We start from the raw sequence: 55,944 nt of genomic DNA on the forward strand, positions 1-55,944 counted from the left end.
TGTCCCTACGATGACCCAGTCAGTCGGGTTCATCTGAGAAATGGCGACTAAGGCACCTTGTTTTCAGCGTTGGCTTTTAGACACTGTTTCAATGCAAACACCTTGTGTTTCGGCAAACCGCATAGGGAATTTATTTCCAGCTCAGCAATATGCAAAACAATAGCAATAACCCAAAAACAATGAGGAGGAGGAGAAACAGATGCCTTGCTCGGGACTCAATCCTGCCTCCATCCCGTCGCCTCTCTGATCTCCCCCAGGTATGCCGCGTAGGCGGCCGGGGTGGCCGCAGCGCCGAGGCGAAAAGCACTCCAGGCATGCTCAGAGACCCTCTCGCCCCCCCCCTGCGCTCTCCACCAGGTGCCGAGCTCTGCCCAGTTTTAAGGCACGTTCCGGGGCTCAGCCCTGCCTGCGATTAGTCCCCCCCCGCCCCCACCCACAAAGCAAGGACTCCGCGCCTCCCCCTCCTCTCAGGCCCCGCCCACCAGCCTCGCCCCCGCCCCTGTTGTCGTGGAAACGGGACGCGCCGGATGGCGGCGGAGGCGGCTCTGGGCTGATCCCCCTCCGGAGCAGAAAGAGGAGCGCCATGGCCAAGAACAAGGTGGGCGGGGAGGTGCAAGGGGAGGGGGACACTAGGTGGGGGAGGGGGACACTGGGTGGGAGGGGGCATTAGGGTGGGGGAGGGGAGTAGATGAGTGGGGGAGGGGGACACTAGCGATCAAGCCAGATGGATGAGGGACCGCCATATGGTCTTGTGACATTTCCAACCAAGGAAGTAACTTTTCGCAGTTAGGTATGTGCCCTCCAGATTTGCACAGGTGTAAATCGGGACATGATTCTGACACCCCAGTTGTCACATGTAAGAGGATATTGTGGAGCCCAACACTTCGCTGTAGGCTCTCCTGCTGCACGATTCTTTTAGTGCAAATACCCTTTAGTCCACTTCTCTAACAGCTACAAGAGAAAGCCCTCCTGGGAAAAGCAGGAGTGTCCTACAATATCCCATAATAATGTGTTCTCAGGGGTTGGGAATATGCCTTAGCAGCTGTAGTGACGTGTCCAAAACAGCAGGCTGCATGCTGCGTGGCGCCTTCCGAGCATCAAATCAGACAAGCCATGGGAAGCTGGCGGTCAGGACCTCCTGCAGTTTTCCTTAAAATATTAATGGCAGCCACGCAGAGCAGAGGGTGGGGGGGCGGGGGGGCGAGGAACCACGGTTCTCCTATGCTCTTTTCTCAGCTCAGATTACACTACCACCCCCAACCTGCTGTTTGCCCCAAAATATTCCTGCAAGTTTCTCCCCCACAAGCCAGACAGCATATCTGAGGGGGGAGGGTAGTTTGCATCCGGAAAATGGTTTAGTGGGGAAAGTTGAGGCTTTGAGGCTCTGGGGGTCCCTCTGAGTGCCTTCCAACTCTACCATTCTATGATCCATACGATCCCCATGACTTCTGTTAATATTTCAAAACTTGTGGCAATGCACAGCAAAGACTTTCTGTGTCTGGTTTGGCCCTTAATTGTTCGCATGCAGCCATTTACCTTCGCTAGAGCCAAGATTTATCGCACTCTGTGATTTCTCCACCGGAAACCCTGGGGAGGGAGCTTAACCCTGAAACATGGCAGCAGCTCTTAGCAACTTGTGCAAAGACACTTTTACCATGGCATCCCACCCACCCTTAAAAAAAAACAGGAGCAGTGATTTGACCAAGAACTGTCGCTGGTAAACAAGGACAGCTGGGGCGTCTGTGAATGTCATACGTCTCATTGCATCTTTTTTGTCAGCCTCAGAATTATTCAGTACAATATTTCAAAATTCTGCCCATATGAGCAAACAAACACTGAGTGGGTATCTGTGACAATCACGTCTCATTCAGCAGCCGCAACTGCAGTGAATGCGTGATCTGGCGGAGAAAGATGTATCATATGTTCCCCAACCACAGAGTATCGCAGCTTCAGTGCTCAGAGAATGTGGTATCATCGGCACGACGAAAACACTACCAGGAGGGAAGAGAAGTATGGGCTGTGCATGACAAACAGGAAGACAAATACGTGTTCAGAATGTGATCTTAGAGATGCGCTCAGTTGCCTTGATGTGATGCGACACCCTGCCCCACATGCCAGTTAAGGCAGTCAGGTGCCCGACAACTCCAGGCATTTTCTTCTTCTTTGGCGATCGCTCATAGCCAAATAAGATTGTCTTCCATGAACACGGTCTTAACAGTGTGTCCATAAGCGACTGTGGTGGCCAATTCTAGATCCACATGTCCTTCCACAGTGGGGACATAGGTTTTTCAGACAGGAGTTGATCAAAGTGAGGGTTTGCCAAACATGCCTTCCTCTTAGCACGTTCCTTCCTTTTGTCCTGAGTTTGAGTGTCTTCAAAGCCCATGACACCTTTGGTAAAGACTGTTCTCCAATTGGAGCGCCCGCAGGCCAGTCTTTCCCAGTTGTTGGTGTTTATACTACATTTTTAAAGATTTGCCTTGAGACAGTCTTCAAACCTCTTTTGTTGACCACCCAGCTTTACGCTTTCCATTTTGAAGTTCAGCATAGAGTAGTTGCTTTGGAAGACGATCATCAGGCATCCGCACAACACGACCAGTTCAATGAAGTTATGTTGAAGAACCGTTGCTTCGACACTGGTGATCTTTGCTTCTTCCAGTACACTGGCGTTAGTTCACCTGTCTTCCCAAGTGATGTGCAAACATTATTGGAGACACCGTTGATGGAATCTTTCAAGGCATACCTGGAGCTGGATTGCTACCTTGTGATCCAGAGGCCTTGCAGTCACTAGGAGCAGTGCCCTGTTCCTTCTTCCCAGACGAGACATTGACTGCTCAGACCATTAGCAGCCCATGCTGGTGCTGGGGGCAAGCATTGGGTGCTTATTGTGCAAAAGTGGTCCTGCAAGAAGACTCCTGTTGATGTTCATGATACACAATGCTTGAGGTTCCCACTATTAAAATGACGGTGTCTTGTTCAGCTCTGCTGGAGTGGAATATCCCAGTTCTTAAGGGCCTGGTAAAATTACGTGTGTGCCAAGGGCAGAATGTAGAGGTGGTGGGACTTTCCCCTTTTTCTTATTTCTCCTTGGCATGTCTCATCTAGTATCCCATACCCCCACAGTGGCCAACCCGATGCCTTATGGGAATCCCACAAGCTAGAGCCCAGCCCACTTTTGTGCCCCAGTGACTGGTACTCAAAGAAGGCGTGGTGCCTCTGATTCTGGAGGTATCATAAAGGCGCCATTTTATTGGCATAGATAGACCAAACCACGCTGGCAACATATTACGGATATTTTCAGCCAATTAACTGACTTCTAGCTAATCGGTAAATTAACCGATTAAAGTTATTGACTGCTTTTTTGAGGCCACCCAAATGCACATGGCAATATGTATGTCATAATTTACAATTTACTATAAAACAATTTATCCCTTCACTCCATGTCCCCTCCCCACCCCAGCACCATTTTATCTTCACAAGGGATAGAGAGAGAGAAAAGCAAAAACAAGCCGTGAGTTTTGCAATAATTTGCAGCTGGGCTTGCTAGACCCCTGGCTCCTTTAGGAAGGAGAGAGAAAGTGTAAAATATTGTATCACTAGTATACTTTCTTTTATAGACTGAGTGATATAAGAGACAGGGCCAAATAGAATATTTCAAATTTCTGGGTCATCATGCTATCATGTTTTTAGGAGCTAGCATCTCATTTTTAGTCGCCAGTTCCACATAGAACTGAAGAAAAAATATATCTCTGATGTCTTACATTACATTTGATGGTACCTCATCATAACAGAGGAGTGGTGGTTTTTTTAAAAGGATATATTTAACATTCCATTTGCATTTGCTTTTCTTTTTATCTTGTTGCAGAACGTAAACTACAAAGGGCCTTACGGTTACCAAAAACTGAAAGAACGGTGAGTGCTTGGTTGTCCCCCCTCTCCCACAGCTGATCAAATCATTTAAAATTAATTTCCTCTTTCTGCGTGAATACAGTGGTACCTCGGATTAAGAACTTAATTCATTCTGGAGGTCCATTCTTAACCTGAAACTGTTCTTAATCTGTGGAACCACTTTAGCTAATGGGGCCTCCCACTGCTGCTGCCGCCCCCCTGTTCTCATCCTGAAGCAAAGTTCTTAACCTGAGGTTGGTGGAGTCTGTAACCTGAAGCGTCTGTAACCTGAAGCATCTGTAACCTGAGGTACCACTGTATTTTCATGGACTCTCTGCTGAAATGGGCAGAGTTGTATTCCAAACAGAAACCGGTGTAATACTTTTGATGCAAGAAAAGTGTAGATTTCCCCATCGCTTTGAAAAGCCGAAACGCATGGTGGGGTGATTTTTAGGCATTTCTCCACAATGTCAGGTATTTCTCAGGGGTAAACCGCAAACTCGCATGCAACAAACTCCACTAAAGTTATAATCCCACAAAATTATGACTTGCCTATCGTGCCTGTGGAGATCTCTATGTTAACCAGAAGGTTGGTGGTTTGAGCCCACTCAGGGACGGCTGTGGGAAGGATTCCTGCATTGCAGGGAGTTGGACTGGATGACCCTTGGGGGTCCCTTCAACTCTACTATTCTATGATTCCATCTTCCTGCACACACAGTGGAGGCTGGTTCACTAGGGCGAAGGGGGTCCTGCCCCACCAACCTCGGCCTGCTCTCAGTCAGCCCCTACCTGCCTGCTTTCTTCTTAAAGGTAAAGGTAAAGGGACCCCTGACCATTAGGTCCAGTCGTGACCGACTCTGGGGTTGCGGCCCTCATCTCGTATTATTGGCCGAGGGAGCCGGCGTACAGCTTCCGGGTCATGTGGCCAGAGCGAACCAGAGCAGCACACGGAAACGCCATTTACCTTCCTGCTGTAGCGGTACCTATTTATCTAATTGCACTTTGACGTGCTTTCAAACTGCTAGGTTGGCAGGAGCTGGGGTCGAGCAACGGGAGCTCACCCCGTTGCAGGGATTCGAACCGCTGACCATCTGATCGGCAAGCCCTAGGCTCAGTGGTTTAACCCACAGCGCCACCTGGGTCCTACCTGGACATACTGCCAGGGTTCTAAGCTGGCACCTTCTGCATGCAAAGCCACCTGGTGTTCTACCGTACCTCTGCGCTGCGACCCTTCCCTTAAGACATAGGAACCTGCTTCGCACAGCACCACCCGCGTCCCTTTTCTTCTTACTTACAGCTAATTCCAGGGAGCTGTCAGCATCCTCCTCTTTAGTTTCTGTTTTTTTGTCTTTGTAGAAGTCAACAGGGAGGAGGATGGGAAGGAAACCAGAATTAGTTAGCTCCTCCTCTCGTTGGCTCTGGCGCCACCTACTGTTGGCCTCCCTGCCTTCCGCCTCTTCCAGACCCAAGGTGCACCAGTTGCCGCTGCGTACGCAAACCTACCCTGGCAAGTTGTGTTTCCTAAAAGCGAGAGGGGGAAAACTGGAGACAGTTTTCACAATGTTCCGACAGGTCTAGCAGTAAAACGAAGGACATGTCAATAGAAGGCCGGCAGATAATGAAAAACTGGGCATAGGAATCTGCCTTAAGCCAAGTCGGGCCATTGCTGCCTCTCGATTATCGCTGCCTACTTGCCATTCACTGCCTCAAACCCAGGCAGCTGGGATCTGCATTGAAATGCGTTTCAGGTAGGCGGCGTATACTTTGAGCCAAACATTCCCCATATGATGAGGCTCAGTTGTTTCGCATTATTTTGATAACAATTGTGAAAGTCCCTCCTGCCAAGGATCGTTTGTCATGTTCAAAATGAAAGGATGGTTAAGCAAATGGAAGGAGATGCCTTATAATTAGCAGATATTGCCTGGATATAAAAGGATGTCATATAGAGGAGGGAGAAAGATTGTTTTCTGCTGCTCCAGAGAAGTGGACACGGAGCAATGGATTCAAGCTACAAGAAAGAAGATTCTACCTAAACATTAGGAAGAAGTTCCTGACAGTAAGAGCTGTTGGGCAGTGGAATTTGCTACCAAGGAGTGTGGTGGAGTCTCCTTCTTTGGAGGTCTTTAAGCAGAGGCTTGACAGGCATATGTCAAGAATGCTTTGATGGTGTTTCCTGCTCGGCAGGCGGTTGGACTGGATGGCCCTTGTGGTCTCTTCCAACTCTATGATTCTATGATTGTATGATTCTATGATCCAAAGAGCTTTCCTGTTCCCATGGCTGTGGCGTTCATCAAATGTTCTAATCTGCATTCAAGACAGAGAGGTGACTTAAAAGCGGGGGTCAGGGTGGGGGCTTTCAATTCACTGCCCCACCTCCAGGAATGCCCAGTCTCTTGGCTGTGTCCCTGCTTTGGCTCCTGAGCCTAGTGCATATCACACAAGCCCATTTTCTGCCACATGGAGTGGAAAACTCACCTTTCCTCTTTCCATTTGGGTCTCATGTGCCTTGCAAACAAACCCCAAAGGTGTGGCCGAGTAAGTTCAGGATGGCGTCTGAGAAATGGGAAGAACCAGCAAAAGAAGAATGGATGCAAAACTTGTGGAATATCATCACCATCATTTTATTTGTATGCTGCCTTCCAAAGTTGAAACTATGCTCAAGGAGGCTTACAACATGACAAGATTTACATAATTGCAAACATAACAGAAGTCATAAACAATAAATAATACACATCAAAAATTACGCAACCTAATGGAAACAATTTCCACATAAATCATAAGATCTAAAACTAAAGATACAACAATAAGTTAGGTTAATTTAGAATATGCAGGAAATGTAAAAAATAAATTTAAGGGACCGCAGAAAGAGGAGGAAGAAAGTTGAGCTTTGATATGTTAGAATGATTGTAAAACTATTGAAAATTGTGAATAAAAATTAAAATAAATAAAAAGAAATAAGAAGTGGTACATAAACAATACGTAGCAGGCTTTTGTAGGGGTCCGATCATTCTTTGGCGGAAGGCTGTGACAGGTAAGTTGCTATTGCTACAGGCTAGTAGTGTATTTTATTTAATTTTTTTATTTCATGGCATTTATATACTGCTTAATAGTCATGGAACCACTAAGCAACTTACGAAACAAAACTGTAGTCCAAAAAATCCGCAGAGCTTCAGGCTGGAGAAGGCTGCTCTAAGGTCTGGAGAGTGGGCATTTTACATCTTCCTCCCTGCCAGAGCCCCCATCGCCCTTTAAACGCATCTTAATTGCATTTGTTGTGTCATTTGCTAGGTTAGAGAGAGAGAGAGAGATTAGCAGATGACTTATTTGCAATGCAATGCCCTGCTACCCTCCATCTAACGGGATCCATGTGTCTTGCTTATATACAGAGAACCCCGAGCTTCCATCCGGTTCAAGTGTGCCCTTACAAACACCATTATAGACGTCCTTCGGCAGCGACCAGGATGGGTTGAAGTGAAAGAGTAAGGCTTGCATTTTTCTTCTTAAGGGTGTGTATGTGTGTGTGGGGGGGTGTCTTCTTCTCTCGTAATCCAAGCCACGGCAAACAACCGCAGAATTTATTTCCTGGTGCAAGAATCCCACTCCCCAAACCTCTTATCTCAACAGTGGTTTCTGCCTTTTGCTTTGCTGAACACGCCTTCCCCCTGCTCTTCTGGCAAGAACTTAAGAAATACATACAGTGGTACCTCGCAAGACGAATGCCTCGCGCAACGAAAAACTCGCAAGATGAAAGAGTTTTGCATTGCGCGAGGCATTTGCAAGACGGCGAGGTTTTCTATGGCCGCCGCTTCGTCTTGTGAAGCGCGGCCATAGAATGTAGCGCAGGAAGCTGACAGCTGATCTTCCTTTGCCGCCCTGTTGAGGGTGGGTGCTCTGTTTCTGCAGGGGACCATTTCCTGTTGGTCTCTGAGGTGATAAAAGTCAGCTCTGGGGTCAGACCACTTTGAAGCCCTCCCGTTGATTTCTAGTGCTGCTCTCCATGTGAATCCTACGCTGCATATTGCATTGACATTTTCTTGTTATTTATTTGAAATATTTATACCCCGCTCTTCAGTGGAAAAGGCTCCCCTAGCAGCTTAACATCCATAGTTAAGATAGTTCCCTGCCCGCAGGCATACAATCTAAAAATACATGACACATGAGGAAAAGCAGATGAGAGGGAAGAGGGGGGGAAAGCAAGCTCAGACATCAGTTCTTCAAAGTTATAGTTCTTATAAAATGAGATGAGAATTGGCAAAGCTTTTGCTAAAATTGTTACTGTCAGTGAGATGTCCCCTAAGAACAATCTTCAGAGCGCCATTCAATAATATGCTGTTGCTGCCAGTTAAAAATGAGGAGAGTGGCTCTAACAGAGCTCCTTGGATGTGCTTTTTCTGGGCAGGAAGATGAGACGTTTTCTGGGATTCCTTTGTTTCCATTGTAATTCCTGGGAGATGAAACAGTGTGGAATATCAGAAACGCAACATGTTACCTGATAGCCGCGGCCTCATTTGGCAGTCAAGGAAACCGTGTCAAATCTTTATTTAACATATATTAAAATGGCTCCGGTTGCACCTTTGACTGAAATGATTTTGTTCCAAGGGTGGCTGATAGGCTCTCCTGTGACAGTTTGCAATAAACACACTGACATAAAATGCCTCTTTATTCATAGTTCTGGAAAATGGATATGCTTGGATGAAAGCAGTCCTGGGAGCAACATATGCGCTTAAATTAAAGGTCCAGGATGTTTATGGCATTTTAAGCCAGCCAATTAACAGATCCATAAAAGCGGTGCAGCGAAGGAGCGAAAGGGACCTTGATGTGCTGGGTTTTTTGTGCCCAACTGGATGTTGTTTGACCTTTTCCCGACAGCGAAGGGGAGTGGGACTTCTACTGGTGCGACGTCCGCTGGCTCCAGGAGAACTTTGACCACACTTACATGGATGAGCACGTGCGCATCAGCCACTTCCGCAATCACTACGAGGTGAGAGGAATTTGGTGCCTTGGTTGCCAGCCGGGTCACACTAGCACAGAGTAGGGCTGGGCGATACCCGGTTTTCAACATCGCAATATATCACCAGCTAAACATCACCAGGGACCCAGGTGGCGCTGTGGGCTAAACCACTGAGCCTAGGGCTTGCTGATCAGAAGGTCGGCGGTTTGAATCCCTGTGACAGGGTGAGCTCCCGTTGCTTGGTCCCAGCTCCTGCCAACCTAGCAGTTCAAAAGCACATCAAAATGCAAGTAGATAAATAGGAAGGAAGGTAAATGGCATTTCCATGTGCTGCTCTGGTTTGCCAGAAGCGGCTTTGTCATGCTGGCCACATGACCTGGAAGCTATACGCCGGCTCCCTCGGCCAATAATGCGAGATGAGCGCGCAACCCCAGAGTCGGTCACGACTGGACCTAATGGTCAGGGGTCCCTTTACCTTTACCTTTAAACATCGCGGTATACATCACGAAATAAGGATGGACCTGTGCAAAGGTATTGGCTGGCTTCACGGTTTCCCCCACATTGTGATTTTGTTTGCATAGCACACACGGACCACAATTCACAATATATCGCCAGGTCAAAAATGATGAAACCAATATCACAATACGGACTTCAGACCGGTTTGGGTTGACGTATCGATATATCACCCAGCCCTGGTTTGAATTGAAAGCAACTTGGATAACATAATCCCACATGGAATCACCAGGTTTGGGGCTCAGCTCACAACCTCTTCATCAAAACCCACCCATCGTTCTGAGAATAAGAGTGTCTTAAAAACAAGAGTCATCATCATCATCATCATCAATTTATACCCCGCCCATCTGGCTGGGTTTTCCCAGCCGCTCTGGGTGGCTCTCAACAGAATTAAAAGCACAATAAACCACCAAACATTTAAAAACATCCCCAGACAGGGCTGCCTTCAGATGTCTTCTAAAAGTCAGATAGTTGTTTATTTCCTTGACATCTGATGGGAGGGCGTTCTACAGGGCGGGCGCCACTACCGAGAAGGCCCTCTGCTGTGAGTCTGGCCTTCACGGTTGTAGAGATGGGGGCAGTGTCTACTGTGTCAATTATACATCTTATGCAAACAGCCTTGAACTGTGCATCTTCATAAGAAGAGCCTGCTGGATCAGGCCATCATTCCACTTTGTCTCTTGGTGACCAACCAGTTGCCCCAGTGGGAAGCACGCAAAGCAACGGGAGCTCACCCCCTCGTGTGATTCGAACTGCTGACCTCACGATCGGCAAGCACCAGAGGCTTGGTGGTTTAGACCACAGCGCCACATGCATCTCCTCAAGACGGTGGGCGAGGGGTGGGGAAGAGGCAAGAGGCTGGTATGGGAGCACTGTGGGTGGGCCCCTCCAAGAACATTGATCACTTATTTGCAATTGACAAGGTTAGAGCAACACCTCTTCTTTACTTCACATTTTCAGCTCTCATTAATTTCAAAGCTAGTTCCTTTGGCAATTTTTTTCCATTTAATATCCTGAGTTGTCACAAGCCGCAAGATAGCCAGTTATTAGTAACAGCTATTTCTTTTCTTATAAATTACTTACAGTACAACTGTGATAGCCGAGGGTCTGTGCATGTTTGGTAAGTCGTTCTATATAAATAGGCTACAAATTTCTCTCGCCCTTCTGTTTTCATTAGTAAGAAGGCATAAAAATATTTTTCATGCAGTGTCTGTGCTCAATGAATCATCAGTTTTGCTGAATTAATTAAACTAAGTGGTTTTAATTTGATTTTGAATAAATGTGCAGCTAATTGTTACTGTTTTGAACTGTGTTGTGTTGCTATCTTCCTCGGCAGGTTGTGCAAACGGCTGTTCTGGACGATGCTCTTTATAGGGCAGGGTGGCGGGAACTGGGGATGAGTTTACGGAACCAAGAGGGCAGGGACCAAAAAAGGTTTGGGAACCCCTGGGCAAGATGAACAGCTAGATAAAAGCAGCTCCCGTTTCACCTGAGCATTTATTGAGGCTGTTTTTCTCATCCTTCGTGCCCTTGCAGCTGACTCGGAAGAACTACATTGTGAAGAACCTGAAGCGGTTTCGGAAGCAGCTGGAGAGGGACTCTGGGAAGCTGGAAGCCATGAAGTGCGACTTCTTCCCCAAGACCTTTGAGATGCCCTCCGAGTACCACTTGTTTGTGGAGGAGTTCCGCAAGAACCCCGGCATCACCTGGATTATGAAGCCGGTAAGAGGGCTGCTGGCCGAGGGGAAGCGGGACGAGGCGGCTCCACCATTGCTTTAGCACAAATTAAGCAGACACCTTTTCCGGAGGAGAAGATAGCGGGGGTCTACCACACTGCTGCTCCCCAGCTCCAGGCAGACAGGCGAGAAAAGGCGGCCATGGCGAGGAAGGTTACAGCCTCCGATTTAGGGAGAGGATCTCAGCAAGGGAGGGGCGCGTGGTGCTTATCTGCATGCGTCTTAAACAAACAGGTGGGGCCGTGTTTTCAACTCTGGATGTGTACAAGGGAGGGGAGCTGACTTTGCTGAGTTCTCTTAGCCAGTGGCAGAGAAAGGGCGGTGCAGTGGGGGTGGTCTGCCCCAGGTGTCATCCCTGAGGGGGGTGACGAAATCCCCCGTGGGCGGATTGACGCTGCGCCGATAGGGACGCCCTTAGGGACAGGGCCTCAGCCATCCTGCAGCTGGGGGGGAGACAGTGGGCGGACAGCAGGTGGGCCGGGCTGCCCCTATGGGTGCCGTGTGCCCCACCCTGTCTCTCCCTGTGGGTGGTTCACCCCACCCCAGGTGCCCGAGAGACCTCCTCCACCGCTGCTCTTAGCTCAGGAACGTTGCACCCAAGTAGGGCCCACCCATGCAAACCTAATTTCTCCTAATACACACAGTTTTGCATGTAATCATTTTACCCAACATTCAGTTTTAGAAAGCAGTTTCCCCATATGCAAATCTTTTTTCTATGTTATTTTTGCTAGTATCTGCATTTTTACTGGCACTTTGCCCACTTTTTGAACGTTTGCATGCATTATCCGGCACTGCAGAATTTCAATTCCGAGGGATGGCTGCGTTTAGGTTTGAATATTGTTTCGGAAAGTAAAAACCAGGTGGCTTTTAAATGAGAGCTGACTTGAATCTCTCTCTCTCTCTCTGTCTGTCACTGTGTGTGTGTGTGTGTTTGTGCGTAGATATATATAATAAATGAAACACTCCGAATTTTCTTCAACGGGTCACTGTTTCCTTCCATCCCCCAGAGCTCCGATTGCCCCTTTCGGAGACCTTAAGAGAAACAAGCTTTTCCTGTATGTAATAATTGATTCTGCTCACTCGCTTCCCCAAGGGAGCAGGGGGTGGGGGTGAAAATCTGCCTCTTTGGGAGGCTAGCAAAGCAGTCGAGAGGAGGCAAGGCAAGGCAAGGCAGGCTGTTGCTGCCAGATGATGAGAGACGTTTTAGCATCATGAATACGGCACCACCATGCATAATTACCTCCACACCCATCTGCGAGGCTCGCAGTGGGGCAGGTCGTTTGCCGGGCAGATAAAAGCTGGCACCAGCCGCTTCTTGCCTCCCGCCTGCAAATGAGGGGCAGGCATCCGAGTGGGGGAATGGGAGGCAATTATGCAAACGAGCGTGTGAATTACTGCCAGGAGGATAACAGCCAGCGATTATCTAAGTCTACAAATGATAATTTGTGTTAATTGCCAGCAAGAAACCTTGCATTAAGCTGATTTGGGCCCACATCCTCAATTAACATTGGGGAGGAAAAAGCAGGATCTGCTCAACGAGACTGTATTAAAAAGGTTGCAATTACCAACAAGTGGAAGAACGCGGGTTGAAGAAGGCTCTGGAGGTGGAGGCAGGAGTTCAGTTCTCCTCAGGTTCTGGTTAATAGATCCGGTTTTTTACTATCCTCTCCCTTTCAAAGGGGGAGAGGAAAATTAAGTTAAAAGTCAATATTCGCTTAAATACCTCGTTCACGCTGCGTATTCTAGAAAGGCCTTGGAATAGCAGGTAAAGTTGGTGCTTTCTCAGCAGGGTTGGGATGGAGTGGTGCCTAATGAGAAGGAGCTGTGAGTTCTGCGCTGCGGATTCTGCGAGCTGAAACCCTGCGTTTTATGCCTGCGATATATCAAGCCGGGATATCTCACTGTCGCTTCGTCATTAGAGAAGGGGATGCAGAAGAGCAGGGCAGATGGAGATGCAAAATAGGGCTTTTGTAGTGTTGGCAGCCCTGGGATCTAGGAAAGAATTAGGCAAAGGGTCTGGAACAGGAAGAGGGTCTGGAAAAGAAGGAGCAGCCAACCTGCTCCCTTCGCTAGCCAACCTGGTTGCTAACCCAGCGGCCTGCTTATCTGGTGTCAGGAGCGAGCCAGCGGTGACTCACACCCTGCAAGTTGGAGTTAACTCTTAATTAGCGAAAACGCAATCAACACAGGAGTGCCAGGCCTAATGAGCACAGCAACTCACTCCAATAGGTCTTGCCCCCATGAAGTTGCGGTGTCAGGAGTATGGGCAGGAGTCAGGCTCTGGGGCCTGTAGTGCCTTGCAGGACTGGGGCCTGCCTCAGCTTGTGCTGGAGAAGCAAGGCATGGCCACACAGGTGAAGACCTCAGCTTGTGCTGGAGAGGCAAGGAGTAGTCACCCAGGTGAGGCCACTTGAGATCTCACTGCACCTGGTGGCAGGAGCTGGGAGGGATAAAAGCCCAGCATTTCCCTTCAGCTCTTTGCCACAGCAACGCTATCCCTGCCTGGTTGCATCTGGCCTCCTGTTCCTTGGACCCTTGCCTTGTTGCCGCCGTGCTTCTTGGACCCCTGCCTCGCCTTCGCCTTGCTCCGCTCCTGCCCCATGGACCTTCGCCTTGCTTCTTGTTCCTGGATCCTTCGCCTTGCTCCTTGCTCCTTGGACCCTTGCTTCGCCTTCGCCTTGCTCTTGCCCCGTGGACCTTTGCCTTGCTTCTTGTTCCTGGATCCTTCACCTTGCTCCTTGCTCCTTGGACCCTTGCTTCGCCTTCGCCTTGCTTCGTGCCCCGTGGACCTTCTGCCTTGCTCCTCGACCCTGCTTCTTCACCACCATCTTTTCTCTGGTCCTGACGCCCGCCGACCGGACCGTGACATGCGGAGACTGAAGGTCCCTGCCTCCCCAAGTCCCCTCCTCTCCAGGGTTTCCCCCAAGCAATCTGAGACTGCGCCTGTAGGAAGCTAACTTCTCCTTCGCCCTCTTCATGCCTCTTCTGGTTCTGGGTGCAGGGCTGCATATGTGGCGCCGAGATGCAAAGATCCGCCCGGCGCCCCACCCCAGGTTGCCCCGCCCCAGGCATGCAGGAGGGCGGAGCCAGCCGGCTGCCTCATCATCTTGCTGGATTGGTTGCCCCCGAACCTGCGGCGCAGAGCTGCCCGCAGCAGAAGAGCCCACTGCGGCACTTCGACAGACAGGCGGGCTCAACTCTCGGGCCCTGGGCTCTTGGCCTGGTGTTCCTGAGAGCCCGGCGCCCGGGTGCCCGGCACCCCTAGTGCCTATGGGTAAGGCGGCCCTGTCTGGGTGACCTGTGGGGGGCTTGTTGCAGCAAGATTGGGAGACACCCACCCATGCTTCTTCACCAGCCTGACCCATCTCTGTCTCTTGACTCTCCCTCCAGCTTCAGCTTCTGCCTCTGGTTCTGGAATCTGGACTTCTCTCTACCACAGACTCTCCCCGCTCACTAAGCCCTGTTACCTCTTCAGCTTCTGACACCTCCTTCTCCCAGTCTCCTCCTCCTCCTTCGTCCCACCAAGACTCCCCGGACTCTGAGCTTTCTTCCCCTGGGGTTTCCCCAGCTATTCCTCCCACCATTCCTCAGCATCCAACTGGCCCATGACACTTGCGATCTCTAGGATGGGGGGTGGGGGGTGGGCAGATACAAATGCTTTGTAGGCTCCAGTAATGGATACTGCGGTAGATAGCACAGTGCTCTGCAGTGTCAGCCTAGCCCAGAGCACATGAGCCACCTTCCTTTCTTGGCTAGCACCTGTCAATCCTCTCCCAGGCCCCCGAAGTCTGACCATCTCGGCACGGAAGGCTCCATGCCATGCTTGGCTCTGTGCTGATTTAAGCAGCTGCCGCTTAAACGAGGTGGGGAGAATCTCATGAAAAGAGCCGGCAATAAAAAGATTTCTTTCTTTGCCTTACAAAATGTTCTGCTGGGGTGGGGGGTGGTGGAATAAGCGGGCCTTAAAACTAGGAAGGTAATATATGAGACTGAGACAGGGACGTTTTAACAGCGCAATATCTCACTTTCTGCGAGGCTCAGAAAGCTTGCTTTATCACCTGGGGGAGCTGGGATTCCGGGATTTCAGAGCTGGTTTCGAGGAGGGCTGCTGAGGCACGGCCCCGGAAATTCAAGGGGGGGGGGGCTGTGTGTGGCTTTAGCTGATTCTGTACACAGCCAGAGGCTCAGGTGATAAGCGTCAGGCCGGCCACCTACAGGGTTGGCCGCTGACATGCAAGGAGCCTGAGAGCTGCATGTCTTCCCAGGTGATTCCACGGTCTTTGGGTAGGAATGTTTGTTGCAAAAAAGAGTTTGAGAGCGGTGGGCAAATGCCAGCCCACAACTTCCATTCTGGCCTTACTACACATTTCTTTTCCAAGATGGAGAGTCAGATTAGGCAAGAAACTGTGAGATCTGTGATTGGATCTCCTGTGGCTGAGGATGAGGGTGGTGCTCATGATAATAACAAAAATAAATCTATATGCGGAGTAAGGAGGAATTAAAGAACCTTTTAATGAGGGTGAAAGAGGAGAGTGCAAAATATGGTCTGAAGCTCAACATCAAAAAAACCAAGATCATGGCCACTGGTCCCATCACCTCCTGGCAAATAGAAGGGGAAGAAATGGAGGCAGTGAGAGATTTTACTTTCTTGGGCTCCTTGATCACTGCAGATGGTGACAGCAGTCACGAAATTAAAAGACGCCTGCTTCTTGGGAGAAAAGCAATGACAAACCTAGACAGCATCTTAAAAAGCAGAGACATCACCTTGCCAACAAAGGTCCGTATAGTTAAAGCTATGGTTTTCCCAGTAGTGATGTATGGTGGGCAGGTGGGCGCCGCGCGCAGCTGCGCAGCGGACCGGCGGACCGGCCGGCCAGCGGGCGGGTGCAGCTCGCGGCGCCCTCCTGGCGGGACGGCGCCATGGTGCCCTGCGCCACCGGGGGTCTACGACGAGCCGGCCCTGAGGAAGTCCCTCTTTACACAGCTTAAGTTTTAACTTCATGCTTTAAATTCTGTATATTGTATGTTTCTCTCTCTTTTTTCCGTAACCCTAAAGGTAAAGGTAAAGGGTCCCCTGACCATTAGGCCCCGACTCTGGGGTTGCGGTGCTCATCTCGCGTTATTGGCTGAGGGAGCTGGCGTACAGCTTCCAGGTCATGTGGCCAGCATGACAAAGCTGCTTCTGGCAAACCAGAGCAGCACACGGAAACGCCATTTACCTTCCCACTGTAGCGGTACCTATTTATCTACTTGCACTTTGACGTGCTTTCGAACTGCTAGGTTGGCAGGAGCTGGGACCGAGCAATGGGAGCTCACCCTGTCGTGGGGATTCAAACCGCCGACCTTCTGATCAGCAAGCCCTAGGCTCTGTGGTTTAACCCACAGCGCCACCTGCGTCCCTCCTCTCTGTAACCCTACTTTGAGACAAATAGTGAAAAACAGGCCATGAGTGCGGTGCTGATAGAGCCAAGGTTGCAGGTTTGATGTCTGTAAAGGACAGCTACGTATTCCTGCATTGCAGGGGGTTGGACTAGATGATCCTCAGGACCCCTCCCAAGCCCATGATACTTTGATTCTTTGAAGCAAATGATCAATGGCACCTACAAAACCATAGATCTGGTCCAGCCTCCTCCCAAGGACACAGCTACAACGTCCCTGAGAGGTGGCCCACAGCTGTGGTGATGGCCACTAGCTTAGATAGCTTTACAATACGAGTAGACAAATCGATGGGTGGCTCACAGCTGTGATAGGATGGGACTTCAATGTACAGAATCAATTCCTGCCTCCAAGGTGGTTTTCTCACCAGCATTGACTGCAGGGGTAACTTTAAGAGCCCTTGATTTACAACCGAAACATCTGTGGGGGGTGAAAGCAGTCCCATTTAAAACTTCCCCCCAATACGTGCAGGAGCAAGGGAAACTTTTTGCCTTCGCTGCGGGAGAGACAGGCTGCATAGCAACATGCGGAGCCATAAAGATTTTACCAGCTCTCCTCTGGGATGGCCCGCATAACTCACCCGTGGCACCGCCACTCATGAGTAATGCCACCATCCCAAATCTGTGCCCGTAAAACCTTTATATCATGGCACACCATCAAGCATTCCCTTTTATATTGCTAAATAAAATAGCATCGTCAGCTTTAGAAACACAGCAGGGAGGAGAAGCGCTGAGCTGCAGCTGGAAAATTTGTGGGTGGCTGGTTTTAAGGCAAATCGGGCGCCTCTTTGTAGCCTTCCTCCCAAACACCTTAAGGCTTTTCACAATGTCTTAATTGTTGGGGCCTAGAAAGTGCCTGTTATGTGATAAGGGACACGGGGGCCCCTAAGCTGAAGTGTGATTCCCTCCCCACAGCAAGAAATGGATTCATATTCTGCACTAAAAAACAAACGAAAAACCTCCTGTTCAAATGTTTCAATTCAGTCATGCATATCCACACACTTATTTTGCAGAAAATAACTTTATAGTGTTGAATGTTTCGTTTTCTCCCACAGGCAACGTTTACAGTTTTTCATGGGCAGTGTTAGCAAAGGGACCATAGTAATATTTATCACATCCGCATTCCATTTTTCCTCCAAGGAGCTCAAGGCAAAGTGCATGTGTTATGCCAGTGATGGGCAACCTTTTGAGCTTGGTGTGTCAAAGTTCGCCAAAAAACTGAGCGGGTGGTGTGTCACTTCAAGAAAAAAAGCATAATTTCGCGATATTTATAGTTTAAATAACAAAAATGTGTAATTGTAATATATAACTGTATTTAATAAACCAAAAACTAATTATTTAACCAAACCAAACAAAAAAAACCCTTATTTATCACAAAGTGCCCAGAGTTGTTGAGCTTTTTGGAGGGAGCTCCTAACCAAAGTTTTGGAGGTTTTTTGGGGGGTGTGTGTGTGCAAAAGTTGCTTTGCTTTTTTGGGGCGGGTGCCCCAAAGCTGCTGCACTTTTTTGGGGGGAAAGAGAACAGAAATAAATGACGAACAATATCTTCGCTGGAACTAACACGCAGCACCGACATAGTCTGCCAAAGCGCCAAAAAAACCCAGCACAGAACGGGTTAAAAAAGAACATTGTTACGCCAAAGCGCCAGAAAAAAAAAACAGCACAGAAAGGGTTAAAAAACCAATCTCTGGCTACCAACAACAGCGGAGACATGGAGAGAAGCTGTAGGAGGAGCGGGAGAACAAATGGGGGGAAACAACAACAACAACAACAGCGCGAATGGGCGTGCCAGCAGTGAGGGCTCTGCGTGTCACGTCTGACACGCGTGTCATAGGTTCGCCATCACTGCGTTATGCCATTTTTTCATTAACAAGAAACTTGTAAACGCTGAGGGATGGTGACTGGGCAAGGATCACCCAGCAAGTGGCTTTGGATTCTGAACTCTGAACAGCCAAGTCAGCCAAATAATTGTAGGATAAAAAAAGATGCAAAATGATCAGCTGTCAATATTTGCTTAACTGGTGCAGGTTTTCAGAATCCATTTCCTCTTTGTATGTCGTGTGGATTGCTTTGGAGTAGAATTTGTTAAGAAAGTTGTCGTTTTACTTCTCTGCAAAGGACATCGTGCAAAACAGTCCCTTCACCGCTTCCTTTTCTTGCAGGCGGAGAGAGGAAAACGCCGGGCGGACGACGGGCTAGTAACGGTTTTCCTCTTTTTTGCAGGTTGCCCGGTCTCAAGGGAGAGGCATTTTTCTCTTCCGGAAGCTCAAGGATGTAATTGACTGGAGGAAGGTGAGATGCCTCCTTCTTCTCACCTCTGAGGAAGGGATTAGTTGGGAACAGCCTACCATACAGTTTTGCTCGGTGAGCAGCAACTTTGCATCAGCTGCTTAGGGGTTGGGACCCCATATGTTTCTTCTTCCTGCCCTCTACTGTTTAGGGTGGCTTATATATGGAGATCATGGGTGAGGTGGTGACCCTGGAGGCTTCTGGTTTCTTTGAGCCCTGGGAGATTTTCAGGTGTAACTTGGTTCACACCAGAAAAACACAGGAGCTCTAGTACGATGAGTGGGCTGACTAGAATACTATTCACTCTGGACAGCACACGCAGAATCTTACTTCAGTTTAAAACCAACCAGACAAGCAGAATCTTCTAATTGCCATGATGTGTAGCTGTACACTTTGGTCCTTTTTGTTGGTTTTTGTAATTTGGTTAAAATATAAAAGGAGAACTCCCTGAATGCCTAGTTCAGATATCCCCAAACTGCGGCCCTCCAGATGTTTTGGCCTACAACTCCCATGATCCCTAGCTAACAGGACCAGTGGTCGGGGAAGATGGGAATTGTAGTCCAAAACATCTGGAGGGCCGAAGTTTGGGGATGCCTGGCCTAGATCCAGGTTTGGGGCAAATATTCTTTGGTGAGACAGCTGCAGCTGAGATTTAAAAACACAAGCCATACAGCAAAGTGAAGCGTGGAAATATAGGCTGTTAGACCTTTAAAACATTCCCTTGTAAGCTGCTTCCAAGTTTCCCCACTTCCTTCAGCATTGAAAGAGATCACGCGTTTGGTAAGTTAAGAATGGTTTACTTACAAACTTTTTAAAAGTCAGGTTCATGTGTTTTCCCATACAGCAGCAAGAAAAGACAGGCATTACAATGTAGTTTCAAAAAGTGGTAAATGTTTCTAAAACATTTTTATAGAAACACAAAGATGGCTTACTAAAGCCCCACGGTCTGAGCTTGGAGCATCCAGCTTAGACATTCTTACTGGTCAGGTTCATATGGTGGAAAACAAGTAGAACCATCTTTGTTTCCTGAGAATGCCTCTAGGCATGCCCAGATGTAGACTGGGGAAACAAAGATGGCAGCTGAGGGTCAGGGCTTCAGGTAGCAGCACAAACTGCCTGCCTGGTAAATAACATTTTATTCAAAATTAGGGAGGGTTAAGGGGGCTTGCTGGTGCTGAGGGAGGTGTCTAGGGGTGCCCTGGTGTGTTGGATTGGGGAGCCCAGATTTAGGTGTATGGGGGTCTCCCTCTTCCTCTTATTCAGGCCATAGCTATCTCCATATTTGGCTTCTGAAACTAATTTTCTTCCAGCTCCAGAAACCTAACAACGTTAGGTGGGATATACGCCCTGCTATATCAGATTTTCCAAATGTGATGTGGCTGGAGTTGTAATCCAAAGCATATTGTGGGCAGCCTGTTACTGCCATTGTTCTCCTTATTGTTGCATCAGTTAGTTGCTTTATGCAAAAACGAAATGTCACAGAAACAAATGGACTTTGGTGATTCAGCTTCTGGCTCCTCTTTACAGCCCACTGAGGCCTGGATGTCTGGGTCGACGTGTGAGAGGCAATTTGGTCTAAACAATATTCTGGTCCTTCCTGTGTCTCTGTATTTCTCTGCTTTGTACAAGAGCAGGCAAGCAGCCCTGAGCGAAGGCAAAAACACTTCCCATATTTAAGGCTGAATCTGACCTCCTTCCCAGGCCCCCAATATACATGGCAACCTGATCCCACAGGTAGACAAGAGCAAAGTTAGGAGAACGTTAAACAGTGCTCCCATTCTTCCTGACCTAAGCAAGTCACCCGATCTCCTTCACAGGACGGCGTCCGCGTGGATGACCAGAAAGATGAAATTCCAGTAGAGAATTATGTAGCGCAGCGCTACATCGAGAACCCGTATTTAGTCGGTGGTGAGTTGCCTGCTTGCAGCCTTTGTATCAGCCCAGAATTTGTGTGTACACACAAAAACACAATCCTGCACCTCCGTCCCAAATTTGGAGTGAATTTCCCTGACCGCCACGGTCTCGTTAATAAGGTGGGGCACATATTCTGCGATAGGCTCCCCAATGGAGATTGTATTTCCTACATCAGACGTAAAATGACCATTTGTACTAGTCTAAACGTACATGGGTGGGTGTCATGAATGATTAGTGCCCACTCTTGCCCTCTGCATGTAGATTAGCAGATAACTTCTCTCTTTGGAAGTCAGAGAGAAGCTCCAATTCCCACTAGTTCCAGCTGCCTGCAATTAATACTGTATGCTCCGTTGGAGGTGAATGATGTTTGCGGCTCGCTCAGTAAACTATCCGGTGATTTGTTCTGTAGTGGAGAAGGTACTTCTATTGTTTCTGATTGACTTTGACTTTTCTACAAGTATCTGTTTCTGTGGTTTTTGTTGCTTAACCGTGACAGCTCTTGGTAGCAATTACACAGCCTTCAGCGATAAAACCTTCAGTTCCTCTGTTTACCTTTCAGCCGCTTCGCTGATGAGGCTAAAACATCCCACCAGGGCTTTGGGTTTCCATGTTTCAATTCTCTCATCTATCATCATCATCATCATCATGATCCCTTCCAACCCTAAAATTCTATGTATGTTTCTATGCTATAAATATTCACACAGGTCCAGCTTTAAAAACGCTCGCTATGAGAAAATTCACTTATCCAAACACAATGAGTTAGTACCCAAACCTCGCTATACACACTGCAGATTCAGATATTCAAGCAGAGAGCATTTTTTACTTCTCGTTTGCCTTTTGCTGGTTGACTGAAGAACAGGAGAAGGAGCGAGGGGTGAGAGCAATTTTTTCTGGGTTTCTCTCTCTATTTTTGCCTTTTGGAGCTCAACATTCTGTGCTTGGGAACACATTAGAAATCTCTCCATGGGAATCAATGAAAATCATCAACTTGTTATGTGAACACTCACCTAACGGATAATATCCAGGGAACACACTACTGTGTTCAGTAAGTGGGACCTGCATGTACATAATAGTCTTTACATAAGCGGAAAAGACAGGTCGCTGCCCCAAGGAGCTTACAGCCTAAGAGTACCTCCAGACTGGGAGTACGGTTGTATTCTGCAACATGTCATTGATACAATAAGAGTATGCTAGTGGTGGAATTTGCTACCAAGGAGTGTGGTGGAGTCTCCTTCTTTGGAGGTCTTTAAGCAGAGGCTTGACAGGCATATGTCAAGAATGCTTTGATGGTGTTTCCTGCTTGGCAAGGGGTTGGACTGGATGGCCCTCGTGGTCTCTTCCAACTCTATGATTCTATGATTTGTACCAGACCGCCCACACAACCTTCTTAGTTCTTCAGTATCTGAAGAAGTGTGCATGCACACGAAAGCTTATACTAGGAACAAACTTAGTTGGTCTCTAAGGTGCTACTGGACAATTTATTTATATATTTCGACTGCGTCAAACCAACACAGCTACCTACCTGAATCTAGAACCTTCTCAGTTGTTCTGCAATGCTTCCCCAGTGTTGCTGCACTATTGCTGCCTGGAGGGGGCGCTATTGTGATACAGCACAGCAAAAGTGGACAACCCACCCACCCCGGAAAATTTGTGGTATAAAAGTTACGAGACTTCAGGAGGAAGTTACGGGGCAAGCACTGATTGGAAGTGAAGCGCTTGGTTTGCCCCCAAAACCTTTGCAGACACAAACAGTATTGAACGTGGTGGGATTGTGTATAACCGCTCTGATACCGCCAGGAGCACAAATCTCCATGAATGCCCCAAACGAAAGGACACATGGAGGGAACTAGCGCAAATGTAATGCCATTCTTCAGTCCTGAGAATAAGGAATAAATAGCACAGTAATTAATAAAGCTATTTCTCTTGGGTTCACAGGGCGGAAGTTTGACTTGAGAGTGTACGTCCTAGTCATGTCGGTGAGTGAACAGGCCGTCGCCCCTGCAATGCCTAGCCCGTCCCCTAAATTGATGTGATAGCCAGCTAGGAGCGACTTGCTGCTCACCACCGCTTTCTTTTCCTCCCAGTATATCCCACTCAAAGCCTGGCTTTACCGGGATGGCTTTGCCCGCTTCTCCAACACCCGCTTCACTCTGAGCTCCATCGATGACCACTGTATCCTGACCTGTCCGCTCAGTGCATGAGCTGCTTCAGGACCGAACAACTTTTTGTCAGCTGTTGGGGGGGAGAGAGGGACATTTGCAACAGGGTGCCCGTGTCCTTGGTGCAGGAAGACTGCGGCGCCCGCTCACGCTGAGCAGGTCTGGCAGCCAAGATGAGCAGCCTTGCCTGAAGTCCCTGGCAGATCGAGGCAGCTGCAAGCATTGAAACAGCCTTTCCTGTTTCTATATGTTCTATTTATTGCCTTTATACCCCACCCTTTTATGTGGGGGGAAAATATTAATCCCTGCGACCCACATGTGTGGGGTGAATTGGCTGAGTGCCTGAATTCAAAATGCAAGGCTAACCTCACACTCCAGCAGGGAAGAGACCTCACTAGCAGAGTTTAAACACACCAAAGTCGAGCAGCAGTATAGCGTTAGGAAGGCAGGTTGTTAGAACCTTTAAGTCTGCATGTGAACAGTGCCCCTCTCTTTCTACCCCTTTTGCAATGAACAGACCACACACACTGTTAAGTACAGTACAGTCATACCTCGGGTTACAGACGGTTCAGGTTGCGCGTTTTCGGGTTGCGCACTGTGCTGAACCCGGAAGTACCAGAATGGGTTACTTCCAGGTTTCGGTGCTCGCGCATGCGCAAAAGCACTAAATCGCGCTTTGCGCATGCGCGCCGAATCACAACCCGCGCATGCACACAGCGCTGCGGGTTGCAGACGCGCCTCCTGCACGGATCACGTTTGCAACCCGAGCATCCACTGTAAGTTTAAAATGTTTACTTACAAAACATTCCATAGGTCAGATTCATGCATTTATCCAAGCAGCAGCAAAGAGAACATAGGCAGAATAATTTTGGGTAGAAAATGGAAATATAGCGTCAAAACACATGCTCTAAGCTTGACGCTTGCTTAAGCATGTCTTCCTTGGTCAGTTACATGACGCAGAAAGAGTGAGGGAACAGGAAGAGAAGGCTTCACTTCCTCCCTCATTGGAGAGGAGTGGGCATGACCTACATACCGGTAGCTGAGTCTAGGAATTTAACTCTGTGACCTTAACTCATTCAGTCACTAAGACTGGAACTACACACAAGAAAAACCCGCTATAAATAAGTCATAAATTAAATTGTTACAACGAAAGAAAACTGCTCTACATCGCCATCTGGTGTCACATGTTTATAACGAAGTTATAGCGTTGCAACATGGCTGGTGTAGCGGAGTCCTAACTTTTGCTCCAAGGAGCTCAAGGTGGCATGCATGGTGCTTCCCCCTCCCCATTTAATCCCCATGGCAACACCATGGGCGGGAGGATAGATGAATTGAGTAGCCGGGGCAAAGGGAAGCCATTTTGGGAGCCAGGTTCATATTTTGGATTCAGGGAGCATCTCTTTCCTTTCATACGATCCTTACCTCCCGCCTCCTGCCAGATGTTCACCTGACAAATGTAGCCGTGCAGAAGACAGCCCCTGACTACGACCCCGAAAAGGTGAGCATTGAGCAGGGCCGTCTCTAGGCCTGGGCTGGGTGGTGCAATGCGCCAGGGCGCCTGGCCACCAGGGGGCGCTGCTGCGCCAGACAGCTGATGTGTCAGAAGGACTTTCCTCCCTTCCGGAGGGAAGTGATTGCGCGCGGGGCGCCTCCAGCACCAGGGTCATCCCTGCGGCGGGAAGGCTCCGGATGCTTTCCCGCAGTCCAGAGCTCTCCCCGCTGGCTCCGCAGTGGCGATCTAGCCACAAGGTTGGAGCCGCAAGAGCTATCGGGGTTGGGATGGAGGAGGAGGAGGTGGTGGCGGCCGCCGATGCTGCTGGTTCCGCCTCCGGAGGACAGGGAGTGAAAGGCAAGCCCGGGGGCTGCTGTGGGTGCAAAGGGGTCCGCGGCTGCCTGCTCTGCGAGGCCGCTCCGCCCCCACAGGTACCACACGGGGCATCGGAGGAAGAGTGATACAGGAGTGGGAGCTGGAGTCTTCTGTGTAATACAGGAGTGGGGACCTTTTTCAATCTTAAGGTCCACATTCCCCCGGGGAAACCTCGGGAGGAGCACTCGCCGCTGGCTGGCGGCGCCAGAGGCAAACGTGAGTCACTTCTTACCTCTGAGCAGCAGGCCGCATTCCCATCCTGCAAAAGTCATAGATTCTACACCCTCACTTTTCCATCCAGGCAAGCAGGAGGTATTATTATCCCAGTTCAAGGACACTTTCCAACCAGGCAAGAGTGCTCAAGGAGGGTCCAGTGAGAGGGATGTGGCTTGGAAAGTGTCCCGAGGATAGGGCTGGGAGATACATCAATCTATTGCCCAAAGTCCATTTCGTGAAATCAGTTTCATACTTTTTGACCTGGCAATATATTCTGAATCATGCAAAAATCACTGTGGGGGAAAAAACACGTGAAGCCAGCTACACAGCTCCATCCGTATTTCAGACATCGTCACATATCGATATTTTGCAATGTTTAGCTGGTGGTTGATATATCGCAATGTTGAAAACCAGAGATAGCCCAGCCCTACCCAGGTACGCAGGCGGCACTGTGGGTTAAACCACAGAGCCTAGGGCTTGCTGATCAGAAGGGCTGATCCCTGTGACAGGGTGAGCTCCTGTTGCTCAGTTTGTGGTAGTTTGTGGTCTACCAGGACTCCTAGATCCTTTTCACATGTACTGCTCTCAAGCCAGGTGTCTCCCATCCTGTATTTGTGCCTTTCATTATTATTTTTTTGCCCAAGTGTAGAACTTTACAGGGACCCAGGTGGCGCTGTGGGTTAAACCACTGAGCCTAGGGCTTGCTGATCAGAAGGTCGGCGGTTCAAAATCCTTTTAACGGGGTGAGCTCCCGTTGCTTGGTCCCAGCTCCTGCCAACCTAGCAGTTCAAAAGCGCGTCAAAGTGCAAGTAGATAAATAGGGATCGCTACAGCAGGAAGGTAAACGGCGCTTCCATGTGCTGCTCTGGTTCACCAGAAGCGGCTTTGTCATGCTGGCCACATGACCTGGAAGCTGTACGCCGGCTCCCTCGGCCAATAATGCAAGATGAGCGCGCAACCCCAGAGTCAGTCACTACTGGACCTAATGATCAGGGGTCCCTTTACCTTTACCTTTACCCAGGGCTAGTTGAAGAGCCATACTCTGGGGAGCCATACTCTCCTTCTGGGCCTGAGGTTCTCCACACGCCGAGTGCAATACTTTGGGGTCAGGGATTGCCAGAGTACTGGGCTCTTTCTGAAGGTACCTCACACCCTTGACGTTATTGCCGTCTCACCAGCTGCTGGGCAACCAAGCTCATGGAAACATTCTTGTGATATAAATGGAGTACCTCATCTGTTAAAAAAACCCAACAACCCTAGATGTCCAGTTGGGTTTTTATAAGCAGCTGCCACTGCCGCTCTTGGCTGTTTTGGCCTGTGTCCATTCTATTGATCCCGTTTATGGCTCACCCTTTATCCACAGAGCTCTGAGCAACATCCTTTGGTCTCTTAGCGATCTTGAGAGGCGGGATTTGAACTCGAGTCTCCCCAGACCAAGCCCACCCCTCCGCTCCCCTCTTTGTTGGCAGGGCTGCAAGTGGATGATCCAGCAGTTCCGCCTCTACCTGACCGCCAAGCATGGGGCGGAAGCCGTGGAGAACCTCTTCGCCGAGATGGACAACATTTTCATCAAGAGCCTGCAGAGCGTCCAGAAAGTCATCATCAGCGACAAGCACTGCTTTGAGCTCTACGGCTACGATATCCTGATCGACCAAAACCTCAAGCCGTAAGGGGGGCAGGGGGAGAGGGGCAGAGGGCCGTCCCAAGGGAAGGGAAGTAGCGCGGCTGCTCTGGATCAGAAGAGGAGGAGGAGGAAGAAGAAGGGGAGAGTCAGCAGGAACTGGAAGAAAGAAAGAATCATAGAATCATAGAATCATAGAATCATAGAGACCACAAGGGCCATCCAGTCCAACCCCCTGCCAAGCAGGAAACACCATCAAAGCATTCCTGACAGATGGCTGTCAAGCCTCTGCTTAAAGACCTCCAAAGAAGGAGACTCCACCACACTCCTTGGCAGCAAATTCCACTGCCAAACAGCTCTTACTGTCAGGAAGTTCTTCCTAATGTTTAGGTGGAATTTAAACATCGCAAGGCATTGGGAACAGGAGATTTTTTAAGGCTTCATGGGTATCTAGCCTGCTCCCAATATGCAGTTATTTGGCTATTTCCAATATCACACAACAGGGGCCGCCACATAGTGGATTCAGAAAACCACTATGTGGAAGGATGGTTAAGAGCAGTCTTCTCTGACCTGGTGCCCTCCAGATGCTCTAGACTACAACTCCCATCATGCCTGACCATTTGCTGCACCGGCTGCTGGGAGCTGGGAGTCCCGACAACAATTGGAGGGCACCAAGTTGGGGAAGGCCGATTTAGAGCATGTCTTTGCCTACAGCGCAATCCTATCCATACCTACTCAGAAGGAAGTCCCAATGGGTTTCGTGGGGAGTGGATATTGAATTATGGCCATTGGCTGTCTTAACTGCTGTACTCCGATGGGAAAGCGTAGGGATCCGTAGGGAATAGGACTCTCTAACAGAATTCAGAGTTTTCTCACAGTGCAGTAAGTCTCGGGGGTAGGTGGGAGGTTGGGGAAATTGAAACTGGTTTAAATCCAATTTTTGTTTGCAGGGGCAAATGTCGTTTAAGGGGAACCTTTGCTTCTTGCCATTCCCTTGCATTGTCCAAAGGGAGAAGAGGTCAGCGAGGCACAAATGTGCTTTTTCTCGCCATTCTAGCCTCCAGCCATCCTCTCGCCTGCCCAGCCATATTTCCCCCCCTCCCCTGGCAAGGAAATCTGGCACAATCAATTTCAGACCTGCCACTCTCCTTTCCAGCTCTGCCCTCTTGGCCTTGCTCCCCGTCCCTCCCTCCCTCTGCTGTGGCTGCTGGTTCAATTAGCGCCTGGGTGGCTTGTCAGCATTGCTCCCCTGCCTCTGCCACAACCCTGGGGACAGCTTTATTTAAAAGGAGCCGATAAGCAGACGCCAGGCAGCCACCGTCTGGGGCAGCGACTCTGCATTGTCTGCTGCGCTCAGAGGAACATGGAGCCTGCCTCCCTCGGCACTTGACAGAGACTGAGTAGCAAATCCCGAGGCCCTTGCAGTAGAGAGGATCACAGCCCAGCTTCTTTGCTTTATTCGATTGGCTCTTCCCCAGAGCCTTTGGGTGGGAATTTGTGCCCAGGTCTTCAAAAGTCTGGCGCAGATGGGGCTTGCCTACCTAGGAAGGATAACCCATCTAGGAGAAGGAAGACTCTCATCCTAAACCTCTGCTGCCTTGTGGCTATACACATTCATGAGAAGGGCTTTGGGGGTAAACCCCGAGGAAAACTCAGTACCCGGCCGCTGCCTTGTGGGAAATCTTTGGGACACAAATCCAGAGTGGAGTCCCTCAGAAGGTTGGATGCCTGGGCGTAGCCAGGGGGGGCAGGGGGGTAGCTCTGTTTAGGGAAGTTTTTACGGTTAGACGTTTTATTGTGCTTTTAAGAATCTGTTGGGAGCTGCCCAGAGTGGCTGGGGAAACCCAGCCAGATGGGTGGGGTATCAATATTATTATTAATATTAATATTATTATTATTATTATTACCCCTCCCCTAGACCAAGTAAAACAATAGAAATACTTAACTAACTGACAAATCAGGTCTGTTCTGCCCCCCCCAACAAAAGTTCTCCCCCCGCAAAAATCCTGACTACGCCCGTGGTTGAATGGCGCCTTGCAGCAACTGCAGCCACGCTGGTGTCAGACGTATTGCTCTGCTTTCCATCAGGGAGGCTGAGAGTGGAGTCTCGTCTGGGCAGCCCACGACCTCCATATATACCCTGCCCAGGCTTGCACCCAGAAGAGGAGGTGCACTCCCTTGCCTCTCTGGAGAGATGGGTGCCAGCCCCCTTCAAAAGGCAGTTAGCATAGACTAGGGAACGGAACCCAGGGCAAGTCCATTGGGATAGGGCAGCCTTCACTAACCTGTTCCCACCCAGATGTTTTGGACTGCCACTGATGAGGCTGTAGTCCGAAACATCTGGAGGGCACCAGGTTGACGAAGGCTGAGATAGGGCCTGGCTTCGATCTTACTGCTGCTCATTGCATGAGACAGAATATTCCTCCACAAGGCTCAAGGATGGATGGAAGCGGGAAGAGATATGGCGGGCAATGGAAGATGGAGAAGCCAACTGAGGAGAGCGTGCCAGTCTTTTCTGCCCATCTCGACAGCCCTTTATCATGTACATTGTGCCCACTGTAGTATGAGAGCCAGTGTGGTGTAGTGGTTAAGAGCGGTGGACTCGTAATCTGGTGAACCGGGTTCGCTTCTCCGCTCCTCCACATGCAGCTGCTGGGTGACCTTGGGCTAGTCACACTTCTCTGAAGTCTCTCAGCCTCACTCACCTCACAGAGTGCTTGTTGTGGGAGAGGAAGGGAAAGGAGATTGTTAGTCACTTTGAGACTCCTTAAGGGGAGTGAAAAGCGGGATATCAAGTCCAAACTCTTCTCTTCTTCTATGACCAAGCAGAAGAATCCAGGGAGGGTCTATGGAGGTTAGAAGGGGCTGAATTCTCAGTAGTCTCATTCAGTCCTATGGGATGAAGCAGTTGGCAAGGTTGTTGGGGAAAGCCCCAAACTTGCTTCTCCTACAAGCAACTGATGGCACTAAGAGACAGCCTGGTAGCGTGCTCAGATACACCCCTTTTCTTTCTCCTCACCTATGGGGACACTTCCTCAAGGAGAGCAGGCTGGCCGACGAATGAAGCAGGATTCTGCATGCTTCATCGTATGCACCGCTCACGCCCATATCAACCAGTCAGCCTCAATGGGGCAGCTTTCCATCGGTGAACCACCTCCCCTTCACCAAACTGCATGGGTCCACGATGAAAAGACAAGCCACAAGCCCAATCTCCTTAGCTCCGGGTGCATTAAGCACACAAAGAGCGCAGCTCCTTCTAGCACCCACTGCTCTCTTTTGCTGTCCTTGGCAGGTGGCTTCTCGAGGTTAATGCTTCCCCCTCCCTCACGGCCAGCAGCCAGGAGGACTATGAACTCAAGACCCGTCTTCTAGAGGACACCCTGAACATAGTGGACATGGAGGGCAGGTGAGTAGAGCACTTAGCGTGTGTGCCTCGGGCCTCTCATTTCAGTTGGCTCTACTAACCTTTTTAGTGTGCCTTGTTGTTTGTTGTTGTTTAGTCGTTTAGTCGTGTCCGACTCTTTGTGACCCCATGGACCATAGCACGCCAGGCACTCCTGTCTTCCACTGCCTCCTGCAGTTTGGTCAAACTCATGTTCGTAGCATCAAGAACACTGTCCAACCATCTCGTTCTCCTAGTGCCCTCAATCTTTCCCAACATCAGGGTCTTTTCCAAGGATTCTTCTCTTCTCATGAGGTGGCCAAAGTATTGGAGCCTCAGCTTCACGATCTGTCCTTCCAGGGAGCACTCAGGGCTGATTTCCTTAAGAATGGATAGGTTTGATCTTCTTGCAGTCCATGGGACTCTCAAGAGTCTCCTCCAGCACCATAATTCAAAAGCATCAATTCTTCGGCGATCAGCCTTCTTTATGGTCCAGCTGTCACTTCCATACATCACTACTGGGAAAACCATAGCTTTAACTATACGGACCTTTGTAGGCAAGGTGATGTCTCTGCTTTTTAAGATGCTGTCTAGGTTTGTCATTGCTTTTCTCCCAAGAAGCAGGCGTCTTTTAATTTCGTGACTGCTGTCACCATCTGCAGTGATCAAGGAGCCCAAGAAAGTAAAATCTCTCACTGCCTCCATTTCTTCCCCTTCTATTTGCCAAGAGGTGATGGGACCAGTGGCCATGATCTTGGTTTTTTTGATGTTGAGCTTCAGACCATATTTTGCTCTCTCCTCTTTCACCCTCGTTAAAAGGTTCTTTAGTTCCTCCTCACTTTCTGCCATCAAGGTTGTGTCATCTGCATATCTGAGGTTGTTGATATTTCTTCCGGCAATCTTAATTCCGGCTTGGGATTCATCTAGTCCAGCCTTTCGCATGATGAATTCTGCATATAGGTTAAAAAAGCAGGGAGACAATATACAACCTTGTCGTACTCCTTTCCCAATTTTGAACCAATCAGTTGTTCCATATCCAGTTCTAACTGTAGCTTCTTGTCCCACATAGAGATTTCTCAGGAGACAGATGAGGTGATCAGGCACTCCCATTTCTTTAAGAACTTGCCATAGTTTGCTGTGGTCGACCACAGTGTGCCTTCCCCACTGTCAATCCACACGAGGGTGCAGCAGGAGTCTTTGCCCTATGGAAATAAGCAACAAGTCCTGTGCACTGCTTACGACTCCCACAGGTTTCCTGCATTCTCAAGCTCTGCAACCCTTAATCTTATGCAGTGCGTCAAAGCCAAGTGTAAGTTCATTGGAGATGTTTCGAAAAGCTTGCTTTCCTGTGTCAACCATCTTTCTGCAAAACCACCCAGTCCTCCTCGGCCTTCTGTCTCTCCAACCTCCTTTTGCAGGAACTTCTTCCTGGGTTCCTCTTGAAGTGAAGTTTATTTGTCTTCCTAATCCACTCCCTTTAAAAGACTCGGGGCAATTAGGAAGATGATATATGCAAACACACCTTGCCAGGTTGGGTCAATAAATCAGGTGGATCGCTCTGATCGCTCTGATCATCAGAAGCAGTTTTCTGAATTCCCAATGGCATGCAGCCCTTGTACAGGAGATGGATAAGCACTAAACTCGCCTCCGTCCTCCCAAGCTGCCACCTCGACATCCCCTCCAAGGTTGGAGCTTGGATGAACAAATCCATCCAGCAGCCAAGGAAGGGAGATGTACAGCAAAGTATACAGGCCTGCCATTGACTCTCAAGTCTTTGCTCATACAGGTTGACGGGGAAGGAGAAGCGTGTCGGGGGCTTTGACCTGATATGGAACGACGGTCCCGTCAGCAGAGAAGATGGGAATCTGGACACCCCCATGAATGGCTTCGTTGCAAACACCCACCTAGGTATTCAGCCGAGTGGCTCTTAGGAGGCATAAGTGGGCGGGGGCTGCAGGCGTTGCTGTTTCCCCGTCCCCCAGAGGTGTCAAACCCAAATGAGGCATACAGACTTCTCAGCACTGGAGATGGTGGCTGGGATCGTAGAATCATAGAACAAGTGTGTTTTCTTCTGCTCTAGAAGGTCCCTTCCCTTCCCAAGAGCCACCTAGTCCAATCCCCTGCAATGCAGGCATCTCAACTAGATCATACATAAAGGTAAAGGGCCCCCTGACCATCAGGTCCAGTCGTGTCCAACTCTAGGGTTGCGGCGCTCATCTCGCTCTATAGGCCGAGGGAGCCAGCGTTTGTCCGCACAGCTTCCGGGTCATGTGGCCAGCATGACAAAGCTGCTTCTGGCAAACCAGAGCAGCGCACGGAAACGCCGTTTACCTTCCTGCTGGAGCGGTCCCTATTTATCTACTTGCACTTTGATGTGCTTTCGAACTGCTAGATGGGCAGGAGCTGGGACCGAGCAACGGGAGCTCACCCCGTTGCAGGGATTCAAACCACCGACCTTCTGATCAGCAAGTCCTAGATTCTGTGGTTTAACCCACAGCGCCACCTGGGTCCTCTACATATATATATAATTCCCTTATGCATTGCTGCTTTAAGCCACCACAACCCCCTCAACTTCACCACCCATTTCACTTGAATGGCTTCCCAAAAGGCACATAATCACGGTGTTGTGGTCTTTTTCTTTGCTCGATGCTGACTTGAGGAGACTCTGTGCTCTCTTCCCACCTCCAATTCCATCAGTCTCAGCGCCTATCACAGGCAGTCAGGTAGTACTGGGGGGGGGGGCTGAGAAGCTCCTGCACCGTTTCCTCGGGGCACACTTTCAAACTGACTGAACCACAGCTCAGCCAGAGAGGCAGATTATCTCCTGGCTCCGTGGAGGGGACAAGTCACATGTAACACCTTGTTATCGCTTTCATTTCAGGCTACAACAATGACAGGAAGAAACAGCTGAGGCAGCTTTTCAAGTCTTTTCAGACGCAGCAGAAAGCTTAAACATTGCGGCACTGAGAAATGGTCAGATGTCAGGGGGGGGGGCGTCCGGGCTCTGGAGTTGAAGCAAGGCCCTTGCCGGCTTTGCTGCCTCAGTATGTGGCTGCGGGGATTTCTTCCACTTTGGGGAGCTTCGGGTGCACTGTTGAGAAGATTCCCGTTCCCAGCAGACTGACCAAGCACTGGACACAGAACAGCTTTTAACCTGGGCATGTTGCAAAGTCGGGTCTTGTTGCACCGTGTTTTGGGGCAGGCAGATGGTGCGCTACTCACCTGGCCAGGTTCAAGCAGTGCTTAACATGGACAGCATCCGTGGGGGCGAGAGGCAGGGGAGGAATACAATTGTTGCTCCGCCAACTGATTGCAGCAAAGCAACTGGCACCATCCACACGCAAGGCTGGAAAGAGTGATGTGTCCCATTGCATTGCAAGCATGAATAAAAATTAATGCCTTAGTACTGCTAAGGATCGAGAAACACGCCTCCTTTGTTCTTGACTAGAGAATAACGTTATGGGGTGGCAGAGCACACCAGAACCACCTGCTGGTTCTCGATAACAGTTTCCCTGTGAGTGCACCCCTTCCTTCCCTTTTGCACACTCACCACTATAAGGAATGAAGTTGAAACTATTGAATCTAAGCTTACAGATCTAGAACAAGTCTGCCATGTTATAGGATTTACGGTACCTATTTGGTGATAAAACAAAATAAAAAAATCCTTCCAGTAGCACCTTAGAGACCAACTAAGTTTGTCATCGGTATGAGCTTTCGTGTGCATGCACACTTCTTCAGATACACTGAAACAGAAGTTTCTGAAGAAGTGTGCATGCACACAAAAGCTCATACCTATGACAAACTTAGTTGGTCTCTAAGGTGCTACTGGAAGGATTTTTTTATTTTGTTTTGACTGCATCAGACCAACACGGCTACCTACCTGTAACTATTTGGAGATAAGTCTCATAACCAAAGCACAAGGCTTTGGTGGATGAGTTTGCTCAGGTTCCAATTTAAAGGTCGGATATATATATAGAACCCTGAACAGAAACTGGATTGTGTACAGCGAATCCACTGCTTTTCTCAGGAAGCAGAATAGTTTCGATCCTGGCAGCAGGAGCAACACAGGGGTGGTGGAGCCAGGAATAGCACTTGCAGAGTGCAGATGTAACTGGGCATCATTCACCCCCTCCAGTGAGATAAGCTGATCTCAACACCACTTATGAGGGTGGGCGCGCATTGCTACCGTCCGCTGGCAGCACCAATCAGCTTTCACCGCATCTCGGACTGCCACTTGATGGCTGGTCTTGTGAATGTTCCAAGAGCCCAGCTGGCCTACAAGTTTGGGCTCAATGGGCATTTTGAAAGTTTCAAGACATAGGAAAATGACAGCAGTGATAAGAAGTCTGTGGGCCTCCACATGCTACTCCCATCAGCCCCAGGCAGCATGACTGCTACTGAGGGATGATGGGAGTTGTAGTCTTAGCAACATCTGGAAGGCCACAGGATCCTCATTCCTGGGTTTGTGGTCACAAGTGACCTTTGTCCAACTACACAGGTCCACCATGGGTTTGCGTCACTTAACCCTTTGACATTCTTAATTTTTAAAAATGTATTTACTAAATTTGTGACTGCCCTTCATCTGTAGATCTCAGGGCGGGTCACAAGATAAAAAACACAAAATACCCAATAAAAACAAGAACCAGTAACCCCCTACCCGCTTAGGCAATGCCACCTGCAGTTGCTGCTCCCTAGGCCAAGACAAATCACCGCAGTAACTTCCGCTCTGCACAGAGTTGCTGCCGAGCTCTTTAGTCTTCTCTGGAGCTTAAGGGACCTGCCCACTGTTCATGGACATGTGGGTGAGCTTGCCATGATGCCCATTCCATAAAGCTCTGGTGATTTCATCATCAAAGAAGCAGAAATGTACCTGAAGGATTTTACATGAAATAAATACGATGAGAGAGAGGGAAGGCAGGAGCCACGGCAGGCTTCCAGGAAGTGGATTGGTGGATGTCCAGGCCAGGATTACAAGTGACTTCACAGAATCTTACCTCTAAACCCAAGTCCCCACTAGATGACCCAGCACCCCCACCGTGTAAAAATGGAAACTACAGTGGTACCTCGGTTTAAGAACAGACCTGTTTACGAAATATTCAGTTTATGAACTCTGCAGAACTGGAAATAGTGTCCCGGTTTGCGAACTTTACCTCGGTCTAAGAACAGAACCCGAACGGTGGAAGGCCTCATTAGGGAAAGCGCACCTCGGTTTAAGAAAGGACTTCCGGAATGGATTAAGTTCGTAAACCGAGGTACCACTGTACTGGTTAATGCGGTCATTTAATGTACAGGACGAAGCTTCTTTTGGAAAGCGGGGAGTGGAGAAGTTTGCCACCTACTGGTAACACAAGGTGCAGGTTGAAAGAGGCAAGAGCTCACAACTTTGTTATTCTACGGTGTGAGGGACAGGGGGTACAGACAACCCCCTCCCATCCTGAGAACCAGTTCTTCTCCAAGTACAAGCGGCAGCGGAGAGGGGGAAGACTCCAGCGGGGAAGCAGGAAGTAGAGGACATGGCTCTGGCAGGGTCGCAGAGCCACTGCCCCGCTTGGGAGAGGAAGGAAGGGAGAGGGAAAGGGGGAGGAAGGAAAACACGGCAAGAAGACCTCTCCCTCCAGTTCCGGAATTGCGCCGAAAGAAACGGGGGAGGAGATTTGCGATTCCCAGACTGCTTTGTTGGAAAAGAACGCGGGAATCGCCATTCCGAGGTTCTGACTCCAACTGAGAACATGTACATTGTACAGCTCCAGCACTGTAAATAGTTTGCACACAATAAAAGCATGAAAAGGCAACGTTCTGGAGAGTCGTTACTCTAGAGTAGCCGCAACGCACCCCCTGTGACATACGGAGTCATGGCAAAGCCAGGATTCCCAGGCTCGATTACCTTGACTTAAACCAATTATCAGTGCCTACAATTCCAGACAGCATGCCCAATTTTAAGCTGGAAGAAGCTGCGCAGAAGTGCCAGGTGTTTGGCAGGAGCTGAGGGAGGAGGCAAGCATTCCCCAGCTGTGCCGTTTGGCGTTTTCGCACACCTGGCTCACAACCCCCTTCCCACAGCGAGACAGCCTGTTGGGCAAAAGGGGCACGTGTGGCTTTCTGGGCTTTGTGCCCAGAGTTTTAACACGTAGGAATTGATGAGCTTGGGCGAAGAATCTTAACACGAGCAAGCTGAACAAAAGAACACTTTCCATCACCACACAGCTTTTGGATTTGAGCATACAATTTATTAGTACAAAGACATGTGCATTCGTGTCCTGTTCCTGCCGCTTCCTTTCCAGCAGTCAGAACTCAGCAGCCCATCTTACGATGACAACATTGCAACCTCTTACAACTTCAATGCTTGTGCTTCAGCCCGATTGTCAAAGCTGCAGAAGGACACCAGCTTGAGCATTTTGCTTCACCCAAGCCCAAACCTCTCCAACAAAAGATGCCAGGGATCAGATGCTCAACAGCTCAGGAAACACCCTTCTTCAGGCATATGTGAAGCTGCCTTTTGAAAAGCGAGTTTTTTCTGTGCAGGAGGCGGCTGCTAAATCCGCACCAGGAAGCCGCTTCAACCATCCACCACATTTCTCATGAACCGCATCTCTTCGGCGCTCAAGGGCTTCAGGCTGTAGCCTTTCAGCTCTGGCTTACCTTAGGAAAGAGCAAGGAGATGTAGCGTGTTAAAAAGGTTGGGAAGAGCCATAGTAGAAGCACCAGCTGAGCCACTGGGGAATTTGCAGCATCCTTTGTAAAGTGTGGCTTTGGTTGCCTTGCCTGGGTTGCTGGGGACTAGAGGTGCCACCACTGGCCATGAAGTGCTCAACGGTAAAGGGCAAACATTTGGCCCAAGAAGCTTAGAGCTGGGACAAAGGTGAGCAAATACAGTTTGAATTGATTCAGTTTCTGCCAAAGGACGCTCAGAAGACTATCTGGTGGGGGACGGGGGAAGGGAAGAAGGAGCCTGCTCTGGAATAGCATGAGGGACTTGGTGACCTTCAGGCCCTGCAGCTTTATGAACCGTCAATAAGGGATGAAGGGAAAAAAACATTCCACTGTGGCAATGCAGCTAAAGCTTTGCTTAATGATGCATCCTTGCTTGGACACTGAGAGTAGGGTAGGAGGGAAAGGGATTTAGATGGTAGAAATCATACAAATTAGGTGATGCACCCTTCACACAGCTAAACCATTGTGTGGATGAATTTCAAAAGGTACACGGCAGGTGGGGGGAACCCCATGCCCCTCCTCCCACAATGGAAGTTTAAAACCTTTTGCTCCATGCTGCGATCCCAAATCGGATCTCCCCTCCCCAAAAGAAATCCTGCTATTTGCCTTGAAAGAAAAGCTTCGATTGGCAGAAATGGGAGCATTTACTCCAGTGCAAACAGTAGGTATGTGGGGCCTGATCCCAGGTTGAGACTGCTGCAGGGGTGGCCAAGGTGAAAACCTCCCTACCTCACACTAGGATTCTGATCCAGAATCCTGTAAATGCTATAAACTTTTAACTCATTTATAGCTTTCCTTTATACTTTGTTGGAGGACACCCAGAGTGGCTGGGGCAACCCAGTCAGATGGGCATGGTACAAGAAATGTTGTTGCTGCTGTTCGGCAGAAGCCTTTTCTTACAATTGTCTCATTCCATGGAGGAAACACTTTGACCACAAAGTAGGCTGTTCAAGAGCACTCCCCAGCAGTAGGGAAGCTCCAAGGTCTTCTGGGTCTCTGTCAGGTCTCATGGCTGCCTGGTTGATATTGACCAGTGACAGGGCCTTTTCAGTGGCAGTTCCCCATTTGTAGAATGCCCTCCAGGATGAGGTGCAATTGTCTCCCTCATTACTGACTTTCAGGGAAAATCTCAAAATGTTCCTGTTCACCCAGACATTTGATGGTTGAAAGACATTGTCCCTGAGATCACTGTTTTCAGAGCGTTGCATGGTTGTTGTATTTCTCTTGTTTGATTGTTGTTGTGTTTGCTGCCCTGAGGTCCTTTGAGATGAAGGGCAAGATCTAAACTAAACCAATAAAATTACCCTGCCTCGCCTCAGCGTCCACTACACCTCCTCCACCCCTTGCTTAGCTTACAGACAACACCCCAATAAGTAGACTTGAACCAGCCTATTCTCAGATATTTATAAGTGTACACCTGTTCTTAAAAGAATAATCCTGCTTACCCCAAACCAATATGATTATCCCAAACCACTATTGTTGATCAAGATGGCATGGAGTGGAGGCAAGAAGGCAACTTCTAAGCCCTGAGCACTTGATCAAGACCCAACCAACCCACTGTTCCCCATCAAACGCAGCCACATTATTCCAGCCTGTCTGGCAAATACCTTGAGCTTCCAAGAGACGGTTGACCTTCACTTTCAACTCCTTCCGCAACTTGGCTATTTCTTCATCTAGGAGTTCTTGATCTGGAGAAAAAGCAGAGGGTGTGACATGTCACCTGGAATTTAAGACTCACTACCTGAATTAACCCATATTACTCCCTGCTTCGTCTCTCAGTTGCAAGCACTGTGGTAGAAGGGCTCTTTCTCCGCATTGGAAAGCTCGCCGTTCGTTTTGTATTAAGATGCCGCCCCACTTTCAACACATTACATACACCCATTTAAGCTTCAGTTTAAACCAGTATGAATTACATCTCACTGGCGACTACAAGCCAAAGATTTTTATTTCCGCAACTGCAACTAAACACAACAATTTGGGGACATCTCTTGTACACCAACAATTTCAATAAAATTCCAACACAGGGATTTTGCTGTACACTACTAGTATTAATTACACGAATACTAAACCAATACATTGTTGTAAAGTGCTGTGATATATTTCTATGATACAACAGTATAAAAATATTTTTGCAAATAAATAAAACAGTTGCATTTGAAAGGAGGATGGGGTTTCCCCTCAAGGCTGGCTGGGTGAAAGTTCAGGGGCTCTGTGTAATGTACAATTTGGCTGATTTGCTTCCGTCACTTTAGGCCTCAAAAGTTGTTGTTATTTAAATTTAGATTCTCTAGAAAAACACACAGCTAATACAACGTTATCCCCATCTTCAAAAAGAGGGGGAAAGAAGACCCAGGTAACTACCAACTGGTCAGCTTGACATCAATACCAGGAAAGGTCCCTGAGCAGATAATTAAATGGTTGGTCTGTTAGCAGTTTATACCCCAGATGGGCGGGGTATAAATAAATAAATTATTATTATTATTATTAGGGGATCAGGGGAATGCTGTGGACATAGTGTATCTTGATTTCAGTAAGGCTTTTTGACAAAGTCCTCTTCCCCCTTCAGTGGCCAGTTGCTCAGCTTCTTCCCCCCCTTTGCCCCTGGGGACAATTATCCCCCAACCTTGAGAATCTCAGCTTTCATTTTAAATGATATCAAGCTGGTTGACATGCCTCAGAATTGCAGGGTGACAAAACTTTAGAAGCTAGCATGCACTCAGATGGCATCTACTACATCAGCACAAAGCTGCCAAGATGGCAGAATCTATGACAAGGGAACCAAGATGATGAACTGCAAATCGACTTGGCTCTCAAAACCACAGATTTTTCCAAGCAGATGACAGAGAACGTAACTGGGCTCTTACCTCTCTGCAACATGTCCCTGGTTTTTGCTTTCCCAAACTGCACAAACATGTTCCCAAAGCAAACCATGACTTTATCTGAAAACAAGAAAATGAATCTGCATTAAAGAATCATAGAATTGTAGAGTTGGAAGGGACCCCGAGGGTCATCAAGTCCCACCCAATGCAATGCAAGAATCTCAACTAAAAAACCCATGGCAGATGATCATCCAATCTCTGTTTAAAAACCTCCAAGGAAGGAGAGTCCACAAACTCCTGAGCAAGTCCCTTCCACTGCCAAACAACTCTTTCCGTCAGAAAGTTCTTCCTAATGTTTAGCTGGAATCTCCTTGCTTGTCACCTGAATCCATTGGTACGGGTCCTACCTGGTTACCTAAAGCAGGCATGACCAAACTTGGCCCTCCAGCTGTTTTGGGACTACGTACAACTTCCATCATCCCTAGCTAACAGGACCAGTGGTCAGGGATGATGGGAATTGTAGTCCCCAAACAGCTGGAGGGCCAAGTTTGGCCATGCCTGGCCTAAAGCTCATGAACACCTTTAGCAGGCTCATTTCTAAGTCTCCTCATTATAACAGCCACCTAACAAAATAAATATACCCAGATCTGCCCTACCCCTCACCAAACTGGAAGCCGTATTCAACTAAATGGTTGTTCCAGTGGACGTCAGCGTGGGAATTCTCACTACCACAACAGGACTTTACCCCACCTTTCCTCCCTCTGTGCCCTCCTCAACTCTACTCAAGAGGGCTGGGAGAACCCCCAGAACAGCACGTGGAATGGTAGTAGTGAGGGGAGATGGTTCCACTGGGCAAGCAGAAATCCCTGAGCTGAGAGAACGGTCTCTTTAGCACTACACTTGAATGGGGCTGGGATGGGAGGAAGTCAATGGACTCTGAAAAGCTGCCCGAGAATGAGAAATATTCCACAAGAGGGGTAAAGCAGACACTGTAGTTGGACAAAGATGCAGCACAAAGGCCTGGCCTAAGATGGGCATGAAGCAAAGCACCATCGCAGGCCCAGCACGTTTATTCCGCCTTGCCCTCATTAATGCAAAAGGCTTGCTGCGTGTGAGGGAAGCCAGGCAATTTGCTGAGCACAATCTTTCCCCGGGGAGAAGAGGAGACGCGGCTGCCACTTGCGGCAGACATTAGTCACCCAACTTAACGTGTCACCAGAAAACATTAGGATAGGACGGGCAGGCTCAAGGCTGGCAGCGAGGGAGCAGGGAGCCAGTGCAATTTGTGAAATGTAACAGTAACTATTATAAGTTATCACTAAACACAACAGTTATTGCACTGTTTCCCGTATTGGCATCAGCATTTATAGTTTACCAGCAGCACTGCAAAAATTCATGACGCAAAAGCATTGTCTGGGATCAGGCTGATTCCCTGTCCTGCTACTAAGCAGGATTATGAAACTTCTGCTGTCTGCTCTATGGAGCAGATACCAAGAAGAGAAGAGAAACTGCCATTCTTCTGACCTTATAAAGTGATTTATTTATACAGGTGTGGAGGAAAAGGATCTAATTATTAAGAGACAGCCCAACACAGAGCTGAAGACATATTTCAAATTTCCAAGAACTCTGCACCACATTTCTAGGTGTTCAGATTATCCCCCCACCCCCACCCGAGTGTACCACATCCCAAAACAATACAAATGCAAGCAATTTAAACGAAACCTAACAAATATAGAAAGTCTAAGGCAAAATCAAAAAGCGGTTGTAACATTTCCAGAAGAGGTCAGGCAGTCTGTCAAGTAACTTGGTCCTGCGCTGTATCGGGCCTTATAGGAACTTGTCGTAATCACGGTGCATTCAACTTCTACAGCAGCATCTGCAGCCAATTACTCATTTCTACAATTATGAGCTTGTTTCTCACTTAATGCTGGGATGACCATCTTAGGCTCTCTTACAGCGCATGAAGGAGACAGCTGCATTTGATAAGCTTGCTCTAGTAAATATGCTCAAGAAGAAACGAAAAAGTTATTCTACATAACAACATTGCCCTTGCTGTTATCTGACTTCTTTCCATCGCATCCTTCAAAATGGCTTAGGAAGGGGCAGTTTATATTAGGTTTAGCTCTGGGATGCCTACAGTGGCATCTACAGTTATAGTTCCAGCAGTAAATAATAAAATAGGCGGAGATCAGAGAAAATACAGGAGTCTCAAGACAATCTAGGTTCAGCATAGAGGCATATAGGACATTGAAATTGGAGGAACAAATGTGAACTTCATTCACTAGTAAACAGACCTGTGTGGCCAGAGTACCAAGTTCAAATCTCTTCTCCATGCAAGAGGTCTTGGGAACTCCTTAGCTGTCAGCCTTAAGTAATTTACATGATAGTTGCAAGGAAAACATGCCAAATCTGGAGTCCTTGGAGAAAGTTACATTTATGTTCGGCTTTAACAAAGAAACTTACAAAGCAAGCAGCACAGCACAAGGTTGCCCCGGTATATTGGTATTATTGGAACCCTGGTACACAGGAAGACCTGGCCACACACCAGAGCTCTCAAACTGCCAGGTGCCATATGCTTCTGGGAAGCAATGGGTTTCTGTAGACAGACTGAAAAGGGACAGGAGACTATCGGCTCAACAATAGCACAAATGATATGCGCACAAAGGAAGTGCAAGGTTCAAACCCTGGCATCTCCTTTTATAAGCATCTCAGGTGGCAGGTTGGGCAAGGCAGACTGCCTTCTTCTTTGGCGATCACTCGTAGCCGAGTAAGATTGTCTTCCATAAACACGGTTTTAACAATGGGTCCGTAAGTGTCTGTGGAGGCCAATTCTGGATCCACACGTCCTTCCTCAGTGGGGATATTGGTTTCCGGGCAGGAGTTGACCATGGTGTGGATTTGCCAAGCGTGCCTTCCTCTTAGCACGTTTCTCCCTTGCGTCCTGAGATCGAGTTTCTTCAAAGCCCATGACACCTTTGGTAAAGGCTGTTCTCCAACTGGAGCGCTCGCAGGCCAGTGTTTCCCAGTTGTCAGTGTTTATACTACATTTTTAAAGATTTGCCTTGAGACAGTCTTACTGCCTAAGGCACTGGAGAACTGTCGCCAATTACAATAAACTGCAAAAGACAGCCTGTGATGTTCGAAAAGACCTCTCACCTGAAGTTTCCATGTCCTTGCTCAGGGCCCTCAGGGCCTCCCGGTTCTGATTTTGTTTCAGACCCAGATCCACAATCTAAGGGAAAAATTGGGGGGGGGGACCTTCAGGGTGTGTCACAACAAGATAACAGTGAAGGCCAGTTCACAAGCGCTCCCCTGATCCTAGTATTGTATTTTTATGTTATTCTAACTGTTCCTAAGGCCTTACAGAAAAGGGCAGGTAAGAAATCAATACAATCAGCAAAAATTATCTGATGAAGTGTGCATGCACACGAAAGCTCATACCAAAATAAAAACTTAGTTGGTCTTTAAGGTGCTACTGAAGGAATTTTTTTTTTATTTTGTTAGCAAAAATTATGATTGTAAAAAACGCACACCCTCAAAGCAGTTTACAAAAAAAGTAAAGCAATAAAATTATCACTGGGAGAAATTAACAACAGTAATCTGAAGTTTCCAAAAAGTTAAAACAATAAGACTAAAAAAGACTAAATAAATAAGTAAATAAATAAATAAAAACACACGCCGACTTTCTAAACACCTGGGCAGCCCTGCCTAAACAAGCGAACATGGGAGGCATTCATGGTCAGTTCCGGCACCTCTTTTTCTACGAAAAAATAGCACTGATAATAATGATGATGATGAGTGATACATTATTAGAAATGTAATAAATAATAACAACAGTTGGACGTCCAAATGTTGTGGGACTGTAACTCCCATCACCCCTGAAGGCAAATGGGGCGGAGGAGGGAGCACAGGTTTACAAGAAGGGGATGCACACAAAGCCCATGGGGGGTTTAGTATAATAATAATAATAATAATAATAATAATAATAATAATAATAATAATAATAATAATAATAATATCAGCTAAGGCAGCCTCCGCCCACCTGGAAGCTGAGGGAGACTAACATTGCCATGAAGGTGAGCTTAACCATTAACTGCCCCATACTTTTTAGGGAGGGCCGGTTGAGATGGGGGAGGTGTGAGGGATGTCTGGGGCGGGAAGGGGGCGCCCGGTCCCTCCTTTTCCCTCCTCCTCCTCCCGCCCCGAGGCCTACCTGCTGCCTCCCGCCCATCACCTCCTCGGCCAGCTCCTCCACCTCCGCCAGCACCCGGAGCGCCAAGTCCGGCTCCAGCTCGCCCATCGCGGCCCGGAAGGAAGGGGAGCCGCGGCGCGGAGGGAGCTAGAAGGAGGAGGAGAGGCCTAGTCGGAGGCCGTTCCGCGCAGGCGCCTCCCTCGCCTGCCTCCAGGAGGGCGGTAACCATGGCAACCCGGCTGGGCCCGGCCCGGCTCCTTCGCCGCCGCCGCCTTTCCTCTTCCCCCGGACGGTTCCGCCGTTGGAGCCCCGGCCCTGGGAGACTCGCCGTAGCTGGCTTCCCTGCACCGCCCCTCCTGGTAGCGAAAGTTGCTCCGTTAAAACTTCATGGCTTCGCTGCTCTTCCGTGGGAAATGCCGCTTTGTTTATATATCGCATGCTCTCTCCAAAAAAAAAGAGTGGGGGCAAAGTGGGGCAGATGGGCCTCTGTGGCTTGCTGGTTTGTATTTTTCTTTTCTTTTTAAAGCAATAAGTAAAAACAGTAATAAAAATAGCACAAGAATTTGCAACTGTACATTTGCACTGAAAATGCAAGCAGAACTTGCCTGACATCATAATTTATTTATTTATTTATTTATTTTTGATTCAATTTATATACTGCCCTTTATCAGAAGATCCCAGGGTGGTGTACAACATTAAAAAAAACACATTACAGAACTAGGTAGGTAGCCGTGTTGATCTGACACAGTCGAGATTATATATATATATATATATATATATAATCTTGGATCCTCTGATAAAGGGTGGTATATAAATTGAATTAATAATAAATAATGATGATGATGATGATGTCAGGCAAGTTCTGCTTGCACTTTCTTCTTCAGATCTGAAGAAGTGTGCATGCACATGAAAGCTCATCCCAAGAACAAACTTACCGGTAGTTGGTCTCTAAGCAGCTACGCTACTGGACATTTTTTTAAAATTTTTAAATACTGTATATTTTTACATTACAGAACATCAGTGATAAAAAAACCAGAATAAAAGCAGAATAAAAACAAACTGACGGATAGCCTAATAATACAAATACAGATAATGCACAAATCCCACAGCTAAAAGAACTCTTGTTTTTATTTTAAATGCTTATTGTCCTCAATGCCATGAAAAAAGGGGTTTTACAATTTTGAAGTAAGTATTGCAAGCAGGGGAAGTTTAGACGTAAAAGAAACCCAGAAACGGAAGTTGAGTGAGGTCAGGGGGGGTGGGGGTGGGGAATTCAGTTTGGTAGTATTTGTTATGATGTGATTGTGATAAAAATGTAAAACCCAATTTTTAAAAAGAAGGAAGGAAGGAAGGGTTTTCTGGGGGTCGTGGTGGGGCTTTGCTTCAGGGCATACTTAGCAGCTGCATTTCCCAAAAAGGCCTGCCACTGAGTCAGCACCCATGTTATCCACACAGAACAGACCTGTGAGGTAGGTTGGGCTGAGGAAGGTCACCCCCCCCCGTGTGTTTCATGGCTGAGCGGGTGATTCGAACCCTGGTCTTTCTCCAGGTCCTGGTAGTCTGAAGCTATTGCACCACGATGGCTCTCCAGCCGGACCCACTGCAAGATCAAGGCTGCAGTCCCTTACCTAGGAGTAAGCTCCGCACTGAATTCAGTAGGACTGGCTTCTGAGTAGACACATAAACCATTCATAGGATTTAAAGGGGGTGGCTTTTGAGGAGGGGTCCGAAGGAAGAGGGGGTGACCTCTAGAGAGCATTTGGAGCAGCAAGGGAGCATGTTCAGAAATGTTATAAGAATTTAAGGTATGTTATAAAAATTAAGGTATGTTATAAGAATTTAAGGTCTCAAATTAAATGTTCATAAATGTACAAGGCAAACACATACATCCTATATAATAAAGTCCCTGTGTCTCTGCGTCCAGTCCCTGTGTCCCTGGGTTTGTGCTACTGCGCATGTGCCCCACGGACACAGGGACTGGACGCAGAGACTGGACGCACACACACACACACACACACGCTCCCCCCCCTCTGCCTCCTCCAGCCGCTGCTCCCGGCCGGACAGCGCGTCGGGGAAGTGAGGGTGGAGGCCAGCGGAGGTGAATGGGGGGAGGAAGGGCGCCTTTGAGGAGCCCAGTCCAGCTCCCACAGCCGCCGCGGCCCTGGAGCCCGATGCCGCCATCTTGGTCCGCCGTCGCCTCCTCCACCGCCTCCTCACAACCCTCCCTGGCCCGTGAGAGGAGCGGCGGGGCCGTGGCCTTCCCTCCCTCTCTGCGCTCGGCCGTGGGGGGCGTCGCCACCACCGCCTGCCAGGCAAGGCTGGGCTGTGCAGCGGCGAAGGTGGTGGTGGCGGCAGCAGCAGCAGTGGTGCCTCTGTCAATCAGGCGGACTTCCCTCCCACACGCCACACGCTTCCCAGCCAGCCGCCTGCTGGTGTATCTGCTGCCTTTTCCGGGGAGAGCGGAGCACTGGAGAGGAGGAGGGCGGATGCGCCAGGGCAAATGCCAGCGGGGCTGAAAGTTCCCTGCCGCGGGCAAGAGGGCGGCGCCGGCTGCCCTCCAATGTGGTCGGAGCCCCCTGCAGGGCACTTTGGGCAGCCTCCCGAGGCTGTGCGACGCCTGCAATGGGTTCTCCGGGCGGGATTGCCGTGCTCCTCGCCGCCACCACCTGCTGCTGCTGCTCCTGGGCGCTCCTTCTGGCCTCGGGGGTCCAGTACCCTTATCAAACTCACTGTTCTAGCACCTGTTAATTTAACGGGCTTCATGATACTAGTAAATATATAAACCACATGTCTGAAACGGTACAGGAAGACAGTCCTGAAACCATTTTGACTCTCCCAAATTGACCTCAAATGTTTCTCTGCAAGGAGGGAGGAAATGGAAAAACCTCCCCATTGTCTCTTTGCTCACAAAACCTGTCTTAAGGGCGTATCTGTGTATGAATAGGGTGAGCCTGTGACCTGGATTCAGGAACTAAGTATTTACCATCACAAAAGAATGGCCAGGCTGCCCAGGTAATGCAATCAGTGACCATTATCAGGTATCTGATTTCTGGCAGGCAGGATTTCTGCTGTGGACCGCTTCCTGTGATATATTTCTGCTGTAGACTGCCACTTCAGTGATGTATGTATGTATGGGGGTGGCGGCCTTAAGCTACAGGGTGGCAATTTCAAAAGTCTATATAAGGGCTTGCACACCAATGTTCGGGGTTCCTCCTCCCTCCTGCGTGGGGGAGGGGGTTGAGCACCCCGTTGCAACAGTTTAATAAAGATCAGGCTTACAAGTTGCTTTGCTTCTCAGTATTCTCTGGTTGGCCTCTGTTATTTCCTCCAACTGATAGGGAACTCTTAAGGACTCTATACGGGCTCTTCGATACCCCATAAGGGAAAAGGAGCAGATTTTGTTTACAACATGTAAGAGGGCAGAATTGCAGGAACAAAACTAGAGGAACTGCCTGGGAGCTTTGGAAGAATAAAGGGCAGAAAGGTAAGTTGGTTATTTATGTATTTCTTCTTCTTTGGAGATCACTCGTAGCCAAATAAGATAGTCTTCCAAGAACATGGTCTTAACAGTGTGTCTGTAAGCGACTGGAGGCCAATTCTAGATCCACATATCCTTCCACAGTGGGGACATAGGTTTCCGGGGATGGGGGTTGATCATGGTGAGGGTTTGCCAAACATGCCTTCCTCTTAGCACGTTTCTCCCTTGCGTCCTGAGTTTGAGCGTCTTGAAAGCCCATGACACTTTTGATAAAGGCTGTTCTCCCATTGGAGCGCTTCACAGACCAGTGTTTCCCAGTTGTCAGTGTTTATACTACATTTTTTCAATTCGTCTTGAGACAGTCTTTGAACTTCTTTTGTTGACCACCAGCATTACGCTTTCCATTTTTAAATTCGGAATAGAGTAGTTGCTTTGGAAGACGATCATCGGGCATCCGCACAGCATGACCAGTCCAACGAAGTTGATGTTGAAGAATCATCGCTTCAATGCCACTGTTGCAGCCGCTGTTTTCTTAGTCCCAAAATGGAAAACAAGCGAGGTCCCGGCCAAAGAATAATGGCAACTTAAGCTGGCAGAATATGCGCAGCTTGCGGACTTAACATATTGAATGAGAGAACAAGAAGAACATAACGTTTAGAGGAGATTGGAAGACATTTATTGAATATATGGGGGGAAATTGTGTACACTTGAAAATGTTGGCAGCATTAAGATAAATCCAAAAGTGTAAATAAGTTTTGATGGATGTAATAATGGAATATTGATTGGTATAGTTTTTGTAAAATGTGCAGGGATTTAGGATATGCAAAATGAACCATGGAAAGAGAAGAAGGGAAGCTATTGATAATTTGATTACGTTTAAATGAGTATTCTAAATTGTAAAACAGAAAATTTAATGAAAATTGCATAAAAGAAAGAAAATGAAAGGTAAGTTGCAGCGAGGTCAGGGAGCGCTCCGAAATCAGGGCCTGGACGTAGAAGGGAATGGGGAACAAATGTATGGTTTGGGGGAAAGCGGCCATCCTTTGGTCCCTTTTATAATTTAGTTTCTATCCAGGGATTTATTGAGTGGGTGGGTTTGGCTCCTGTCCTCTGTAACTGGGGTTGTGGAGGGATAGGAAGAACATTTCCCAACAAGTCCCATGGAAAGGTGACCATTTGCCTCTCCCTTTTTTCCTGTAGGATTCGATCACCCTGTAGTCGTGTAAAACTGCACTGCTCGTACCATGACGCAACGCGCATTTGCTCTCTCAACAGCGATTTGCTTTGTCCTGGATTGCATGGGTGCTGTTTTGTTGCAGCAGCGTGTCGGGTGATATGCTCTTTTCCAACTTGGTGCGTCTGGTTTATAATTTCGGTAAAGAATGTACTTTGCAAATCTTACCACATTTATCCACTTTATGACCGAGCAGGAATTTAAATCCAGCCTTCTGGCATCCAAAAACATCCATTTATTCACTTCACTTTGCTGGCCCAAATGAAAAAAAAACAGGACAATTCCATTTTATTTTATTTTATTTTGGGCAAATGTGTGAGGGGCTCACAAATTTTAATCTTCCTGAGAGACCAGGGTTCAAATTCCTGTTTGTTCATGAAGGTGGCTGGGTACCGTTAATCTAGGGCCAGTCACCAGCTCACAGCCTAATCCAAAATTGTTGTGCATATAATATGGCGATAAGGAGATCGATGTCCGCAACCTTGAGCTCCTAGGAGGAAAGGTGGGATATAAATTCAATAATAAATAAATAAAGTAAATTATTTCCATCTCTTTCTCTCTCTCTCTCTCTCTCTCTCTCTCCTTCTTTCTTTCTTTCTTTCTTTCTTTCTTTCTTTCTTTCTTTCTTTCTTTCTTTCTTTCTTTCTTTCTTTCGTGTCTCTATCACACGCACACAATTTGCCCCATTCTTCCTTGGCCCATTCTTCCATTGACATCCTTCTCTTTCCAGGATACCCCGTGATGGATTATTTGCCGCAGAAGCGGCCTCTGAATATTTGGCAGCCTGAAGTGGCGGTGGAGGGAGGATGGCTATTTCTGTGGAAACGAGTCAGCAGAACTTTTGATGAACTGGCAACTCTGCTGCATGAAGTCCTAGATTAACGTTAATGTAATTAAACAGGGGCACTTGGTTCATGAGAGGCATCTGCTAAATGCACAGAAGCAATAAAAGTGAGAAATTGTGGCTTCGCAGAGACTCGTCCCTGCCAGAAAGCCAGCCAATTGTCATTAGGAGATTGCAAGCTCTTGGCCTTAGCTGCTGCCTGAGTTCTGTGGCCGAAACTGCATTATGCACACTTAGAGCTCGTATTTGCATCATGACTGACACCAAGTTCTTTTGCTATGGGGCAACAGACGAAGAAGCCCTAGAGAAGGGGATTCAGTGTTGTGTTAGGAATGATGCCAATGATTCTCAGAGTAGAGGACCCCTCTGTGGCTTGGGATAGGCCTAGTGGTGGCTAGTCTCATCCTGAGTGACATTTGCACCCCACCCTTGCACCCAAGCATCCATGGGGTAGCGACTGGACCAAGTTCTACCTATGGCAGCCTTCTCAAAGCTGGTGGCCTGCAGATGTTATGGACTGCAGCTCTCATCTACCTCAGCATCGTACAACTTTGCTGGCGTGGCCTGATGGGAGCTACAGTCCAAAACATTTGCTGGGCACCAGCTTGGGGAAGGCTATGCCCCACAAACCTCACGAACCAAGCAGGAGCATGAAGCCTTGTCTCCCTGGTCCAAATCCAATCCCCCGTCTGCCACATCACCACACTGGCTTGCAAATGAAAGTAGTGGCAATTGTAAAGCACCATTAAATGGGCTGCTCTATTAGGTATATATGGCAATGCCAGAAAATCCCTTGCTTGATTTCATTTGTAACATTGGCACAGCTTTTGGTACAGGTTGTTGTGCATTCCTTTTCTTGTTTTTGTATGTCCCTAATGTGTTTTATTGTGTTGTGCTGTTTTGCAAACAGCTCTGGCCATTTGACTGAAGGGCTAAGTATTAATTTCTTAAACAAAGAACCACAGTAAATGCTTCTAAAATACACTGTGTAAGGGGCAAAGAGTACAGAGAGCCCCCTCCCATCCTGAGGAGCAGCTCCTCCACCAGCAGTAGTGCCAGCGGGGAGGGGGAAGAGTCAAGTGAGGAAGGAGGAGACGGGGCTCTGGCAGCATAGGAGAGCCCCTGCTACACGTGGGAGAGGAAGAGAGAGGGGGGGAAAGGGGGAGAAGGAAAACAGGGAAAGGAGGCCCTTTTTCCCTCCGGTTCCGGAATTACGCAGGAGGAAACGCGGAAGGCGATTTGGCGTGCCCAGACTCTTATGCTGGAAGAAGACGCGGAGCGCGCCATTCCAGGGTTCTGGTTCGGACTAGAAGGATGTATCATGTACAGCTCTATCACTGTAAATAAACTGCACACAATAAATCCATGAAAAGGCCAGAACGTGCAGCATCGTTACTCTAGAGTAGTCGCAACGCACATCCTGTGACACACTGCTTTTATAAGTACGTTTTGCAGTTTAATCTTGAACAGAGACAAGAACAGGCCTTTGGACACTTGTGGAGCAATTTACTCATCCCCGCTGAAATCTTTGCGCCTTGCCCAAACTGAAATTTGAAATGGCACCTTGACTTAAGAAGTCACATTTCAAATCTGGTGGGGAAATGCACATCACCACATGGCTGAAAGCTGGGGGCAACTAGCTCTGGATGAAATTGCAGTGGTCACACCATGCATTGAAAAGCTGACACCATCTAGCTGGCTGGCAAGTCACACCCAAAATACATAAAGTGATTTTGAGCACTGAAATGGCAGCATAACTTAATTGAAACTCGGAGAGGAAGAGCAGAGCGTGGAAATGGAAAGAGTTTGGAAATAAATGGCTGTATCACCTACAATGTCCCCAGACACCGTACAACCCAATAAAGAAATCGGGAGTAGAAATCCGGAGAAGATTGGAAGGGGGCTGGACTAGATGACCCTTGGGGTCCCTCCCAACTCTACAATTCTATGATTCCATCCCCAGGAGACTGTTGAGTGAAGCCGTTAACAGCCGCTGTCCAGCTCTATAAGAAGAGGACTGTTGAATCAAACCAAAGGTCCATCTAGCTGAGCAACCTGTTTGCTGGAAATAAACAGCTGTTCCTCACTCTTTACACCCCACCCCAAGCAAGTGGTGTTCAGAGATACACTGCTTGTGAACACCGAGGTTCCATTCCGCTGTGACTTATTGACAGATCTGTCCCACATGAACCCACTTTAAAGCCGCCGTCACATGTTGTAGCAATTTCAGCTGTGTATGTGAGAAACCATTTGTTGCAGGTCCACCTTTGGCAATGCAGTCCCACTTAGAGCTAAGTCCTGCTGCATCAAGTTAACCGTGCAAAAGGTTGGCACCTGAAAGTTGTCCCTTTTGCGCGCGCACACACACAGATCCATGCACCTCTAAATAATGCATACTTTGTCATACTCAATTCCCACTGCTTGGTTGCCACCACCTCCTGGGTGATGCACTCTGATGCTTTCTCTCTCTCTCTCTCTCTCTCTCTCTCTCTCTCTCTCTCTCTCTCTCTCTCTCTCTCTCTCTCTCTCTCTCTCTCTCTGTAACAATCCACCCATGTCAAACAGATGGGCTCATTACAAGAGAAGGGGGTTGCCTCCTTGCATTTTGGCTTAGCAGTACATCGGCTGAGAGACCACTGGAGAGAGCAGTGCAGCCAATGAGATCAGATTTCATTCTCTGGCCCGAGCACAGACTGCTCTTGCCTCTGCCGGCAGCCAAGGGAAAGTGGGATCTGTCTGCGAGAACAAAGGCAGGATTCTGCCAGCTGCGTGTCACCCTCAGTAAAAGAAAAGGCTTGAGAACTGCTGCCTTAAAACTAGAGCATTTGTTAGTGTTGGCCTTCAGATAAGCAACACCTGCCGCCTGCACAGAATCTATTCTGAGGAAAGCAAGACAAGGTTCACTGTCATTCAAGAACCAGGCTTCAGCATTCAGGGTCGAACTTCTCCCAGAGAGCCTGGAGACTAGCAGCAGGTACCTGGAAAACCAGAAATACATGCACCTGGCCCCCAAAGGCTTCCCATCCCCACCTGCCCACCTCCCCGCCACTACAAACATAATAGCCCTGGGGCTAAGGACTCCTCACAAACACTTTCTTCCAGTGTTCTGACTGGCATAGAATCATAGAGTTGGAAGAGACCACAAGGGCCATCCAGTCCAACCCCCTGCCGAGCAGGAAACACCATCAAAGCATTCTTGACATGTGCCTGTCAAGCCTCTGCTTAAAGACCTCCAAAGAAGGAGACTCCACCACACTCCTTGGTAGCAAATTCCACTGCCAAACAGCTCGTACTGTCAGGAAGTTCTTCCTAATGTTTAGGTGGAATCTTCTTTCTTGAAGTTTGAATCCATTGCTCCGTGTCCGCTTCTCTGGAGCAGCAGAAAACAACCTTCCTCCTCCATATGACATCCTTTCATATATTTGAACATGGCTATCATATCACCCCTTAACCGTCTCTTCTCCAGGCTAAACATACCCAGCTCCCTAAGCCGTTCCTCATAAGGCATCGTTTCCAGCCTCAGATCTTCCAGCAGCGGCACCAAAATCTCCCCCACGCCCTTGATGCCCCTTGTGAAAACTTTTACCTGGACCAGATCCTTCCCCAACTCATGCTGGTTTTACGATTACTTCACAACTAACCTGGCTACTCCCCTATAAGTCCCACAGTACATGTTTTTGTGTGTGCCACAAATGAACCCTGAATGCGACCCACATGTATTTGCAGATGCTGGACTTGTACATGCGGACTGGCTGGGGCTCAACACTGAGTGTCCACTTCCCGGCAAACTCAGTTTGTTGCAACGTGGTGTGTGAAGCATCCCTTCTTTACACACACTCCCCTTTCGCTCGCGTTTTGCAGAGAGATGATGACAAATTGCTGCTTGTTTGTATTCAGCTGGCACGGACGATCCGCCAATGGCCAGCCCTGTTGCTGTGCCCCTGTGCTCCTGCTAGGAATAGCAACCTAATCTTCCCTGACAGTTTGGCCACACCTGATCCTACCACGACTCAGCTGGGCTGTCCTCCCAGATAGACATCTGCCTGCAAGCCAGTTTTGCAGTCTTGACACACGGACTGACATTTGGAGCTAGGAAATTAGATCTGACCAAAAGTGTGTGTGTGTGTGGTGTTAGTGGACTCTTACACTGGAAATCCAGTGGGCTGGCAGCGTGGGTTAAGAGAACTCATTTGGGGAGATGGCAAAGGAGAGAGCTCTCCTCCAGCGCTTCAAATCCTTCGTTCGAACATGTTTCTCCTATGATGTCTTTGGCTTAACTCATGTAGTTAAGTTCACTGCAAGAAGTGAAGTTACAGGGAACCAGGCAGAGGGCCCTTTAGGTGGTGGCACCTTCGCTGTGGAACACCCATCAGATGTCAAGGAGATAAAGAACTCCTTTAGGAAGGGAAGCCCTATTTTGGGGGGTTTAGGTCAAACTTGTTGAGCTTCTTTTAGGAGGGAGGGAGGCCCATTTTTGTTTAGGGCTTCAGGTCATAGTTCAGCTTTTTTTAGGGAGGAGGAAAATTTTGGGTGAGCTTTTTTTAGGGGTGCCAGTGATCTAGCAGTGATCTACCACAGACATCCAGTGATCTACTGGTAGATCACAATCTACCTGTTGGACAAGCCTGCTGTAAATCAAGCAGAGAGAAAGCTGCTTGCAAGGCTTCTGTACAGGCGTACCGGTATCTTCCTCTTGCTGCAGAGTTCCAGCATCACAGCGTCACCCAGAGGCACCCACAAATATGAGTTATCCCTCTCTCTATTTCTTCCTTCCTTCCCTCCCTCTTCCATCCTTAATAAAATACTGGGGGGGGCAAATAAGCCCCACATAGAAAGCCCATCAACATGGGGGGGAGTGACTCTTTCAAATACAGTATGGTATTTACCAGTAATTGGGGGGGGGGGGAGAGAGGCACCTAGGCCTCTAGGAGTTGGCTGCTATGCCTAGGAGTAGGACAATTCAAGAAAGCAGAATGATGCATATGCTATGGTAATATATCAATAGAATCATAGAATTGTAGTCGGAAGGGACCACAAGGGTCATCTAGTCCAACCCCCTGCAATGCAGGATTTTTCCCCCAAGGTGAGGCTTGAACCCACGGCATGGTTGAAATATTATGCTGATATGCAGCAACGCCTCGGAGCTGTCGTAACTGCGGCCGTGCCTTGCCTCGCCCTCGCCCACCCTGTCACCCCCTCTCGCCTGCCCGACCCTCCCATCCTCTTCAGCCAAGCAGGGTAGCCGCCACCGCTGCCAGCCCCAGAAGCACAAGGTGGCCGCCGCCGCCGCCACAATGTCGTCGGCCCGCTGGCCCTGTAGCCCCGCCCACACTCCCACTTTGTGGCCCCTCCCATGCCTTGGCCCCGCCCCTGAACGACCATGGCTTGCCCCCCCCCTAGTTTTGATCCTGGCTACGCCCCTGCTTCTGAGCTTCCCAGAGGTATCTTGGTAGCCGCTGTGGGCCACCGGATGACACACTAGAAAGTCTTTAGGTCTGACCCAGGAGAGCTGCTCTCACATGGTCACCATTAGCTCAGAGGGCTTTTAAGAAAGCGTTGCTAAAACAGGCACATGGAGGAGAGGTCTTTGCAATGGCTCTTTGCTGCAATAGCGAGAAGCGGAATGGAGAGCACATCTTTGATTGCCCCCGAGTTGCTCTATCCATTTCGCTGCCGCTTAAGAGTTTCATGGGGGCAGCTGGCTGGCCTCTGTTAGAGACAGCATAGACTCGATGGCTCCTTGGCCTGCCATCTTTCTTCTTTTCTCTTTAAAAATTGGCTGGGACGGGAAGCACAAGTGACAGAAGGGCAGTGGAATGGACAGTGACTCATGTCTCCTCTCTGCAGCCTTGGAAGTGGCGGAGGCAAAACCGGTTGTCTTGGGTGTGCAATAAGGGGCTAATTTCTCACATCATGAGCTGGTCACCATACAAGGGGGTGGGGTTTGAAGCCTTTGTTGCACGCTCACTTGGGATTTGCGAAAGGCACACGATCTATAGAGCCTTCATGTCACTCCCTCGTGTGATCTTCTTGCCGTTCTGCGGGGCTCACGCACCTCAAAGGGGTCTCTATGACTCCTCAGACAGGGCGGGTGCTAATTTGAACATTAACTAACAGGAGGGGCTGTTTAAGCTCCGGCCTCCCAGCTGCTGCCCTGCTCAGTCCCATCAGCCCTTCTGTGGCTACCGGAGCTCAGGCCCTCATGCATTTTTAACAGAAAACACAATTAGATCATGATCGACAGGAGCTCACAAGTGCCGTATTAATGGCCAAGGAGGCTCTTACACACTTCCTTTGTCCAGGACCGTAATATACTGGGCTAGTTAGCCTGTGATGCATTAGGGCTGTTCCCCTGGCCCTCGGGCTCACACTCCCAGCTTCTTCCCTTCCTGCCGGCGTTTTTGGAGAGGCCTGACGGTGACAAATTGCTGCTTGTTTCCATTCATCCCTCATTGACAGCCTGCCAATGGTAAATCTGGCTGTTCTGCTGATGTTTCAAGGACTGGCTTGGCGCTGGTGTTTTATCACTGCTGGAAGGGCCCTCCTCTCTCTCTCTCTCTCTCCCCCTCTCTCTCTCTCTCTCTCTCTCTCACACACACACACACACACACTTTGCTAGCTGCAGTTCGCATCAAAGGGCTGGTGTACTTTTCCACTGGGCTGCCGAGAAGTCGTTTCATGGAACCCGGGAAACC

At 48.6% G+C, this 55,944-nt stretch overlaps 2 protein-coding genes and 1 long non-coding RNA gene across 4 annotated transcripts; 2 read left to right on the plus strand and 1 right to left on the minus strand.

The window, feature by feature from the left end:
* The first annotated feature begins 487 nt into the window (after positions 1–487).
* TTLL9 (tubulin tyrosine ligase like 9) lies at positions 488–33,395 on the plus strand. 2 transcript variants are annotated; one of them, XM_035124031.3, is made up of 14 exons: positions 488–598; positions 3,866–3,912; positions 7,275–7,367; positions 8,758–8,869; positions 10,889–11,074; positions 18,747–18,887; positions 20,630–20,720; positions 22,662–22,702; positions 22,811–22,898; positions 24,325–24,383; positions 26,438–26,634; positions 29,882–29,995; positions 31,758–31,879; positions 32,853–33,395. In XM_035124031.3, the coding sequence occupies exons 1-14, from the start codon at positions 584–586 to the stop codon at positions 32,921–32,923; spliced, it is 1,377 nt and encodes a 458-aa protein (XP_034979922.1). In that variant the 5' UTR covers positions 488–583; the 3' UTR covers positions 32,924–33,395. The 2 variants fall into 2 exon arrangements, with proteins under 2 accessions (XP_034979922.1, XP_034979923.1); XM_035124032.3 differs by having other exon boundaries at positions 493–598; positions 18,747–18,815.
* Positions 33,396–36,176: 2,781 nt separating this feature from the next.
* Positions 36,177–43,842, minus strand: PDRG1 (p53 and DNA damage regulated 1). The gene is made up of 5 exons (XM_035124131.3): positions 43,715–43,842; positions 42,658–42,733; positions 39,547–39,621; positions 38,290–38,370; positions 36,177–36,610 (listed from the first exon to the last, which is right to left on the minus strand). The coding sequence occupies exons 1-5, from the start codon at positions 43,799–43,801 to the stop codon at positions 36,528–36,530; spliced, it is 402 nt and encodes a 133-aa protein (XP_034980022.3). The 5' UTR covers positions 43,802–43,842; the 3' UTR covers positions 36,177–36,527.
* Positions 43,843–48,371: 4,529 nt separating this feature from the next.
* LOC118089385 (uncharacterized) lies at positions 48,372–49,369 on the plus strand. Its single transcript, XR_004693113.3, has 2 exons — positions 48,372–48,524; positions 49,136–49,369. It is a non-coding gene; the product is annotated as an uncharacterized LOC118089385 (long non-coding RNA).
* Positions 49,370–55,944: the final 6,575 nt, after the last annotated feature.

The sequence above is a fragment of the Zootoca vivipara genome, chromosome 7, assembly GCF_965207765.1.
Source record: "Zootoca vivipara chromosome 7, rZooViv2.hap1.1, whole genome shotgun sequence".
Classification (NCBI taxonomy): Eukaryota; Metazoa; Chordata; class Lepidosauria; order Squamata; family Lacertidae; genus Zootoca; species Zootoca vivipara.

Coding starts and splice junctions, on each gene's coding strand:
- PDRG1 (XM_035124131.3), bottom strand. CDS start 43,801: ATGGGCGAGCTGGAGCCGGACTTGGCGCTCCGGGTGCTGGCGGAGGTG. Junction 42,734..43,714: donor TGATGGGCGGGAGGCAGCAG/GTAGGCCTCGGG, acceptor TTTTTCCCTTAG/ATTGTGGATCTGGGTCTGAA. Junction 38,371..39,546: donor CAGGGACATGTTGCAGAGAG/GTAAGAGCCCAG, acceptor CTTTTTCTCCAG/ATCAAGAACTCCTAGATGAA.
- TTLL9 (XM_035124031.3), top strand. Junction 7,368..8,757: donor GGATGGGTTGAAGTGAAAGA/GTAAGGCTTGCA, acceptor TTTTCCCGACAG/CGAAGGGGAGTGGGACTTCT. Junction 29,996..31,757: donor ATAGTGGACATGGAGGGCAG/GTGAGTAGAGCA, acceptor TTGCTCATACAG/GTTGACGGGGAAGGAGAAGC.